The sequence below is a fragment of the Pinus tabuliformis genome, chromosome 9 (genome assembly GCF_031772625.1).
Source record: "Pinus tabuliformis cultivar Carrire ecotype Pingquan chromosome 9, CPIR1, whole genome shotgun sequence".
NCBI classification, from domain to species: Eukaryota; Viridiplantae; Streptophyta; class Pinopsida; order Pinales; family Pinaceae; genus Pinus; species Pinus tabuliformis.
In genome coordinates, this window is record NC_142307.1 from 1,923,704,749 (window position 1) to 1,923,776,837 (window position 72,089).

A 72,089-nucleotide genomic window follows, 5' to 3' on the forward strand; every position below is an offset into this window, starting at 1 on the left:
CAGAAAGTTCCGTTGAACTGATCCTAGTTTGACTCCTAGATCTACTGAACTGACTCCTAAATCCTCTACCCACTTCTAATTCAATTAATTCCTAAAATCTCTCTCTCGTCCCTCGAATCATGAAATTGTTTTAAGAGTCTTGATTGACTTCTAACTCTTGTCATTTATTCACCGCTCATGTTCTCATTTATTTGAGAGCATTTACAACTTCCTCTCATGATCTAATTAAATCACTTAAAGCCTAAATATTACATTAACTTGAGACTTAGGAAACTACTTCTCTAAAGATACATGACCCCCTATGTCTACTTATTTACAATGATTTTCTCTTGGGTTGAATGCTCCTACATCAGACTCCCAAAGTAGAAAATATTCATGATCTCCTGATCATGTGTCTTCTGGTCTTTGTCTTCTTGGATCCCATACTTTGTTTTGTAATTGCTCAAATGATTTGCTCCTTTGTTGCTGCTGCATGTATGTTGTCTTCTGTTTCATCTTCCTTTCTTTGTCAATCAAGTTCAAGTTCTGATTGATCATCCTTCCCGATGCTATCATTTTCCTCCATATGGACTGCTTCATCATTAACTGCCATAACTCTTCAATCTCCATCTCTAGTATATCTTTGGACTAGTCCATACTTAGCCACTTACTTCTGCCTCTTTCTCTTTGTCTTAGGTTGTTGTTACTGTCCACTAACTCTTCAAACTGCTGTTTATTTTCTTCTACCTTTTCTCTTGCTATCATTGTAGACATTGCCTCCACCCAAACTTCCTGAATATCCTTAAGGATATCTCCCTCTGCAACATCTAATTTCTGCATTGAATTTTGTCCTTCCAGCATTCTCTCCAGCAATTGAGTATCTCTGTTCCATGGATTAATTTCTTCCACAGAATCCTCTTCTTTCATATTTATTTGGCTGCTCATCTGTGCCAAATTTCCTCTAGCATCTGCAACAAAACCTGCACTCACAAAAAACTTGTTAAAATAAAAAACATAAGGCTTCGACGCCTTATTTTCCTTTGGCAACAATTCAATTTGTTGCTCTCTTTCTTTCTCCTCTGTCAGCACATCAGTATGTTGTTTTGAATTCTTAGAAGAATTCATGAGACTGTCAATTAGCCTCTCCTCCACAACATTTGTTTCAATGATATCTCTTTGCTTTTGTTCACAGTAGTGAACTTCTTCTTCCTTAGCCTGCTTCTGGTTGACTCTTCTTTGAGATTGTTTGATTCTTACTACCTCCCTTTCATCCTTACCCTCTTGTTCTTTAAGAACCTCCATATCATCTTCAAACAACCTCTATCCTTCCCCAATGACATTCATTGGATCATTTCTTTGGGACAACATTTCTTCAGTCTTCATTGGAATAAGACTGCCATCTTCCTCCTCTATGATAGCTCTAACATTCTGCTGCCTACTCCTAGGTGACTCTTCTGTCTCCTTCTGGTTCTGAGATCTTGCCATCTCAATCTTGATCTGAACAGATTTTAGATTCTGCTCCTTCTCTCTGACAAACTCTAAAGTTTGTTCATCCTCTTGTGATGTACCTGCAATCATCCACAAATTATTAATTTTAAAACCATAAGACCTGGCAGTCTTACTTGACTCTTCAGTCATCACATTTCCTTGCTGCTCTGAATCTTCTACATGATTCAGCTCCTCAGACTCAACTTCATCTCTTTCCTTCACAAGGAATGGTTCTTGTCTTGTAAGAGCTCCAATTATTAATTTTTCAATGAGTTCTTTCTGCTGTAACAACTCAATACTTTCCTCATTTGAGAGATCTTCTTCATCATACTCTACTGCTCTAGAGTACCTTTTATCCCCTAAAACACATTGCTCCTCATACTTCAGTTCAAGAGCTCTATTCAGCTTCACTTCAGAGTATTTATCTTCTGTAAGATACTCCTCCATGCTTTCGACAGCTTCACAAGACTGTCTATCCTCTCCTATGCATCCTGCAAGCACACCAAAACTATTAGGTTCAAAAACACAAGGCTTGATCAACTCTTCATCTTCAGTCAGCATCTCCTCATGCTGTTTTGAACTATCCCAATAGTCCATGAGATCTTCACTTGATCTCCATTCTTTAGCTTCAGTGTAGTCTTCACTTTCTCCTAGAATTTCTCCCTGTTCTGGTTCACAAATGTACTCTTCCATTTCCAACTCAACTTCCTTGAGTTTTTCCCTCAACCACTTTACTTGCTTTTGTTGTAGCCTTCTCTGCATCTCATGCCACTCCACTGGCTTCTTCCTTAATACCCAACCTTGTCTCTGGTTTTCTTCTAGCTGCATTGTTAACACATCAAGTTCTTTTCTCATCTCAGCCAACTCCTTGTCAATCTCCTCTTGACTCAGTCTCTTGCCATCTACTTTGGAATTTTTCTTCTCATATCCTCTACTGTGGCTTCTCTCTAAACCTCTGCTATGACTATCAGTAGTCATCTTCTTCTCCTCTTTCTTCATGATCTCCTCACTCATCTGCAATAAGCCTCTGCAACGGCCAGTCCTCCTTGCTACAATCTTACCTCACTAAGCTCTCCTCACTCCGTCTTTTGGTAGGCACAGTCCTCTGTCTGGAACCTCCTCTTAAGCAACACCTTTTCTCCTTCTAGGCTTCTACAATCTCTCACTCTCTCTTGAGAACAATTCAGTTGTCCTCTCTCTCCAATCTCTTGTCAGATTCTTCAGGTTCACTGCCACTTTTCCTCGGAGTGTTTTCCTTACTCTGTCTTCAAGAACACATCTAGTTCTCCTCTCACAGCTTCTCTTGTTGTCCCTTGCTAAGATGCTTCATATGCAACCACAATCTTCAATTTCAATTTGAAACAAAACACACTATCTTACCTCCAAGATCTATGTATGATCTTGTTCTCCCATTCTTCTGCACTTTGAATGGATTGTCCTCTGTTTGGTCTTCAAGTCCTCTTTCCTTCAGAACTTGTACTAAGCAAACTTTCTCTCACTTTTCTTCAAGGAATCCTATGTTCCTATCTACTCCAAACCTCTGCTGGAGCTGCTACAATCTCCCAAGAACTCCAAAAGTTCCCCTACAATCTTTTGTTGTAGTCTCTATCATTCATCAATTAACTTATGCACATTACCTTCTTCTGTGTGCACACTCCTTTTCATAGGAATTCTTTCCCCACTCTGATCTGGTCTGATACCACTAATGATGCAAGGTTACCCCCGCACATACCACAGTATGCATAAACATTGAATAATGTCCCAGATATTTGACTCTCAAAGGAGTCAAATATTCATCCATAAATGATTAAGGCCCCTTTATCATTGGTTCCTTTGTATCAGAACTCAATCACCCGACTAAAACCTCTTATCGAAACTTTTAAACCACTCTCAAGCCTTTGTTTATGACTCTATTGAAGTCATTCATTAAATCCTTCCTATTGGAACTGTAAGCCTCCTATCGAGACTCATTCATTCCCATAGACCTTACTTTAAGCTTTTAGGCCGCATATATATAACCTTTTCCTTTTAATACATTGGTTACATATGTTTTAACGTATAAAACACTCTTTTCCTTTATAAACCTCTTACAAAGGAAACCCTCGCAAAACATACCTTTTGCCATCTTTCGGTACGGCCTCTGCACAGATCTCGAGGTTACCTTTATCGCAATTAGGTATCGGCCTTCCATGGGTCTTTAACACATACACCTTCCAATTTTCGATATGCGATTTTCCTTTAAAGTCGGGGCTGCATCACTTTAATGAAAATACACAGGAACAACGAGAAAAAAAGCTCTGAACATATAAACTGAAACTCAAATCTTATATACCCGCATTCATATATCTCCATCGGGTCTGCACCTTTAGACTTCACCACAACACTACGCCGATCATTCCAACCTCCGATACCTCCGATCTCCGATCTTCGCTTATCAGCTATCAGAGTATCGCTATATCACTCATCGGTCTATCCATCACCCGCCAAACCTTAACTCCTCCGATTACCGATTTGTGATTAGATTGCAACCGTTGATCGGTTCTCGATGCAACAGTCGATATCATTTCCCAATATAAACTTTCCGACAATTCTCCGTCGTTGATCTACACTTAGTAGATCCAACGGTCGACGATGATTTTGGAAAGACAATAAATACAGGGTTTAACCACCCGATAAAGTGGTTTCCCTTCTTACCTCCGTTGCTACGTGGCGTGTGATGAGTGGAGTTGGCACCCGCCCTTCAATACCTCTTACGGTTTTGAGGCCGCCTGAAATCCACTTTCACTGTTACAAAACCACCTTCCTTCATTAAAGGTTTCTGATGTGATATTCCTCTGTCTCCTCAGCGGCATCATCTGGACTGTTGATCTTCAAGATCCAACGATTGCTGTTCCTCCTTCCTTCACTTCACTGTTCTTCCTTTCTCTTGCTTTTTTACGCTATTTCTCCAATTATTTTGTGGTTTTGGTTTTCTTCAAAGTTTTCCCGTCCTTTGTTATTTTTCCGCGCACTCTTCCTCCTGGATTAACTTCACATGCTCTTTTGATCACTGTCCTCTTGGATCCTTCGAATGGATTCAATAATACATTACGATTCTCTCTATCATTTTCTCCCTCTGTGTGTTCTGTAAAACTCTGCCTGCAACCCCCATTACAGAACCTACGAATTCACATACAGTTCAACACTTGAAACACACATTCCAACTCGTAATTGAGTCAATTCTATTAGTAAATATCGACAAGGATTACAGAATGAGACCTTTGTCTCTCACAAGCCTAATCTTTAATATCTATGGCCTCTTCTCAGCTCTGCCCATAGGCTTACATTTATGCCAGAAAGTTTTGTTGAACTGATCCTGGTTTGACTCCTAGATCTACTGAACTGACTCCTAAATCCTCTGCCCACTTCTACTTCAATTAAATACTAAAAGCTATCTCTCGTCCCTCGAATCATTAAACTGTTTTAAGAGTCCTGATTGACTTCTAACTCTTGTCATTTACTCACCACTCACGTTCTCATTTATTTGAGAGCATTTACAACTTCCTCTCATGATCTAATTAAATCACTTAAAGCCTAAATATTACATTAACTTGAGACTTAAGAAACTACTTCTCTAAAGATAGATGACCCCTTATGTCTACTTATTTACAATGATTTTCTCTTGGGTTGAATGCTCTTGCATCAGAATGGATCGCAAAGAATGTTCTAGGTCATATTTTTAGGTTTTATTTTATGAAAAAGGTTTTTTGTGTTTATATTTAGTTACAAAGAAGAGGTGGACTTGCTTTTCAAATAGAGTCCCTAATTCATGGCCTCTAGGGGAATGCTTATTTACCAATTAAACTTTAATTTTGATCTAGGTATGGAAATATCAATTTCTCATGTATGGATAAGATTGTTGCATCTCCTCATTATTTTCAAGGATGAGAACTATTGTATAATTATTGGAAACCAATTGGCTCGTAATACCCAAGGTTTTCTTCCCAATTTAACAATGGATATTTGTACATGATGAAGGAACTAAAAGCCTAGCTATGTAATTGGTTTGAATATTTGTAATAAAATCATCGCCAACTACAAATTGGATAAGAACAAAAGTATAGGTGGCTATGATTCCACGAGAGGGTGCTAATTAGAGGGGCTAGACCTTTGGTTTATATTTTTATCACACTCATTTTGGGGAAAACAAAAAATATGGTTATGTGAGCCTCTTGGGTGAGATTATGTGGAATTTTGAGAGCATGCATATTTAACCATGCCATTTTGGTTATTTGGGGTCTTCTTCATTCTTCACTTTCATTGTGAGGTTGTTGCTTCGTAGAGAGAAGGGGGTTTTTATGGAAATGAACCATTGTTATGGTTGTAGGTTAATCTTTGTTAGGTTCTAGCTGAGAAATGCTTGAGCACATGAATGCATTGATATTGTTGGTGAACATTTCCATAGGCTATGAGCCTCTAGAAATTTTGGCATTGAGATTCCATTGTAGAGAAAGAGAAAATTGGCATTTCATATGCTAAGGTTAATGATCTAATCTAATAAGCTACATGAAAAGAAGGGATCCAATTTTCTTCTAGCAACATTGATTTTTGGGCTAACCAAACACCTAGAAAGTTATAAAGGGGAAAGGGGATTGCTTTCCATTACTTTAGTTCCTTATTACACCACAACTTCCTTAAGAATTGATCCATGAATTTTCCTCCCCAACCTTCCTTCGTTCCTACAAATTGTTCAAGTTACAACCATTATTGCTTGACATGAAAATAATTTATTAGTAAATAATTAATAGATTCACCATATTATCTACACAAAATATAAATCTAGGTTCTTACATATAACATTTTTTCATATTTTACCATGTTGAGACCTTGAATATTATAGCTAGCCAAATAAAAAAAAAAGTTTACTTTAGATATTTGACCTTCAACAATTATGTCACCACCAGGATTTGTTGTATGTCTACATTGAGAAATAGACCTCACATCCCAACCTAGTCAAATAGTGTGATATTTTTTCTTTGAAAATATTATTGACTATTCCTCCTTAGTAATTCTCACATGGCTTCGTTGTAGTTCCTTGATATAGGCATTCCACACGACATCTTTGTCTCATATTAATCCTATATTTTCTACTTTTCCCACATCTATTTCCATCTACTAGTGATCTCATAGTCTACTACTTGATTAAGAGTTAAAATTCCTTTATACTAAATCATTTCTATAAACATTTCATGTAACATAATTTTTTTATGCATACGACCCATGGGTGCACTCCAACCATCACGTGCTCCTCAAATTCTACCTTCCACACTAGCCATCTACCTAATGTTGAAAATGATTAAACCAACACCTTCTAGTGAGTGGAAACATAGCTAATGGATTTCGTTAATCTTGTAATCAATCCACTAATAACCCCCATCTTATACACTTCTAAACTATTAGATCTTCCCATAAGATTTCTTAAGTAATGATTCTACATATGCTTTTTTCTACCAAAGATTTCCTAAGGTAATGGATATTCTTTAGAATTTATCATCCTTCCTCTTTAGACTTATCAATTTCTTACCAATTTCTTTAGACCAAAGGAGATTGATACATTTTTCGAAGGAGCCATAAAGTAATTTGTCCAAAAAACATGAATGCTTACATATGAGAGAGTTACATTCCCCACCCGGGATGGAGTCATTTTATAAACATACATCGATATGATAAGCTTTTGAACTTTTCTTAAGGAATGAAAAAATTTAGTAAGGGAAATTTTCTACAAAGAATACCTCCCTCGCTAAGAGGGAGTGTTGATTTTTGTGTAGCGTCGAGAGGGATTCCCACATGCCAAAAGGCCCCCCCAAGTTGGCCAAAGAAAATTATGGAAATGAAAAATTAAAATTATTATTTTGGGTTACATATAGGCCCAAACGATCAAGTCGACCAAAAAAAATTATGGAAATGAAAAATTAAAATTATCATTTTTGGGCTTATGTAGGCCCCAAGTGTCAAGTTGACCCCACAAATGAATTGGTGTGACCCTTGGTCAAAGTTTACCCCGTTTGACTAATCTAAATACTCATGAGACTCCTCCCATTTGACCAATTCATACATCATCATTCTCTCTTCTATTATGATCCACACATGGAAGAAAAAGAGAAGGGAATTTGAAGTTTGACTGAGATAAAGAAGTTGCTATTTAACTAAGATTGGCCTACTCATTTTGATCAAACAATCTATTATGCTTGACCGAATTTTTGACTGATTTGACTGCAGAGAAAGAGACAAGCTTGATTGCAGAAGAGGGAGGCTTTGACCATTAACCTAGGTTGCAGTCAACAAAAGTTGATCGCATGATTGAGCTGACCTCAGGTTGAAATTTCAAGTTGTTGGCTAATATTGACTGACAATAATTTCTCTGATTTTGGAAGTTTTACCAACATTGCCTACTTGTAACTTAACCATGTTTGATTGGCATCTTGGACTTGGATTTGTGGCTCATATTTCTAGAATTCTCTTTAAATTGTAAATATTGTTGAAGAACAATTTCTCCTTAGAAAAAAGGTTGCTTGGTTTTTTTCGAGATAAAGTTTTCACCTATAAAATTTGAATAATTATTTTTTTTCATTTAAATTTATTCATGTTAAGTATAATATTTAAACAATTAAATCAAAAACTAAAAAATACAACTACAATTAAGAAATATAGCTACATCTCTATAAATAAATAATTGAATTACTAAAATTTTAGTGTTTAGATATTTGAAAATACTTTATATATTTAAAATGTATTTAAATGTATAAAAATACATTTTGAATAATAAAAAATCAGAATAAAATAAAAATAAATAAATAAAAACTATATACTCTGTAACTTCAAATTTAAATATAATATATAGATATAAAATGGGAAAATTAAAAAACTATATTTTAAATTTAAATAAAAATTTGAAATAAAAATTACAATGTAAATATTAACTTTAAAAAACCATATATATATAATTTTTTCTAATTTAAATTTTAAATTTTTAATTTTTTAATCATGTAGATATATATATGATTAAAAAGTTAAAAAATTTAAACCTAAAGTAGGAAAAATGATATTTTATATATATATATATATATATATATATATATATATTGGTTTGTTGACATTGTGTGATTGTTACATCCACATGAAAATCTAGGTAGATTAACTCATCGTTACATTCACATGAAAATCCAGGGAGATTACCTTGAAGGGATCTACCTGCCGACAAAACTAACAAGGCCTAACCTCAAAGGAATCAAGGAGATTTTTCCTCGTGACTTCCCAATTAACAAAATACATAGCAACAAAACTCAACCAATTGAGCTATCCCTTAAAGCTAAAAACAAAAATTATATATATATATATATATAATCATTTTTTCTATTTTAAATTTAAAGCTATTAATTATCCGACACGAATATATAGGTGGAGTAATTAGTGATAGATGTTTCCAAATCATTTCTAACCTATCATATATTTAATATTAAATATGAAATTTAAAAAATTACATAAAAAAATTTATAAAATACAACTACAATTAAGAAATAGCTACATTTTTATTAAAAAATATAGTTACATTTTAATAAATAAATAATTTAATTATAAATAATTTAACTATTATAACTTTATAAACCAATAATTTAATTATTACAAATTTTAGTGTTTATATATTTAAAAATATATTTTAAATAAATAATAAAAAATTTAATATATTAATAAAAATAATTTTAAAAATCTATATATTTTTGAATTTAGATATAAAATATATAAAATTGAAAATTGAAAATTAAAATAAATATATTTTAAATTTAAATACAAAACTTAAACGACTAAAACGGAAATAAAAAATTATATTGTAAATATTTACTGAGAAAAAAGAAAACCCGTACTTTATAAAATAATAAAGGAAAACATGAATGCATTTACAACATAATATACTCATATTTATAAGTGAAAAGTTCAATAAAGATAATTCAAATAAATATTTTTATGTTATTAATTAATATATTTTAATTTTATATATTGTTATGAAATATAATTTTTTTTGGCTAGTTCAAGTGGTGACAGTAATGTTAATAAAGTGTTATATACTACGAGATTTTAAGTTCAATTTTTTTGAGAAAAAATAATATAGTTCACCTAAATTATAAAAATAGTGATAAAAATTTATTTTATGATAGTGATCTAATAGTCATCACACAAATAACAACCATACCAAATTATATATAAATCCCTTGGGTTTATAATCATGGTTAACTATGGTTTAATGTTACATTGTGGCAAAGGTTATCTCGATATGGAAATCAACCATGGTCCAATGTTGCATTGTGCTAAAGATTGTCTCAATACAAAAATCAACCATGGTCAACTATGTTTATTTTAGGGTTTATAATATTTATCTTAGGGTTTATATACCTTGAGTTTATAATATTAATCCTTGGGTTTAATATTATACCCTTGGGTTTTTAATATTAACCCCTTGGGTTTATAATATCAATTCCTTGGGTTTATTAATCTAAGGCTTCATATTCCTAGGGTATAATATTATTCATATGGTTTGGTCTCAGTGGACGTTAACCATCATCATCAATATTAATCCCATGGGTTGATAATCATGGTTCAACATCACATTTTGACAAATATTTTTTCGATATGAAAATCAACCATGGTCCAATGTCGCGTTAAGAATATTGTCTCGATATGAAAATCAATTATGGTAAACCATGGCCTAACATCACCCTATGACAAAGATTGTCTCAATATGAAAATCAACCATGGTCAACCATGTTTATTTTAAGCTTTATATACCCTGGGTTTATAATATTAATCCATTGGATTTAATATTATTCTCTTGGGTTTATAATATGATGGTCTAATGTCACATTATGAAAAAAATTGTTTCATTATGAAAATCAACCATGGTCAACAATGGTCAACCATGATGCAACGTTGCATTGTGACAAATATTGTCCAAATATGAAAATCAACCGTGTTAAACCATGATCAACCATGTTTCTTTTAGGATTTATAATATTTATCTTAGGGTTTATATACCTTGAGTTTATAATATTCATCCCTTGGGTTTAATATTATTCACTTGGGTTTAATATTATTCACTTGGGTTTGTAACCCCTTGGGTTTTTAGTATTAATGCCTTTAGTTTATTGTTCGTTTGGGTTTATTAATCTAAAGGTTCATATTCCTTGGGTATAACATTATTCATAGGTTTTGTAATATTGATCCTTGGGTTTAATATTAGTCCCTTGTGTGTATAATCATGGTCAACCAATGTCCAACGTCACATTGTGACAAATATTTTCTCAATATGAAAATCAATCGTGGTCTAACATCTCATTGTGACAAAGATTGTCTCAAAATGAAAATCAATCATTCTCAACCATGGTCCAACATCACATTGTGACCAAGAATGTCTCAATATGAAAATCAAACATGATCAACCATGTTTTTTTAGGGATTATAATATTTATCCTAGGGTTTATATACCTTTGGTTTATAATATTGATTCCTTGGGTTTAATATTATTCCCTTAGGTCTATAATATCTTGGGGTTATAGAATTAATCCATTGGGTTTATTATTCCCTTGGGTTTATTAATCTAGGGGTTCATATTATTGGGATATAATATTATTCATAGGATTTATAATATTGATCCTAAGGCTTAATATAAATCCCTTGGGTTTATAATCATGGTCCACTATGGTCAACCATGGTCCAACATCACATTGTGACAAAGATTGTCTCAATATGAAAATCAACCATTGTCAACTATTGTCAACCATTGTCAAATATTGTCAACCATCGTCAACCATAGTCATTCATGGTCAACCATGGTCCAATGTCACATTGTGACAAATGTTGTCTCAACATAAAAATCAACCATGGTCAACCATGGTCCAATGCCGCATTATGACAAAAATTGTCTTAATATGAAAATCAACCATAGTCAACCATGGTCCCATGTCAGAATGTGACTAATATTGTCTTAATATGAAAATTTACCATGGTCAATCATGCTCAACTATGGTCCAATGCCACATTGTAAGAAAGATGACCTCGATATGAAAAAAATCATGGTCAACCATGGTCCAACATTGCATTGTGACAAAGATTGTCTCAACATGAAAATCAACTGTGGTCAACCATGTTTATTTTTGGGTTTATAATATTTATTTTAGGGTTTATTGGTTTTAATATTACTCCCTTGGGTTTATAATACCTTTGGGTTTTAATATTAATCTCTTAGGTTTATTATTCCCTTGGTTTTATAATATCAATCCCTTCAGTTTATAGTATCATTCCCTTGGGTTTATTAGTCTAAGGGTTCATATTCCTAGGTTATAATATTATTCATAGGGTTTATAATATTAATCCTATGATTTAATATAAATCACTTGGGTTTATAATCATAGTCAACCATGGTTAATCATGGTCAACCATTGCATGGTAACAAAGCTTGTCTCAATATGAAAATAAACCATGGTCAATTATGGCCCACTGTCACATTCTGACAAAGATTGTCTCAATATGAAAATCAACCATGGTCCCATGTCGCATTGTGACAAAGATTGTCTCAATATGAAAATAAATAATGGTAAACCATGGTCAACCATGTTTATTTGAGGGTTTATAAATATTATTTTAGGGTTTATATACCTTTGGTTTATAATATCAATCCCTTGGGTTTGATATTATTCCCTTGGTTTAATACTATTCCCTTGGTTTATAATATTAATTCTTTGGTTTAATATAAATACATTGGATCATGGTCAACCATGGTCCAACGTCACATTGTGACAAAGAATGTCTTAATATGAAAGTCAACCATGGTCAACGATATTTATTTTAGGGTTTATAATATTTATCTTAGGGTTTAGATACCTTAGGTTTATAATATTAATCCCTTGGGTTTCTAATACCTTGGGGTTTTAAAATTAACCCCTTAGGTTTATAATATCAATCCCTTGGGTTTATTGATCTAAGGGTTCATATTCTTAGGGTATAATATTATTAATAGAGTTTATAATATTAATCATAGGGTTTAATATAAATACCTTGGGTTTATAATCATGGTCAACCATGGTTCAATGTCACATTGTCACAAATTTTGTCTCAATATGGAAATCAACCATGGTCAACCATGGTCCAAAGTCGCATTATGACAAAGATTGTCTTAATATGAAAGTCAACCATGGTCAACCATGTTTATTTTAGTGTTTATAATATTTATCGTAGGGATTATATACCTTGGGTTTATAATATTAATCCCTTGGATTTAATATTACTCCATTGGGTTTATAATATTTTTGGGTTTAAGTATTGATCCCTTAGGTTTATAATATCAATCCCTTAGATTTATTAATCTAAGGGTTCATATCCCTAGGGTATTATAGTATTCATAGAATTTATGAAATTAATCCTTGGGTTTAATATAAATCCATTAGGTTTATAATCATGGTCAATCATGGTCCAACGTCGCGTTGCGACAAATAGTTTCTCAATATGAAAATAAACCATGATCTAATGTCGCATTGTGATAAAGATTATCTCGATATGAAAATCAATCATATTCAACCATGGTCCAACGTCACATTGTGACAAAGATTGTCTCAATATGACAATCAACCACGGTCAACCATATTTATTTTAGGGTTTATATAACTTGGGCTTATAATATTAATTCCTTGGGTTTAATATTATTCTCTTGGTTTTACAATACCTTGGGGTTTTAGAATTAATCCTTTGGGTTCATAATATTAATCCCTTGTATTTATTAATCTAAGAGTTTATATTCGTAGGGTATAATATTATTCACAGGGTTTATAATACTAATCATAGGTTTTAATGTAAATCCTTTGGGTCTATAATCATGGTCAACCATGGTCCAACATTACATTGTGACAAAGATTTTCTCAATGTGAAAATCAACCATGGTCCAATGTCACATTGTGAAAAAAATTGCCTTAATATAAAAATCAACCATGGTAAACCATGTTTATTTTAGGGTTTATATACCTTGAGTTTATAATATTAACCCCTTGGGTTCACAATACCTTAGGGTTTTAGAATTAATCCCTTGGGTTTATAATATCAATCCCTTAGTTTTATTAATCTAAGGGTTCATATTCCAATGGTATAATATTCTTCATAGGGTTTATAATACTAATCCTAGGGTTTAATATAAGTCCCTTGGGTTTATAGTCATGGTTAACCATGGTCCAATTCACATTGTGACAAAGATTGTCTCAATAAGAAAATCAACCATGGTCAACCATATTTATTTTAGGGTTGATAATATTTATCTTAGGGTTTATATACCTTGGATTTATAAAATTGAATTTATTAATTAATTTATTATTAATTAATTATTTTAATATTTTTAATTAAATATTACTATTTATTAATTATTATAAATATTTATTAATTAATAATGATATTAAATTTAATTAGAAATAATAATAATAATAATAATAATAATAATTATTATTATTATTATTATTATTTTCATAATATTGTTATTATTTTTATTATTATATATTTATCAATATGAATATTGATGTAATGAATAATATTAGATCTATTCTATTAACACTTATCATCGTTTTTCGACCACATTTACTAATGTGGTCAACCACATTTATTGATGTGGTTGTGCCAGTTCTTTAAAATATTCGCAGAATAATTATGAATGAAATTATGTGCCCTTAGACTCAATATCGTTTCTACTGGAATGGAGGAACCAACTCTTAGGGTAAGATCATTGCTTTGTGGGGTATTTTTCAGTATGTAGTATGGCTCACAATTGATTTGATCAGGATAGTTGGGGACTCCAAGATAGTGATTGAATGGGTATAAGGAAAGAACTCCTTCGAGGTCCCTTTTCCTCATCATTGGATGGAAAAAAAATTGGCTATGCTTCCTTAATTTTTTGACGTCTCCTTTATTCATGTGTATTGAGAGAAAAACCTAGTGGCGGATGCCTTGTCCAAGCTTGGGATCCCTATCCGCCCTAGACTAATGCATTTTGAGTTTTTGCATAAGGGTTTTGTGTGTGAATCAAGATCCTTCAAATTCTAAGGTGATAGGTGTAACATCTTCCAATCAACAGTCAAAACTATTTCTACTTTGTTGGTAAATGGGACTTTGGAAGCCCAATGACATTCTGAATGAATAATTTAAGTAGTAATAATATTGTTTCTTTTTATTTATCATATTATGAAATTTCCGGAATTCAAGAAGGGAGACAGGAAACGAGAGACTCGGGTTGGAACAGGAGAAAATTTTGAAAAGTCTCTCGGATAGATAGAATATGAGGGATCCAAATCCTAGTGCAGACAACAGACATAGAGAGGAGACAAGGCAATAGCATAGAGGTCCTCCGGAAGGAGGGGAAACTTGAATGAATAATAACGAACCAGAATCTAGAAATACTTATGGGGGTAGAGGGTCTAAAAAGCCAGGAATCGAGTTACAAGGAGAGTTTAAGAAAATAAAACCTCCATTATTTGACGACGAAGCAAAAGAGGCGGCCAAAGCTTGGTTAATTAATATGAACCAGTATTTTCAGATATATGAATACGATGATTATTTGAGGGCCCAACTATCTATCTATCAATTGCAAAGTAAAGCCACCCTGTGGTGGGAAGAGATAAAAATGGTTCGAAACGTAGATGAGCATGGGGTAACTTGGGATACTTTTCAGAGATATTTCAAGGATAAATACTTGACTGAAAGGTTCTATGATGAGAAAGTGAAAGAATTCCATGACTTGTGGTTGGGACAACAGTCTATGGATGAGTTTATAGTGAAGTTTACATCCTTGCTTTGCTATGTTCCATATATACGAGAAGAGAAGGTGAAAGTACATTGTTTCCTAAGTAGTTTACCTGCTCATATGAAAGAACGAATAGAGTTTGATAATCCCAAAACAATGGATGAAAATATTCGTAAGGCTCGTATATGCTATCAGTAAATGCAGCAGAAAGGTGAAGGGAGTAAAAACTTAATGGATTGCAGATTTCTGTGGTTCGCTTTTTTAGAATCTGAACTCGGATAATCCACAGTTTTCATTTCTTTGTCGACGTTTCGATTCTAGACCAAGACTCATCATCAAGACTTGATTTACAAAGGAGAGAGAGAAATGTGTTGATAAATAGGGTTGAGGTTGAACTGTCAAGAATGTGAGCCGACCAGTTTCATGCTTGAATAAACTGGATTATTTTTAATCTTTCTAATATATATTCTATTAAGGTTCTTTTAATTTTATTTATTATTTATTATTTATGGATAATTATTATAGTTATATATTAATTTTCTTTTAAGTGAATTGTTTTTGTAATAAGTTTTTTTATTAATAAATGATGATTTTGTTTTAATTATTTGTAACTTTATGGTAATTATGATTAGATTTTTAATTTGTTACAAGGTTTCTAAGGAGAATGTATTAAACGATTAGGAAAAGAGAGCAGAAAGTGTTCTCTATAAATTTTAGGAATAATAAAACAGGAGGAATGAAGCCTGTACTTGGGAAAACCGAGGTTGGAACCTTTGGAAAGTTTTAGCAGCGGAGCCAAAACGTGGATGAATCCAAAACAATAGAAACTCATAGTAGGCTGAAGTCAGACAACCACTCAAGCCAACCCTGCAATGTTGGGGGTGTGGCGAACCCCACTACTGCAAGAACTCCCTGAGTGCACCAAAAATGGAATTAAAACAAGTGTGCAGGAGGCTTCCATGGTTGGATACATGGCCATAGACATACCCAAGATCAATTTTTCGTTACAGGATCATCAGGCAGAGTAACTATCCGCTATGGTAGAATTCGAAGGTAAGATAGCTAACCAGAATATGTTTATTTTGATTGACCCTAGAGTGAGTCTTAGTTATGTTAGTCCAAGAATTGTCGAAAAATGTCAATTACCAAGTATGAAAATTAAAACCTCATGGCTGGTGCAAGTAGCCACAGGGGAAAAACGTAGACTAATAGCCAAGGTAGAGAACTACCCCATAGAAATTGCAGAATAATCCACTAGAGTAAATTTAAATATATTACCCTTGAGTTCTTATGATGTACTAATTTGAATGGATTGGTTGGAAAAACATTGGTCCTTAGTGAATTGTAAAGATAAAACCATCAACTTCCTCACAGAGGAAGGAAACATACAGGAAATACAAGGAATCAAAAGAGATATTAAGTTGCAGTCCATCACCGCTAACCAGTTGAAGAAATGTGTCTGGAAGGGTTGTCAAATATACCCAGTAAAGGTTGGATATACCAACTCAAAGGATAAATTGGCAGCTTTAGAAGATATACCGATTGTCTAAGAGTTTATTGATTTATTTCCAGAAGATATACCTGGATTACCTCCAAAGAGAAGTATTGAATTCACCATAGAACTTATTACTGGAGCTGCCTTGGTGTCCAAGGCACCCTACTGTATGAGTATGCCTGAGTTAAATAAAGTCAAAATGCCGTTACAAGAATTACTTGATAAAGGGTACATCTGACCAAGCGTATTGCCTTGGGGAGCGCCTGTATTGTTTGTCAAGAAAAAAGATGAAACACTGAGAATTTTTATTGACTATAGATAGTTAAACAAGTAAACCATTAAAAACAAATATCCATTACCTCGAATAGATGACTTGTTTGACCAAGTCAAAGGTGCCACTGTATTCTCTAAAATTGATTTGTGATTGAGTTATCATCAAATCCACATTAAAGATGAGGACATATGCAAAACAACGTTTAGAACACGTTATGGTCACTATGAGTTTATTATATTACCGTTTGGGTTGACTAACACTTCGGAAACCTTTATGAGTTTGATGAATGGAATTTTCCATCCCTACTTGGATAATTTTGTCCTAATTTTTATTGATGATATTCTAATTTATTCCAAGAATGAAGCGGAACATAAGGAGAATTTGAGGATAGTTCTACAAACTACAAGAGAGAATCAACTCTACACCAAATTTAGCAAATGTGATTTTTTCAAGGAACAGATACAATATTTGGGGCTTGTGATATCCTCTGAAGGTATTGCTATGGACCCTAAGAAGATCAAAACTATTTTAAATTGTCTTGTTCCTAAAAACATAGAAGACATTTGGTCCTTTATGGGTTTGGCAAGCTACTACCGCCGGATTATTGAAGGGTTCTCCAGGATTGTGTATCCCATGACATATCTACAGAAAAAGGGGAAAGCCTTTAAGTGGACAGCAAAATGTCAACTCAATTTTGAGAAATTAAAAAAATTGTTAACATCTGCCCCAATTCTTAAAGTAGTTGATCCAGAGAAGGACTTCATCATTTGCATGGATGCTTCCCTGTAAGGAGTTGGAGGAATCCTGATGGAAAAATGGTGGCTTATGAGTCAAGGAAGCTCAACGAGCATGAACAATGATATTCAACCTACGACCTAGAGCTTACTGCAATAATACACGCCTTGAAGGTATGGTGGCACTACTTATTAGGGAAGAAATTTGTGCTTATGAAAAACCATAGTAGTTTAACTAGTCTATTTCAGAAGCCCAATTTAAATGCGCGCCAAGCTTGATGGACAACATTTATGAGCGAGTTTGACTTCGATATAAAGCATCTTAAAGGCAAGGAAAACTGAGTAGAAGATGCTTTAAGGAGAAAAGTTCATTATGTATATGAAATTCGATATCATCATGTGGAGTTTGATTTAACGGAGCAACTCAAGGAGTCCACTCTTAAGGATCTTGAATATAAATTTTATGGCAACAAACTATGTAGATGCAGAATTCAAGAAAAACAACTGAGTATAACATTGATGATCAGGAACTACTGAACTTAAAAGGAAGAGTGTATGTCCCTAATCAGTTAAGTTTCAAGCAAATGTTGTTGGATTAAGTTCACCACAGTCCTTATGTTGCACATCCAGGTTATCAGAAGTTACTTTCTGCAATAAAAAAGGGTATTTTTAGCCTGGAATGAGGAAGGATATCATGTTATATTTGGCTAAGTTTTTGGAATTCCAACAAGTTAAAGTTGAGCATCAACACCCTACTGGACTACTCCAACCACTCCCTATACTTGAGTGGAAGTGGTAAATGATTACATTGGACTTCATAACTGGACATTCGAGAACTGGGAAGCAACATGACTCCATCATGGTAGTGGTGGACAAGTTGAGAAAATTTGCTCACTTTATCCCTGTAAAGTCTACTTACAAAGCCGTGGAAATAACATACATCTTTATGAGGGAAATATTTCAGTTGCATGATATGCCAAAAGTAGTAATATCGGAAAGAGATGTGAAATTTACATCTGCATTCTGGAAGGCTCTTTTTACATGGTTGGGTACTCAAATCCAATTTAGCACTGCCTACCATCCTCATACTGATGGACAAACAGAGCAGGTCAATCAAGTGCTAGAGGACATGCTGCGAATGTATGTTATGCAGTAGCCAACCAAATGGGAGGATTACCTCCATTTGGTTGAGTTTTCTTATAACAATAGCTACCACAAAGCATTGAAGATGAGCCCTTATGAAGTATTATACGGAAGAAGGTGTAGGAATCCCGCGGGATGGCATAACCAAGAGGATAAAATGATTCTAGGACTCGAAATGTTAGCTGAAATGGATCAAGAAGTGAAGAAAGTTCGACAAAACTTGAAAGCAACTCAAGACAAACAAAGAATATATGCAGATAAAAAGCAGAGTTTCAAAGAATACCTTGTCGGGGATCATGTTTATGTCTGGATAAAACCCACGAAGAGCACTTTGCAGTGGGGTACTTGTGCTAAATTGACACCCTGCTACTATGGCCCTTTTAAAATTTTGGGAAGGGTAGGACTAGTAGCTTATCAACTTGCTCTTCCCCATCACATACATGTACATAATGTGTTTCACGTATCACTCTTAAAGAAATGTGTGTATGATGCCAAACATATTATTAATTGGAAATAAGTTCAAGTAAGTATGTGTGAATTTGAAGTTATACTATAGCTTGTAAAAAAAAAAAAACTAATGGTGATAATGGTGTTTTGGAGAGGTCGAACTAGACGAGGAGTTTTTGGTAAAACCCCTGCATATTCTCGATTGGAGAGTAACAATGTTGCGGAAGCAAGTTATCACCCAAGCTAAAGTGCAATGGAAGCACTTTAGCCTGGAGGAAGCTACTTGGGAAGATGAAAGTCTACTAAGACAAGATTATCCTTTTTTGTTTTAAGGGCTATAGTAAAACACCGAGGATAGTATTCTACTTGGGGGGGAAGATGTAACATCTTCCAATTAGCAGTCAAAATTATTTTTACTTTGTTGGTAAATGGGACTTTGGAAGCCCAATGACATTCTAAATGAATAATTTAAGTAGTAATAATATTGTTTCTTTTTATTTATCATATTATGAAATTTTTGGAATTCAAGAAGGGAGAGTGGAAATGGATTCCAACCTCCAGGCAGTTAGGGATAGTTAAAACAATTATACCTTTCTTCCAGGAAATAAAAAGAGATCTCAGTGGAAGAAAGGGGGTTCAATTTGGAAAAAAAGAAAAGGTAACGGAAGGAATGTCCAGAGTTGGTCTCGAACAAGTGGATCACCTTGTTACGGAAAGAAATCAGAGGTTGGAAGACTGGACTGTAATCCTGATGTCTGTATCCTGATTTCAGAATTAATAAGAAATGTTGCCCGCTATGCTGGAGTGGAAGCTCGAGGGTAGAAGAGGATGTTATTTCCCTTCTTACGGTTGGGAGGAGAAGGTCTCTCCCTGTTGAATTCAAGGAAATTTCAGAGAACAGATAAGTATTTGTGATTGGTCTTTAACCTGTACTTTTGCATGGATGAGTACTCACTAAGGTTAAGGTGAAAATTGTATCAATAAATTCTAGAATTCATTTTTTCTAATGTTTATATGTTGAAAGTGGTTGGAAAATACTTAAGGTTTCTGTTTATATTATGCTGTTGCAGATTGGTGGGGAATGGGTAATATTTTAGTGTTAGCATAAACACTATATTAGAAAGTAAAGAGAATAAATAGAGAAATGGGAAAACTAATAAACCCCGTAGCCAACTAGAGTAACGAATGGGAAATACTGTTAGAACTTGGAATTTAGGAACAATAAACCCAGAAAACAACTGCATGCAATATGAATCTGAGAAGTAACCGAATAATAGGAGTGCAGTAACGTTTTGTGTGATAAAATTGGGTTTTAAGTAAGACAAGGTGAAACTCTAAAGCAATGCATAGGACCATGGACAGGGTTTAGGACTGAGTTGTCGCCTGGGCAGCGACTCAGTCCAATCCCCTACATGGTTGTGCGTAGCTGGATAATTCGGATTCCCTTGATCTTATCAGTTGACTGAAGTATCAGTTGTAGAAAATAAGAACGATTAGCATAATAAAACTCGAATTGTAGCATAATAAAACTCGAACTGTGCTTAAATGAGAGCCTATCATATGTAGAAGACTTTTAATTACTGCTTATCGAATTATATAAACTTTTAAGGATTGCATACCAAATTAAAATATTGTGCAAATGTAACTGTAACAATCATGAACAGAGCGAAACTCCAACAACCATAATACCACGAATAGAACAAGATTCAATATTACCATAACAAGTTTATAACAACCATGTCGCTAGGACTATATACAAAAAGAAAATTCATCGTAGCAGCTTTAAACTTACTAATGAGCCAAACCGGAAATTTATACAGAGATGGTTCAACAAAAATATCATTCAAGGCCTCTTATGCCTTACGCAGTAACTACTTAAAGAACCGTTCCCGCAGAGAACTTAGATTTAGACCAAAAGGCAAAGGGACTTTAAAAAAAAAAAACCATTGCTTCATTTAAGATAGTTCCATAGCGGAAAAGAAGTCCTAAAAACACTAATTCAAAAACTCTATACGCCAACAGGCCGCAAGCAACAATTAGGCACCTGGGGTTTAGGATATCGGAGTCGGGAAGCTGCCATCAGAAACCCCTGTGAAGGTGTGCTTGCAAGTGGCAACCCCAGCAGAGGGTAGAAATTCTTAGCGATTATATTTATACCAGTATTGTTAACGTAATTGCAAACCAAAGAAGAATAGGTGGCGAAATACCTGTGTAAGGAGGTTTTGGGGTTCTGAAACCCTGAGACTTCGTCCTCAAGATTTGAGTCCAAAGACACTATTTTCCTAGAACAGAGAAGTTTTTCGGTGGAAGGATACTAGCATTAAATACAACTATGAAACGAAGAGGGGAAAAAACATGGATTTCTAGTAATGGCAGTAAACAAAAACAAACGATTTTTTGTAAGCAATTTACCTGTACAGGTGAGAATTCTAAACTCTGCGGAGATATGAAGAGACCACAAGGTCAAAACCCCTTGCAGATCCCCACGGCGGAAGTAAGAACTGTGGAAGCAAGGAACAATACCATGAACACTGCATCTCTGGTGGAGAAATCACCCAGATTTCAGTGGTTTGACCCTCACCAGAGGTAGCAATGGTTTGGGTTGCAAAGCATGGTTTGGAAGGAGAGCAGAAGACAAATGACAATCTGAAACCATGGGTACCCACAAGAAGAACCCTAACCAATTGTTAATTTTTCCTTGTCGTTGGATCAAACCTTGTGAAATCAACAACCGCTAGACGCCCAGTTGTCTGCGGTGGTGAGACCCAACTGTAAAACACATACCCTTCTCGATACTTTGGATATTAAATCTAAGGTTCGGGTTAAGGCATTTAATTAACAAATGATGCCACATTAAATTCACCTTCAAATTATGCCTTGAATAACTATATGTAAATACCATACACCAGATCATTATAATGCGATTAGACAAGTGTGATGATCGTATGATAGGGATCTGTGCACTCTATGTACAAAGGTAATAATTTTATTTTATTTTATGTAGTTTTGTGAGTTATAACTTGCTTACATGTTACAACAGGGTTTTTTATTGGGTTAAACATTGACTGGTGTTTGGTCGGCGTTCTTGGCTACTTCAAAATTGGCCCTTGATTGAGCATTACAATGGTTTGTTTCTTTGATGCATTGCAGAGGTCTTATCTAGTGTTTTTCTTTTTCTTGGTTTCATTGCAATTCGTTAACTCTCTTATGTCTTTTATTAGAGATATGTAAGTGATGGATTAGGAAAGTACAAAGACGTTTGACAAGAATTCCTTGTGGGTTTCTTTGATGGAGCATGCAATAGGAGAGAGTGTGGATGCAGAGCAGTCATAGTCATTGAGCCAAGTAAATTTTTCCATTTCTAGTGGGAAGGCGGACATGCTACAAACAACAAAGCAAAGATCATAGCTTTATGGAGAGTTCTTATAGCAGCAAAATGGCTTAGTATTGAGAGTATATAGGTATATGGAGACGCCGAAGGCATCATATAATGGGTGAAGGGCTACACTCGTTTCAACCCACCCATTCTACTGAAATGGATATTCTACTGAAATGGATGAAATGCATTCGAAATCTAGTAAGCACCTTCCAACATATTTAGTTTAACCATATATACAAGGTCCATTTGAAATCTAGTAAGCACCTTCCAACATATTTAGTTTGACCATATATACAGGGATAAAAATAGGATTGCAAATCTACTACCCAAGAGAGATGTAGATCTGCTATGGTTAATGCTAGTAGCATAAACTACTCACAGGTGACTATGTTTTAAGTTTTTGATACAATCTACACTATCTTTGTTGTAATTTTTGAGGCATATGTAAGGCTAAAATTGAATAGGTGACAGAAAGTGTGAAACGTGTGTATGTAAGATCATTTCACTTATAATAGAAATAGAAGATATGTAGGCAAACAATTTCTTGGACTAGATTTATGTGTAAGAACATTTCAATTACAATAGAAATAAAAGAAATGTAAAAGAAAAAGCTATTAAAAGCACATATATTATAGAAATAGAAATAGAATAAATGTAAAGGAAGAAGCTATTAAAAACATTGTAGTCTAACGATTATGCTTTTTTGCCCTGAAAGTTATGGAAATTCCAATCATATTTTGAAAAAATTCAGGAGGAATTTTTTTAAATCAAATTAAAATCTGTCAAACTTCATAATTTTAAGTGCCTTAGAAGCTTTTGATGGTGCTGGATCCATTTCCACAGTTAAAAACATGATTCAAACACTGCCTCTACAAGATTTTTTGAAATTTTTTTGCCCAAATTCCAGTCACTTTTGGCCATCCTGACAATTTAACTCCATTAAAAATACATATAGCATAGAAATAGAAGTAGAAAAAATGTAAAGAAAGTAGCTATTAAAAACACATATACTATAGAAATAGAAGCATAGGAAGTAATGTAAAGAAGCTGTTAAAAACACACCTACTATATGAAGAAACGTTTTTTTCCTAGATTGGACAGCTCCCTGATTATGACAATTCCTCTTTAACGGGTAAATTTTTATTTTAAAGATAATTATATTTAGTTTTCGACCACAATTTTGATATGTATTCTCACAGTTTGAATCACATTGTGTTCGCATGTCATCGCTTGCGATTCTAACGGCTCGTCTCCTCTTATATTTTTCATTTCTCCCTTGTGTTTATAACATTACCCACGGATAACTTATTATTTATATCCCACCTCTACAGAATTTATTCGGGAGCTCTCAGAAGCTGCTGGGGTGGATTATAGGCTGCACGCGCCAACAATATCTTGAACACCTCGGACGATCAAAGACAGAAAATAAACTAATGAAAGGCACTGTTGGGTATTTGCATTCAATACTTTTTGAATTCAATTGAATACCATGGCCAATGCATCAGGAGCCAAGCGCAGGGATACAGATCTCATGGCTCTGTAAGTTTCAGTGTCAATTTCTTTTGTATTCTTCATGTACTGGGTATCTGTTATGCTTTGGGGTTACTGTCATATCATGGTTTCCCAACTCCTTCTTGATAACATAATGCAAGCGTTATCAATTATTGGGACTTCATAACAATTTTTAGATGATATCATATGAAGTTTGCGCTGGCTAAATTGAAAGTGTCTGTCAATGGGCAGTATGATGAAAGACTTTAAAGTGAAGACTGTAAATGATTCAAACAGTAAGTTCTATGTGGAGTTCAAGGGACCTCCAGACAGTAAGTTAGACTTCCAGTGTTTTTCTTTCTTTCTTTTGGGTCCAAGGGACTCTGTTAGTTACAATTATTCAAAAAATAATTTGCTGAAGTTTCCTAAAAATAAATTACTCAGTTTTCAAAATGAGAAGATGACCAAACTTATGGACTCCTCTATACAGATCTCAATTTTTTTTTATTTAGATGGTTTAATCCTTCTGGATTCTATTTCTTATCAACAGAACAATTAGAGTTGGCACAGCTCATTTTGTGTATAGGTTATTTACTCAGGCTTTTGTCTCACTTTTCTGGGTTTATCTATGAATGTTGATATTGTTAAATCCTTCGAATCCTGAAATCTCTAACTGAAGTTTTCACTTTCTAAGGTTTAGCTTGGTTATTTCCCTGTATTTAGCTTGGTTATTTCCCTGTGATTGTTGGATGCTAAACAGAATTCACTATTTGTCATGATCTTAGGTCTTTACCAAGGTGGAGAGTGGACGGTTTATGTGGAATTACCAGCTGATTATCCATACCAACCACCCGCTATATATTTTATGAATCTGATCTACCATCCCAACATTGGCGGTAACATGTAAGTACCCTTTCCAAACTAACAAAATACTTTACTATTTTATCACTTCATATATCTGATTCTTTGTTTCGGTTTAAAGTTTTGTTCTTCCTAATTTTCTGGTCAAATATTGAAGAAGAGGTTATTGTAGGTGTAAAGGACCTTCTGAGAATTTTTCTGAGATTGTAGATGGTAGAGGTTTCTGTTGGAGTTAGGATTGCTGTTATATCAAAATCTGCAGGTATTAGTAAATAGACACATCGTTAAATTTAAGCACATGCCACCAAACACAAAATAGCGTTGAATCAACACTACCATTAACAAGAGCACAACAGTTTCCACCAATATAACTTCTTGTTTCTCTTCCCCTGTTTTATCATGAGAAGAACTTTAAGAGATGGTCATTCAACATCAAATGTCACAACGGGCATTCCCAACCAATAGCCAAATGCAGAGGATATTCCCAGACCATTTCTCTGTACTGGGTATGCAGGGCATGCATATTTATGTAATGAGAGAGGTCAAATAGTTCTGGATATTCTTCAAATCTGTAATAGACATGAGTTCAGCACTCGACTAATTATCCCTTCAAACATAAGAAACTGAACCTTTTTGGGAGAATCAAAACACGGGTAGTGCTGTGTCACCCTAATTCTTCTATTTCATCATTTTAAACGTTATAATTGTTGATATTAATGTAGAAATGTCTTAACGGAGTAATAGTTTAAATTTCAAACCTAATTTTAGATTAGAACATAGTGTGTTTTCTATGTCTTAATGGAGTAATAGTTTAAATTTCAAACCTAATTTTAGATTAGAACATAGCGTATTTTCTAAGGTGTTCTTTCAACTTTCCTAAATGTGTGTTTCATGTATAAATTTGTCATGTAATGAAACATAACGTGTTCTGCAGAGGCAGTCTTACTGTGAGCTGCTCACAGTTGTTTAATAAATTTGATTCAGGTATTTCTTACAATAATTTGCTATTCTAACTCCCTTTCATTTTCTTGGCACTTCAGACTGGGAAAAATTTGTGTTAACATTCTTGACCAGGACAAATGGTCTCCAGGGACCGGTAAGGAAGAAATAATCAGATTAACCGGACAACTTTTCTTCATTATTTCTTCAAACCGAGTTTGTTTTTGTGATTGATGAGCCTCTGGTTTTTCATCTATGCTTACAGCGATTATTATGCTCAATCTTTTTGTCAATCTATTGATTACTTCTTGTATTGCATTTGCAGATCTGGTGAATATATTTGAAATGTATCTTCCTCAGCTTCTATTAGAACCTAATGCAAATGATCCTCTAAATCGTGAAGCTGGGGCCTTAATGATCCGTGACAAGACGGCCTATGAGGAGAAGGTGAAAGGTAAATTCATCGATACTTGTCTCACTTTGCATTACAAATATATTCTAAAATGTTTTCTGATACTTTTTATCTGAATTAAAAATGTATGCTATTTAGGTTTCATCATTCATTTCTTTATGGCTATGCGCCTATCTTTATCATTCTCCCCTCTTTGGCTGCGTGTTTTAGACTACTGTCGTCGATACGCGCAGCCAGGAAGTTTTGAGAGGAACTGTATTCGATACAGGAGGCCAATAAGTTTTTCTTCGGAAGAGGACGAGGAAGACAGCGAAGACACTAGTGACACTGCATCTGCCTCTGGTGACGAGGGAATGGCTGGCCCTGCAGACCCATGATATTCTATCTGATCCAGCAGTCATGTAATTTTGGACAACGAAAGATTTTTTTTGGCTTGATATTTCGGGAATTTCGTTCATAGTCATTAAACTGCTACGAATTTCGGACTTCTTTAAATGTTATAAATTTATATTTTCATGTTCTAAGTATTTTTACAAATTTTAATGTATTTTTATTTTTTATTTTCATGCAATTTCTTTGAAATAAAATTTTTGGTTTCATGAGATATCGTTGAATATGCAGATATAAATTCATTTCCAGTTTAGTATATCGTTTAATATTATTTGAAATTGAAAATTTTCAACAAAAGTGATTTAAATTGGATTTTAACATGTTAATTGGAGTAATAGAGTGTTTGTAAATGTAATTTGATTGGTTATTAATGAAAGTTAAATAAATGGTAAAGAACAACACAAATGTTATAAAAATGAAACAGAAAGGTTTTTCCAATGTAAAATAATTTTTTTTTAAAGCAATTTCTATAATTAATTAATATATATATATATATATATATATATATATATATATAAAATAAGAAAAAATTAAATTAAAAATGATTTTAAAAAAATATATATATTTAATATTTTTTTATAAGTTAATGTTGAAGGCAAAAATTGTAGTAATCAATTTTTTGTTATAAGTTGTAGATGTTAGAAGATGTCAATTCATGAGCATGCTTCAAAACACCCCCAAAAAATATACTTATTTACCAACTGTCTATCTGTTGGGGGAGTTGGGATTCTCGTTGAATCCTCATGAGTCTGATGAGTAGTGACAGTTTGATCTTTTTCCTCTTAAATCATATCATCATCAACACTTCCTCTTGGTCAAAAATAGAAGAAGTCTCACCCTCCATAAGGAGTCACAAGATTTCCAACTTTTAGATTTAGAAGTCACAAGATTTCCAACTTTTAGATTTAGAAGTTATATTGTGACATTTCTTGTTGGAATTTGATAGAGGACAGGAATTCTGTAAATGGTTGGTTTGAAGACAAGCTTGGCAATGAAATGCAATATTCTTGTAATCCAGAGATTGGGTCCAACTAGAAAACGTCCCAAGGGGTTTTCTATGCCTTGAAAAATTGAAAAGTGCCATAGGTGGGCAGGTATATTAGGTAGCTAGACCCAGATTGGATGCTTGGTGATGACTGTTGTAGAGGGGTCAAAAATACAGGAACTAGGGGCTTATGAACAAATTGACTTTAGCTTAGAACCAAGGCCCACTAGTTAGGGCCTTCTACTAATCTTCCAATTCAATGGAAAGCATTATAAAAAAAAACATTTTCCATAGGATGACCTTGCACCTCTTGGTCTAGGTCAAACGAATCCACTTATAAAGATCTATTGATCATGGTCATAAACCATTGAAGTAACAGATGAGGTCTAACTCAACATAGAGCTGAAGGATGTCCTCCAAATCTGGGTAAGGAATTTCAACAGAGGGTACATCTCAAATTTTGAACCTGAAACAACCTAGGAGTTGCGTGAGATTAAACGGCATTTTATTGGGTTTGGTTACAAACAACTTCTTTGTAAGAGAAATCTTGAGAAGAAGAAGGCTTTCCCACTGCTCCTCCACACAAGTGAAGGTCCATGACTACAATAACATCTTTCTAGGTATTGTAAACTAAAAGAGGGGAAGAGTCATCCAGTTGCTTGCCTTTAAAAAGAAAGTGCTACATTCCAAAGGGAACCCTCGATTTGAGCTCCAAAGAAAGCTTGAGATCTTTCACTAAATTTGGAGATTTGACCCACAAAAGCAAGGAGTGTTTGAATAACAACTTTATTGAGATTTGGAAAGAGGTATGGCGAGTTTGGGGCTGAAAGCACATCCCTTTGAGAGAGAAATGTGAAGGAATGCATGGCCCATCTTCATTGTAAAAAACCCCACCTCTAGAAACAAAATGGTTCATATCCTTAGAAGTGAGGTCTGCTAGGATCCTAAATGAGGTTGAGATCTATAGGAAGTTTTGTACCTCCATATAAAAGGATTCTAAGGGTAAAATGCAAGCCCTTCTGTTGGAAGCACAATCTGGCTTCAATATTCTATTCAATGAAGCATTCGTGCTCAGAAAAAGACTTAAAAGAGCGTTAAACTGTAAATATTGGCTAGCATCAAAGGGTAAGGCAGCCAAGTGAAAACCCACTGTGTTCCTTAGGGTTTTCTCTATAGTGTGTTCCAATCTCCCAATTTTTACTATAACTACATATTCTTTTATGTTTGTAAGCCAATACAAAATATTTCTATTAATAAAGATAAGTTTTACATTAATAACATATGTCCTCCAAAAAAGGTTGACCTAGGAGTATATATCTCTAACCAAGTAAGACAAAGTAAGCATGAAGACTAAATAAAAAAAGACCTAGAATTTACATCCATTGACATCAATTGGCCAACAATAAAACTAACACCTCCAACTTATACTAAGGAAATTGAAGCACTATAAAAGCAAAGTCACATAGTAAAAAAAACCTCCATCAGAACAATAATGGAGAAATTAACCCACGGCCTCCATCCTTTTACTTTAAGAGCCGTAGAATAAAATGAAAACCTTCAATAAAATGAACACCTTCAATAAAACAAGAATTGGGTTAGTTGTAGGCATTGGTAATGACCAAATCCCATCCCTAAACCAACAGACTATAGCATAGAATTGGATTAAGAACAATATAGATCCATCTTCCATGAATTCCTCTGTATTTATTCCCAAATGACGAGTATTATCTTCCATGTATTACTATGTATTTATTCTTATTATAATTTATGTGGCAACAATTTCTTAATGAATAAACCTTATGTTTATTCTTGGTCCTTCTTAAATGAATTTTCTCAAATCAACTTAAGGTGCACATAAATATGAGAAAAACATCACAATAATTAAGAATTTCATTAAAATAACATTGTCCATACAATGAGAAACTACATAATGCAACCAAATCCTATATTCATTACATGATCCTTGAATTTAAACGGTGGCATGCCCTTAGTCAAAGGATCAACGATCATCAACTTAGTGCTGACGTGCTCAATGACCACTTTCTTTTCTTTAACACGTTCCCTTATAGCTAAATACTTAATGTCAATGTGTTTATTTCGACTCCCACTTTTGTTGTTTTTAGCCATAAAAACAACAGCTGAATTGTCGCAATATATTCTCAATGGCTTAGAGATAGAATCCATAATTCTAAGCCCAGAAATGAAACTCTTAAGCCATACACCATGTAAAGTAGCCTCAAAACAGGAGACGAACTCGGCTTCCATAGTGGAAGTGGCAATCAAGGTTTGCTTGGCACTCCTCCATGATACAACTCCACCGACCATCATAAAAATGTAACCTGATTTTGATTTGCGTGAATCAACACATCCAACAAAGTCAGAATCTAAGTAGTCAATTACTTCCAAGTTGTTTGTCCATCTATACATAAGCATGTAGTCTTTGGTTCCTTGAAGGTACCTCATTACTTTCTTTGCAGCTCTCCAGTGGTCTAAACCTGGATCACTCTGATATCGTCCCAACATTCCCACAACAAATGCAATGTCAGGTCTTGTGTAGACTTGAGCATACATTAGGCTTCCAACAGCAGAAGCATATGGAATGTTCTTCATTTGTTCCCTTTCAAAGTCGTTCTTCAGGCATTGGTTCAAATTGAACCTATCACCCTTCACAATGGGAGCTACACTTGGCGAACAATCCTTCATCCGAATCTCTAAAATTTTATCAATATAGGTTTCTTGTGACAGACCCAAGATGCCTCGAAATCTGTCTCTATGGATCTTAATGCCAATGACATAAGATGCCTCACCCATGTCCTTCATATCAAAAATTTTAGAGAGGAATTGTTTCACCTCATGTAGCAAACCCTTATCATTGGTTGCTCGCAAAATGTCATCCACATATAAAACAAGAAAACAAATTTTACTCCCACTAACTTTCAGGTATATACATTGATCCATAATGTTTTCTACAAAACCGAAAGAAGAAATTACATTATGGAATTTCAAATACCATTGGCAGGATGCTTGTTTTAAACCATATAATGACTTCTTGAGCTTGCAAACCAATTGCTCACCATCACTAGAGGGGAATCCTTTAGGTTGTTTCATGTAAACCTCCTCCTCTAGATCTCCATTAAGAAAAATCGTTTTCACATCCATTTGTTGCAACTCCAAGTCAAAATGGGCTACTAATGCCATAATAACACGCAAGGAATCTTTCTTAGATACAAGAAAAAAAGTCTCCGTGTAGTCGATTCCTTCTTTCTGATTGAATCCCTTAGCAACAAGTCTTGCCTTGTATCTCTCAATGTTGCCCAATGAGTCTTTCTTTGTCTTAAAGACCCATTTACATCCATTGGCTTTTGCACCATTAGGCAACTCAACAAGATCCTAGACTTCGTTACTCTTTATGGAATTCATCTCTTCCTTCATGGCATTGTACCATAGTTCTGATTCTTTGCAACTCATGGCTTGTGAAAATGACTCGGGATCATTTTTGGCTCCAATGTTGTAGTCAGATTCTTGCAGATACACAACATAATCATCAGGAATTGCTGATCTCTTTGGTCTAGTAGATCTTCTTAATGTTGTACCATCATCTTCCTGAGAAGTATGTGGTTCAACTTGTTGTTCAAAATTTCTTGGCAATTCTTGAACTCCTTGATCTACTAGAATATTGTCAGCAACTTGTGGAACTTCAACAATTGGTTGTTCAACACCAGTTTGTACTTGAGGGGTGCTATGAACAATAACCAATCTATCACTTGAAGTGGAAGGTTGAGATTTTGAATGATCCTTCTCAGAAACTATGTTTCTGGTTTGATTGCTCTTACTGATCAAGTCATTTTCAAGAAACTTTGCATTTCTTGATTTCACAATCCTAGTGCTGTGAGATGGACAATAAAATCTGTAACCTTTAGACCTTTCAGCATATCCAATTAAATACCCAGTAATGGTCCTTGGGTCCAGATTCTTCTCTTGTGGATTATAAATTCTCACTTCAGATGGGCATCCCCAAACGCGCATATGTCGCAAACTCGGTTTTCAACCTTTCCATAATTCAAATGGCATTTTAGGAACAGCCTTGGTTGGAACTCGGTTTAATATATACACTGTCGTCTTAAGTGCTTAAGTCCACAAGGATTTGGGAAGATTGGAGCTGCTAAGCATACTCCGCACCATGTCCAATAATGTTCGGTTTCTTCTTTCTGCTACACCATTCTGGTCAGGTGAACCAAGCATGGTGTATTGCGCAACAATCCCATGCTCTTGAAGAAATTTAGCGAATGGTCCAGGTGCTTGTCCATCTTCTATGTATCTACCATAATATTCTCCATCTCTATCTGATCTCACGATCTTAATTTGTTTGCCGCATTGTTTCTCTACTTCAGCCTTAAAGATCTTAAAGGCATCTAATGCTTCGCTCTTTTTATGAAGCATGTAGAGATACATATATCGTGAGTAATCATCTATAAAGGAGATGAAGTATTTCTGACCATGTGAGTCCATGTCTGGACTACATATATCAGTATGTATGATCTCTAATATGTTTGAACTTCTATTTGCACCTTTCTTTGACTTGTTGGTCTACTTTCCCTTTATGCAGTCCACACACTTAGTCTCAAAATCAGTAAAATCTAGAGTCACTACAACAAAACCAACGATTTGCGCCAGATTTAGCGCCAGATTTTAGTGCAATTTTTTTGTAATTGTGATGAGCAACCTGGCGCTAAATCTGGCTCTATTGTACAATTTTTAAAGCGTCCTTTTTTGCACCTGATTTTGCATCCTTTTTCACGCTAGATTTTGCATCATTTTTTACACCAAACTATGCATCATTTTTTGCGTCAAATTTTGAACCAATATTTGCATCTTATTTTATGACAGGTTTTGCTTCTAGTTTTGTGTCATTTTTTGCATCTATTTTTCATTCTCTTTTGCTTCCTATTTTGTGTCATTCTTTGCTTCCATTTTTGCGCCATCATTTGCATCAAGTTTACACTGTATTTTGAATCCAATTTAACGTCTTTTTATGCATCCATTTTGTGTCAGTTTTTGCATCTAGTCTTACGCCAGATTTTGTATCTAGGCTTACACTAGTTTTTGCTTCTATTTTTGCACCAGCTTTGGTGCCTATCTTTGCACCATCTGTTGAATTTGATTTAGCACCAAATTTTGCATCCATTTTTGTGCCCATTTTTGCATCTTTTTTTGGACCATTTTTTACATCCACATTTACGTTTGATTTGTCTCCATTTTTCCCATCTCATTTTGCACCATATTTTGCGTCATTTGTTTCATCCAATTTTGCATCATTTTTAACACCATCTCTTGCATCTAATGTTACATCATTTTGAGCATCCAAATTTGCATTTATATTTGCATCTTATGTTGAGTCATGTGTTGTGTCCACCTTTGCATCTTATTTTGTGTCTAATGGCACATTCAATTTAGAGCCATTTTTTACGTCTACTTTTGTATTTGTTTTTGCACCAAGTTTTGCATCCAATTTTAAGTTATTTTATGCCCCTTTTTGCACCATTTTTTGTGTCTACTTGTGTCCAATGTTGCACCATTATTTACACCCACTTTTTCATCCAATTTTGCATTTTTTTGGTGTCTAGTTTTACATCATTTTCACCATCCAAATTTGCATCTTTTTTTGCCTCATTTTGTGTCCACATTTGCATATAATTTTGTGTCTAAGTTTGAGCCTAAATTTGCATTTGATTAGGAATCATTTTTTACATCCAATATGGCATCCTTGGTTTCACCTTTTTTCAACCCCATTTTGCATCTTGTTTTATGTCTTTTCTTACATCTTTTTTTTTTCCCTTTTTGCACCCAAGTTTGCATCCCAAATTTACACCATTATTTGCATCATCATTTGGCATATTAATTTGTAACGTTTTTTGCTTCTTTTTAACGCTCAACTTTGCATCTTATTTTACATCTAGTTGTTGTCTTTTTTTGCATCTAATTTGGTGCCTATTTATGTGTCCTTGTTTTTGCCCAATTTGATATCCTTTTGTATGCCATGTTTTGTTCCCTTCTTTGTGTCAACTATTGCACAATTTTTCACTTCTAATTTAAAACACTTTGTATGTCAATTGTTTGCATTTTGTATTAATTCCTAGTTTAACATCCAATTTTACTTTCAATTTTGCATCCATGGTTACATCCACATTTGACTTCTTATATAGAGTATATTTTTCTTTACATATATGACCCCCTTTATAGATTCATAGTGAAATATATGATAGTTTCTAAATATCATTAAAGCAGATATCACAATTCAAAATCATTTGTAAAGAAATTTAAGAGAAATTGACAACATCCATCCAAAAAAATAACAATGTGTCATTAACAATTTTCAAAACATGTATAAAATAGCAACATAATACTAATAAAATCAGTATTATTTTTAATCAAAACAACTAAAATTCAAATATGATTAACAAATCAGAATATTTCATGAATATCATTATTCTACGATAAATTAACAACATACATAAATCAAACTCGTCGTAAGATTACAAAATCAAAATGTCTCATTGATATAGGGTAAATTCACAACACCCATCTAAACATAACAATGTCATTCTACACAATAATTTCTTCATAAAAAACAATGCATGTGCATCCCTAACTACCACCACCAAGATCATCCTCATGATCATCTTGACCATCCTCATTACTCTGATCCACATCATCACCAACACCGCAACTATCATCATCTCCTCCTTCACCACCATCATCCTCATCCTCATCCTCATCATCTTGTGATATATGTTGAACATAATTTGGATCATCGTCTTGGCAATCATTACCTATAGCATTCTGACAAAAAAAATCAATATTACATGTTAGTATTAATTACATAACACAACGCATGTTTTTGTTATACAATGTTAACCATAAAATGAGGTAAGATATACTAGCAATTGTCCCAAAAGGTACAAAGAGAGGCCGATAAAATTATTAAATGAGGCACAATGGCCCATATGTAGCCTATAAACCCTCGAAACGGGTATCCAGCTCCAAAAATGGCCCGAATAACATGATCAGATAAGCCGTGGAATTGCAACATCAATACCGTAACACATCTATATTTAAAGACCTTTAATATCGTTTGTTCTTCAATGTGATTTCTCAGACTAAGCAAATGATCATTTGAAGGATTCCCACGGATCTTATTATGATATAAACTCCTTGAATAAGAGGCCAACAAATCATAGGATCAAAAAACAAATGCATGAAAACGACCAAATTAAAATTTAACAGCTTAGCATTCTTAATTCCTACACAAAACATAACAGAAAATATTGTTTCGCTCATTTTACCCTAATTGCTCCGCATTCTTCACAGACGAGGAAACAAATTCCAGAAACGCGAGGGGGCGGTGTCAAGAGACACCATAAAAGAAAGAAGGAAAGAAATCAACAGACTTAGTTGATGAATCCATTTGAAGAATTGATTCAATCAACCGCCGAAGCCGTAGAGGGTCCTGCCCTGCCTCTTCAAGGAGTAAACGACATCCATGGCGGTCACTGTCTTCCTCCGGGCGTGTTCAGTGTAGGTGACGGCATCCCTGATAACATTCTCGAGAAAGATCTTGAGAACTCCCCTCGTCTCTTCATAGATGAGACCGCTTATGCGCTTGACTCCGCCTCTCCTAGCCAGCCGTCTGATGGAAAGTTTTGTGATACCCTGAATGTTATCCCTCAACACCTTACGGTGCCTCTTTGCTCCTCCATTTCCCAAACCCTTCCCTCCTTTTCCGCGACCAGACATCTTTCCTGCTTTTCTTCTTTACCTCTTCTTCAACAACAGATTCAATTCAATGTAATGCTTTGAAATCTTCCGGCTCACCTCACGCATCCACCTGAAAATTCAAATTCCTATGACTTTGGCGCCAAATGAATCTCAGCCGTCAGATTCGCAAGAGCCCATCGACGTCACAAACACACCCACACGCGGATCAACCCAACTAGGGCAAGGATCAATGAAAATACACCATTGCTCGACGAACTTTCTTTATTATGAAGAAAGGTAAAATCTAACTCAACGACCGATTGCTGGGCAAAGTTTCTTTCTTATACTTATTACTAATTAATATTGGTTACTAATTAATAGTAGTGAAAAAATCATATAACCTTAAATATATTATTATTATTATTATCTAATTTTAACATCATAGTTAAAAATTTATAAAGATATACATATTCTATTTTTTTCTGGTTTTGAGCTTATGACTTTTTAGGAGGAAATACATGCTCTTAACTATTAGGCCCACTCAAAGTGTATAAATGTTATATATATGTATGTGCTTTAGGATTATGCAATCCTAACGTTGAATATGAATGATTGAGCAAAAGAAGTGTGATGTTTAAATTTTAATTATTTTAATTTTGGAATTTATTTGCACTTTCACTGTTAAGGTTTGTTGCTTTGTTAAATATTTGTTGCAAATATGACTTTTTTTTGGCTTCAAGCTTGGTAGGGCATCTTGACATTGCAACTTTCAATGTGTTAGTTTTGGGCAATTCACAAGATTATTGGGCTAAGCTCAATCAATTTGTCAAAAAGCTTGAAGAAATTCCCAAGATATTAGTGCACATTGCTCAATCGCATTTGGTGAATCTCAAACTGGCAAATAGGGGCTGGTTGGCTAGTTTAAGGGCATTGGGCCCTCCCCCAAATCACTAAATTCATGGATCGACAAAAATTGGAAGCCTCTCATTAAAGGTCAACTCTCTGTCTCATTTTGTGGCTATGGATTTTTCATCTTCCTCTTTGAAAATAAGGTAGATCTAATAGTCTACAATTGTCCATACTTCTTGGGCACTCGAGGTTTATACTTGGATCGTTAGATTCCAAACTTTAATTCATAGAATGGCGTTCCCTCAATTGTTTCAGATTGGGTTAAGTTTCTTTATCTCCCTCATCATTGTTGGAACAATGGAACCTTCAAATCTATTGGGAATGTGTTGGGAAACTATATGTATCAAGTTAAACAATGTAAAGGAATTCTTGCCTATGCTCAATTTGCGTTGAAGTGGCTCTCAATAAAGGTTTTCCTTCAATTGTTCTTTTATCCTTATATAATTATCCCTTCATCCAAGAGATGGATTATGACCTATTGCCTTGTGAAAACAAACTCTACCATGAATATGGGCATTTTTTGAGGAAGTGTAAACAATTTGAGGAGCAACAGAACTAGGAAAAAGAGGGAGATCAATGGCAAAAACCAGAGAAGAAGAGAAAGTGATCAAAATGTAGCAGCTAGAGGCCAAGAGAAAAATAGTGGGGGAATAAAATTCTGCCACCCACACCCCCCCCCCAATCCCCCAAAAAGACCATTTCCCCTAAAGGATCTCAATCTTCTTCCTCAAGTAAAAGTAAGAATCCATCCCAACTTGGTAACCGATATGAGACTCTAGAGCATGTTAAAGAAGGATAAATTCAAGATGTCATCATCCAAGATAACTTATATGAATTCATTAAAAAAAAACATGGAAAAGAAAATGAGGAGATGCCACTATTAGACAATATTCCATCCTAGGAATGAAATGAGGAAGAACTTGAATCAGAAGAGGAAGAAGTATTTATCTCTCCCAAAACTCAACAAACAAACCAGGGACCCTTTCTAGCAAGTTTTATGGATGAAAGATATGAAGAGGAATGTGAACAAGAGAAAGGAAAAAGTTGTGTTTCTAAGAAAGTTGGAAGGGAATCAAACAAATATTTGATGAAGGATTGAGTAGACAAGGACATATAATTAGGGATTCAACAAAGAATGGATGTTTCCTTCTCCAAAGGGACAAAAACAACTTGAAAATGAAGCAGCCCTCCCCTTGTTCATGGGGGGTCAAATCTCATAGTAAATAATGAAGATAATCGCCTAGAACTATAAGGAATTAGACTAAAAAAGGATTGTAGAAGTGAAAAGTCTTATCAAACAAGAAAACCCATTAATCCTCTTGCTCTAAGAGACAAAAATGGGGGGTCAAGAGATTCTCCAAAAATGCAGATGCCTTTGGCGAGGAAGTAGTGCTCAGTTTGTGGGTTCACACAGTGCTTATGGGGTCCTCTATACTCTTAGGACGGATTCAATTTTCCAGCTTCTTTCGATGGATCATTCTCCTCATTGATTAATGGCATGCCTTCTTCACATTCCTAGTCAGCATGCGTGTGTGCGTGTATATATATCCTTCACTATGGCAAAATAACTCATTGATTTCTTTATGGATTTGTATGAAAGCCATCAGATTTGGGCATACAACACGAGGTAGCAAGGAGTTTTTCTTCACTACATGGCTAGGAACCTCTCACAAATGCGTCGTTGGTGTCAGACTCGATCTTACCACTGATCTCTATGTCACTTAAAAAGAAACTCAACAGTGCCTTGTGGATCTTAAATTCAACGAGTTTATTTATGCTGGTCTCTATAAGATTACAGTCTTCATTAGGAGTTCTTTCCATGGTCATATAATATGATGCCATTTGATGCTATTGGTTATATTACATATAAACATCAAATTCTCAACAATGGTGTCTTGTCACTTAAAAAATACTGAACAGTGCCTTATGGATCTTAAATTCAACATGTTTATTTATGCTGGTCTCTGTAAGATTACAGTCTTCATTAGGAGTTATTTCCATGGTCATATAAGATGATACCATTTGATGCTATTGGTTAGATTACATATATATGGAGTATCGATTCCATATTAACTATGCATCAGTGCCAACATATGTCGCAGAGAAGCAATGTATATTCATTCAAACTGACTTTGTTATAGAGGAACGTGTTAGTTAACCTGTGTTAATTTTATACATAATGCAGAGGAACAAAGTCTTATACATCGTGAGCCATATGAACTGTGTAGAGCCAAAGACACATCTATATATATACAGAGGATAGTGAGACACATATGTGCAGTGAAGCCTACTATGTCGCAGAGGAACAGTGTCTCTATGTCAATGTGATCATTGATGAATGGATGAACAATGTACAATGTAGTATACAAGAGATGGGAGACTGTAACTGAGAGCAATAACAAGGTCCCTTAAGAACAATAAAGATTTAGAGCGAGAGACTTCCTGTGGCGAGAGTCATGTAAAAAAACCTACAAAATTTGTAACCAGTCATTACATCAGAGGGAACAACACATCAGTACTATCATTACTGAGACAATCCATCTTTTATCTGGAACAAAATCATACATATCTTGATGAGAGAACACATTCTTGCAGTCTACAAAATCGATTGAAATGTTTTCTTCTGTTTCAAGAATAGAATTAGTTATACCTGAACAAGGGAACATATCATTATTATCTGGAAGCTTCGCTCATTTAATTTGTTCTAGAATTATTGCAGCAAATCATTAGTAGCTGGGTTGTGTCTCTTCAGCTCCGTTCTGTATAGATTATTCTTCCTCGTCATCCTCTTTTCCCTCAATTTTGTCAGGGGCAATGAATCCCTCATGTTTTCCATGGTTGTCCATATCAAACCATTTTTTTTAATTGGACTTGCATCAGTTATGCCATCAACAATACTAATGCTTTCTTGATATGCTTCATCTTCAACTGCATTCTTTTCCAGAGCTACATTGTAAGATCCATGTTCTACTTGATCACCATCTGTTAAGGGAATTTGAACATTCTTGGTGATCTGCTCAATTATATCTTCCTCCTTTTGAGGAGTTGAACCATACAACTCATTGAGGTTATAAAACTCATTTCCATTGTCTGAAAAGTTGTCTTGATGCACTTCATCCTCTGAAGCTTGAATGTTCTCATATGTTCCTTGAAGTTCGTTGGACATATCTACCTATTCAGTATTTCTCACTTTCATGCAAACTGCATCAGGAGAGCCATCATTTTGCTTTTGAAATATAGTTTCTTTAACATCCTGAGTTTCAGCCATTGAAGCAAGTTCATAATGATCCTTTCTTTGATATACAGATTCATGAAATCATTTGCTAGTTTTGGGATCACTCAATTCATCTTCTTGAGCTTCACCATTAACTAGTGAGATGTGACTTTGCTAAACATCATTTAGAACTAAGCTTCTCCTCACTGCATTCCCCAGGTGCTTGACCTTCACTATATGATGCCAGCTGTGACAGATTTTCTAGAGACAAAGCCTAAAGAACCAACTAGTAACTATGTCTAATGGGAGGCAAAAGGTTCCAAGGTATTTTCCAATGTTAAAGGATACAATAACTGTCTCGGATAATCACAAATTTCTTCTGTTAGAAGTGGCTAGCTAACAGAATGTCTACAATTCCTCTGCCCTAGGATAAAATAATTCTAATCTAGCAATAGAGAGTTAGGGCTTATAATAATCCATTCATTAACAATACTGAAAAATAACTCTAAGCACAGAAAGTTTAGGGGATTCCATCAGTTGTTCACATAATGTGTATAAACAGCGCAGACAATGTCAAAGTTGGTGAGGGTAAGTTCAAATGGATCAACTAACCTCTGTGCTATGTCTTTATAAGCCACACAGATTTGTCCCACTGCCTCCCTGACCCGTGCACTTTCCTTCTCTCCTGCCACCAATAGCTTCAATAGCTTCAATCTAACGATGATCTGGTATTGCTGGCCCTTTTTCGTTCCCATCGCATCCTTTTCTGTTTTTGGTAATCCTCCCAAGTCCCCTCCTTCCACCTTTTTTCCTATTCCAAATCAGGGTTTTCCCAGAGCGAATGTTCTATGGTCAGCATATATAAGATGGAGTAGATCCATAGGTTCCAGCGCTAGCCCTTTTTCATTCCCACCGCGTTTTTTCTGGTTATCCTCCCAATTCCCCTCCTTCCGCCTTTTTTCCTATTCGAAATCGAGGTTTTCTGGAGCGAATCGAGGTTTCCTGGCACGAATGATCTACGAGGTTTTCTGGAGCGAATCGGGGTTTTCTTGTGCGAATGATCTATGATCAGCACATCAAACATGGGAGTGAGATCCATAGGTTCCAGCACTGGCCTTTTTTTCATTCCCACCGCCTCTTTTTCGGGTTATCCTCCCAATTCCCCTCCTTCCGCCTTCTTTCCTATTCGAAATCGGGGTTTTCTGGAGCGGATCGGGGTTTTCTGGAGTGAACGGTCTATGGTCAGCCCATTGAACATGGAAATGAGGGCCATAGGTTCAGGTTCCAGTGTAGTTAGGGCAAGCCAAAAAACAATAATCTATTTATTGGCCATCTATATTTATTTCTTGAAATTACAATAATATGTCATAAATACATAAATAAATATATATACATATTCATTATCTCCAATTAACAATTACACATGAAATAAATAAATCAAATAATTAAATATATATATATATATATATATATGTATATTCATCATCTCTAATTTTTTTTTAAAGAACTATTAACCTAACAACCAATTTTAAAATTCTTTTATATTTATTTTTTAAAGAACTATTAACTTAACAACTAATTATATATATATATATATATATATATATATATATATATAAATTTATAATTAGTTAGTTATACTTCTATAACTAGTTAATTATACGTTTTTTCTAATATTTATATTTTCTATGTATTTATTAAATAGTTAATACTTTTAGCTATCTATTAACTCAACAACCAATTAAAGATTTAACATATTATTCATCAACTTTGGATTTGGCGAGGATGAATTCTAGTATATTACCAAGTGTGTTTTTTTTCAATTGTAGTTCTTACTTTCATGATTAATTTGGTTGTAATTTTTACTTCCACGATTAATTTAGTCTAAGTTCTCTAGGTAGTCATTAATGATCTATTCAGTGCTATGTGGGGGTTTTACATTTCAACAAATATGAAGTATCTATGTTACATTGGGATCTAGTGACCTTGTTGAAAAACCCTAGCAAACATCTTTGAAACCATTTACTAGCACTAGTTGAACTTGAGATTTCTCAAAAACTAAAAGGAACAAATAAGGGTTGCTTTGCCAATCCACTCATAACCTAATCCACTTTGGTGATGAAGGGAAACCAACTATAAGATATCAAACAACTTCCCTCATGCACAATGCATAAAGGCTCTACCCCTGTAAAGGTTTGAACATGTGTTGTTTACATTGTAGTGCCCATAGTTGTACCATTTATACTTTACTCCTGTCTCTTTGGGAGGAATAGATCACTTAGGCATCATTTTAGGATTTATTTATTTATGCAATAATTCTTTTAGTCATTATTGACTTAGGTTGGAAATGCCATAGTGTTTTTTTTTCCAATAAGAAAAAAAAAATATTTGTGTTTTAATATTAATGCAAAGGTATAATTTAGATCATCTAACATATATTAAATATGCTTCACATGTATGACATGGTAGTATAATATGTTCAACATCTAATGTTCGCTAAATATTGAAATCTCCATAGGATTCAAACAACGCTATGTTCCTAATGTACATTCAAACTAGATAAGCAACTTGATATCCATGTTAAAAACTAGTATCCAAAATTCAATAGATATGACCCTAATAATCAGAAGTGTAGATCTGCATGAAAAGTTAAGACTTCAACTCGGGTTCAATCATTATCATAAGAGTGTCACAACAATGGTGGAGAATTTCATAATTGAAAATGCAAATACCTAACATGAAAAATAGAATGGTTGAAACAATGGAATAAGAAATAAGACTATAACAATTCCATAGATGACTTTAATAAAAATTGTTATCATTGTTGTGTATTGCAGGTGCTAGGAGAGGCCATGGAAACGAATGAATTTATTTCCAATGAAGACACACAACATGATTTAGGGCATCAGGTACTTGAATATTACATTAATTTATGAAATATAATAAAATGAAATTTAATTCTTGATCCTTGTTTTCCTAAACCTAGTAATTTATATAGTTTATTATTCAAACTTGAAAAAAAATGATGCATGTCGTTGATTCTTTTAGGTGGAAAATGTGTTTTCAACAAATACAAAGTTGAACCCTTTTACTGTAAAACAACCAAAATATTCACACAAGGGTGGACACCATACTGTTAAAGCACATCATATGAGAAAGTGGGTGGAAGAAGATATGACAATTGAGTCTACAAATACAATAGAAATTGGTGGCAATGAACAAGAGGTTAGTCATGATGATAATACATGGAATGAATACTTTGATACAATTGTTATACTTTGTGGGTGTTATAAATAAGTTCAGTTATAAATTAATGGACGATATGAGTACATCATATAGTCTAATCTCTAACCTTGGAAAAAATAATGCATGTATTAATTATTTTAGGTTGGCAACAGAATCAGAACAAATGAGGAGTTTAATCACTTTGATAGACCAATACAAATACCTGCATATGGACGTGGCCTACGCCGTACAATTAAATCACGCAAAAATAAATGGGTGGAAGAGGATATGACAATGGAGTTTGTAAATGAAATAGAAAATCAACATAATGAACAAGAGGTTGGTCATGATGATACTACATGCATAGATGAATAATTTGAGACAATTGTTGTTTTTGGATGTTCCTTAGGTAGAAAATCTAAGAATATGAAATTAATGTGGCTTGTTTTTAAAATAATGTGTTCAAAATTAATATTTTTAATTTATTGTATATATGTATAATGTTGTTTTGTTGAGTAATTTATTGCATATATCTTTGAAATGGATCCATGTTCTATACAGTAATTGCTATCTAACATTAAATAATGGTTGCATTTAATTATAGGTAAACGATGTTGATGATACACCTATTAATGATCAAGATCCAACTAGACCATTAAGAATTCAACGAGATGATCCAATTCATCCTTTAAACCATACTAGGAGAAGAAGAGAAGCATTGAAGAGAGAACGACCACGTGAAAAATTTGAGGAATTGATGAAATTAGCATACATTGATGACATGCCATCCACTACTCAGAATAGAGATGTCGATGAAAATGTAATGCATGAAGAAGGATTGAACGAAATGCTCACAAGTTTCTTTGGGTATGGAAACAATGATGAGGGTGATGATCCTATGCATAATAATGATGATGCTGATATAGAGGGAAACTACCGCCAACATAATTATGATGATATCAACATTAATGCATCAATTAAGCAAGCAGCAAAGACAGTGGTGTTCAAATCGGGTGCAAGTAGAACATCCAAGCTTTCATGCACATTAATATTATTGGAAATCAAGTCATTATTTGGTTGGTCATACAAGAGCTTCACTACCTTACTAAAGTAATTATTTGAATTATTTTTCTAGTTTTTCACTGTCAATTTGTGTCCTCAATTAGAATATAAGTACTAACTTCATTTAATTTAATTTGAGGTGGATTTTACATTATGGTATATAAACAACGTTATAAATGACATTTCTAACGTGTAGGTTTGAAAAAAAAACTTGCAGGGCTCTAAAGGATAAAATATTCCCTGAAGATAATGTGTTGCCATCAACTTGTAGAGAAGCGCGTCAATTGTTAGTCAAGTTGGGGATTGAAATATATAAGAAAATTCATGCATGTAAAAATGATTGCATCTTATATAGAGATGAATATAAAGACAATGAAGAATGCCCTGTTTGCAAAGAGAAAAGATATCATACGGATGTACAAGGTTCTACAGTTCCAAATAAGGTTTTACGACACATGCCAATTATTCCTAGACTACAACGGATGTTTCGTTGTAAATCTCTTGCACAATTGATGGATTGGCATGCAAAGAATAGGAGTAAAGATGGATTCATGCGAATTCCTATGGACTCTAAAGCAATGAAACATATAGAGGAAAAATGGCCAAGAAAATTCAAGGATGAACCTCGCAGTATTAGGTTAGGACTTGCAATGGATGGAGTGTGCCATTTATATGCTTTTTGCAACTTATTTGAAAGAGCAATTTTGTCCCAATAATTAGACTTGTAGCATAAAGAACATGGTTAATACATATGATTAGACCAAAAACTAGTTACTACCAAAATTCAACCAAAAAAATATTACTGCATAAAAATAGAATTAAAAACAAAAAATATAAAAACAAAAATTTCCCAAATTAAAAATAAATAAATGATAATTTTTTTTTTACCAAAATTTAGTGATTTTTTTGGTGCTAATACTAACATCACCATTACAACAAGATATTTTCTAGTGCTAATACTGCCATTACAACAAGATATAAGAGGGATATAATGCAAAAAGTTTAATAATAATATGTATGTAGAAGATGGTCTTCAGACTGGTGAATTCATGATAATCAACGGGACTACAGTCAAAATAATTGGATGTTATTTACTTTTTTACATAGATTGTCAAAATAATTGCATAAATTGGTTTTTTTAACCAAAATTTAACAAAAACTTTGCTAGTGCTAACATTAGAACCACCATTACAACAAGATATCTTTCTAGTGTTGACAACACCATTATAGTAAGATACCTCAAGAGAGACAGAAAATCTAAAAAGTATGATAGTAATACGTATCCAGAAGATGGTATTGAAACTAGTAATTGTTCACGAATCCATAAGATTGTAAGGTCATTCTCATTATCATAATCATTGTCATTATCATCACCATCATCCTTGTCATTGTTATTGCCATCATTACATTATCATCATAATCACCATTCATGCCATCATCATCATCATTATGGACATTGTTTGCAATTGTTCATAATTGTAGATGTTGTAAGAAATATCATCAACCCAAAAAATGTGATCAGTGCTAGAAAAGGGTTGTTTAGGACACATTGATATACGTAAGAGAAATAACAACTCTATTTTTGAGAGATGATCGATGATGATCATCATCACCACCATTATCATCGTCATTGTCATTTTTATCATCCCCATCATCATCATTAATGTAATTTCTATCGACATTGTTGTAATCATCATCATCATTCATGCCATTATTGTTTTTGATGATGACCTAGATGAAAATGATGATGATGACACCAAAGATAATGCTTATGATTATGACAATGACAACATCTAAAATTGGAAAGATTCGCCAACGTCATTAGCATCGTGATCATCATAATCATTGCCATCATCATCATTGTCATTGTAACCACTATCGTCTTTATCATCATAATCGCAATTCATGTCATCGTCATCATCTTCATTTTCATCATTGTCAATATTATTGACATTGTCATCAATTGTTCATAATTGTCAATGCCATAAGGAATATCATCAATGCAGAAAATATGATGAGTGTTGGAAAAGGGATGCAAAAGCGAACATAGAAATGGGGGCAACGATAGAAGTAAAATTGGATGAAAAGTGGATACAACATAAGTAGATGCACAACAACATGAAAAACCTGACACAAAAGTGGATGCAAAAGTAGATGCAGTTGTCAATGCAAACTTGGATGCAAACATGAAGGCAAAAGTGGAAGCAAACATGGGTCCAATGGTAGGTGTAAAAATTGGCACAAATTGTGGTGAAACAAATGTGGATGCAACGACGGACACAAAAGCAGATGCAAAAATGGATGAAACAAAAGTGGATGCAAACGTGGAAGCAAATGTGGTTGCAATGGTATGCGCAAGATATGGTGCAACAAAAGTGGATGTAACAATAGACAAAAAATATGCAAAATAAGATGCAAAAATGGATGTAAAAGTGGAAGCAAACATTGATGCAACAGACAAAACAAAATTGGATGCAAAAAATGGATACAATGTAAGTAGATGCAAAAGTAGATACAAAACGAAATGCAAAACCCAATGCATAAACCTGACACAAAAGTGGATGCAAAAATAGATGCAATATTTGATGCAAAATAGGATGTGAACATGGATGCAAAATTGGAAGAAAACGTGGATACAACAGTGAGTGCAAAACATGGTGCAAATTGTGGCATAAAAAAAGTGGATGTAATGATAGATGCAAAAAAAGAATCAAAGTATGATGCAAATGAAGATGTAAAAAGGGATGCAAAAAGTGAAATTTAAAATGGGTGCAACAGTGGATGCAAAATTGTGTGCAAAAGTGGATGCAATAGAAGTCGATGCAAAATGAGACACAAAACCCGATGCAAATCCTGGTCCAAAATTGGATACAAAAAGGGATGCAAAAATAGATGTAGTAGTTGATGAAAACCTAGACGCAAATGAGGATGCAAACATGGATGCAAAATTATAATCAAAAGTGGGTGCAAAAGGAGGTGCCAAACTAGGCGCTAATTGTGGCACAAAAATATTAGATGCAATAGTGGGTACAATAATAGATGCAAAAGAGGATGTAAATATGGATGCCAAACAAGATGGAAAAGTGGATGCAACAAAAGTAGATGAAAAATTATATGCAAAACTAGACACAAAACTCAATGTAAAACTTGGCGCAAAAGGGATGCACAAATGGATGAAAAAATGGATGCAAAAAATGATTTAAAAAAGGATGCAAAAAAGGATGCAAAAGTCGATGCAAAAGTTGATGCAAGTGTAGGTGCAAAAAGTGGATGCAAATGAGGATGCAAAAGTATGTCAAACAAAATTAGGTGCCAAACTTGATGCAAAACCTGGAACAAAACCTGGTGTAAAGGATGACACAAAACTTGGCATAAAATTTGGTGCAAAATGTGGTGCAAAACCTATTGCAATACCTGGTGCTAAACTTGGTGTAAGATTTGGTGCAAAACTTGATGCAAATTTTGTGTCAAGTTTTGCACCATATTTGATAAATGGATGCAAATAGCACCAAAAATAGACTCTAGATGCAAAAAAAGAAGTAAAAAGGGACGCTAATCGCTGGTTTTGTTGTAGTGAGTATTAAGTATTCCTTCATTTACCAATCTTTTAATTCTTTCTATGGAGATATGACCTAGTCTCCGGTGCCATAATTTAGAGGAATCTTCATTAATAACACATCTTTTAGTGCCAGTGTGAACATGCATTGAATCATAAGTGACATTGTTTTGTAAATTAATGCAGTAAAGACCATTAGACAAAATACCATTCCCAACATAATCAGATTTATAAAATAGACTCAAATATTTTTCTGAAAAGTTTAAGGAATATCCAAAAGGTATAAGCCTTGAAACTGAAATCAAGTTTCTAGAAAAACTTGGAACATAAAAGGTATTTTCTAATTCTAAAACAAAGCCACTACTTAAAGTTAAATAACATGTTCCTATAGCTTCCACATGCGAGCCCATCTTGTTCCCTAATAAGATGCTTTGCTCACTTCCCACTAGCTTCCTTAGGTTTTGCAAACCCTGCAAGGAATTCGAAATGTGAATTGTTGATCCAGAATCAATCCACCATGTGTTAATATTGACATTAACCATATTAGATTCATAACAAACAAACAAGATTAAATTACTTTTTTCCGCAAGCCATTTCTGAAATTTAGCGCATTCCTTCTCCATGTGTCCCTTCTTTTTACAGAAGAAACACTTGGAGTCCTTTTTGATATCGGCTTGGGGAGGTACTTTACCTTTCCCTTTTCGATTGGCTTGAGATTTTCCCTTTCCACGTGTTACCAGCATTGCACTCTCTCCCAGTTCCATCACTAGTCTCTCTTCCTCTTGAACACACATGGTCATGAGTTCATTAATTGACCATTTATCCTTATGTGTGTTATATGAGATTTTGAAAGGTCCATATTGGTGCAGAAGGGTGTTCATGATGTAGTGCACTAGGAAGGACTCTGATATATCAACCTCGAGTTTCTTCAATTGAGCCACAGTGTCCCTCATCTACATGATGTGCTCGCACACACCTTTCACACTGGTGAGCCTTAGGGATGAGAACTTCATGATTAGGGTGCTTGCTAGTGCCTTGTCTGAAGTGACGAATTGATCATCAATGGCCTTCAACAAGTCTCGGACCCTTTCATGCTGATCAACGGAACCATGAATACCAGCTGAAATTTTAGTCTTAATGAACATCATGCTTAGACGATTGGATCGCTCCCATCGTTCATAAAACGTGATGTCTGTTGTAGTGTTGATATTAGTGAGTGCCGGTGGTTCATCTTTCCTAATAGTATAGTCTATGTCCATCCACCCCAAATGAAGGAGAATCCTCTCCTTCCAAACATTATAGTTATCTCCCTTAAGTTTGGGAATGTCACAACGAATTTCAGAGAAATTTGTAGGTTGTACAACTGCATTAAAGATTACATGCTTATGTTAAAATTGAGGCCTAAATAAAATTTCATGTTTTACCAATGCAAATCATACTCAAAATTGAATCTAATGACATAAAAATTGCCTGTGGGCTAAATTTTCAATTCAAGCAGATTCAATTATTCAAAGTTTTGAACTTTATGATAAAACTATTAATTCATAACTCCTGTGGGTAGGTTATGAAATTTTATCCTAATTAATTACATAAATATAATAAAAATTCCTGTGGGATAAAATTTATTATATTTAGTCTAATTAATTACAATTTAATGTCTAAATAGTCTTTATGTGAGCTAACCAATCATAATGTATAATTTTATTTAATTAAAGATGGCGTGGCTATTTTTTAATTAATCAAAATTATATGGATCACTAGACATCATTTCTTACATAAATTGCATAAACAAAACTTAACTAGAGTAAAAGTAATGTTTCCTGAAAGGAGTAAGTCAAAATGACATTTTAAATAAACTCCATATAACTGTTTCTTGTAAAAACAGTCATAAATGTCAGCATTACGATAAATGATGGTAATAATTCTTCACAAAATAAAATTAAAATTAAATTAAAGCACTGCTTTACACAAATTAAATATGAGCACAGTTATAAAATTATACACATCAAGGCAGAGATAAAATTAATGCTCTGATACCAAATGTTAGATATGAACAACAATTCTTTAATGCTAAATCTGAACTTAATGCGGAATTAACATAGAATGAAAAACTGAATGCCCAAATGAAAATACGTTAACAATTCATACTGGAAATTACTATGTTATTTTCTGTATTAATTGACTCAGTCGCTCCCGATGATGATGTTGTGGGCATATTTCTTAATTTTAATTCAAACAGCCTGTTCATGTCAGGAATTGATGAAACCTGATATCCCATACTACATAATGAATAATTGATTGCATTATTATGATGCAGCTCTAGAGCAACAGGCTTAGAAACTCCTTTCTTTGTGCCTGGGAACTCTGTTTCAGCATTGTCATTGAATATAATGTGCTTCTTTGAGGAATCTCTATTGACACAATCATGATTAGGAGAGTTAATATTCTCAGCTTATTGTCTCTTTTGAGAGAATATTTCTTCCTTACAAGAATTGTCACTGCCTTTCTCCGAAGTCAACATCCGTGCTGAATCTGCTTCTTATCTTGTGTAGCTTAATGATTCCTTTTCTTACCTGATATTGAATAATCACTGCAGTGTAGCTACATATTGCCTTCATTGCTCACAAGTCGGTGTCCTTCACCATTGGGCATAAATGGAGTTTGAAGAAGAGGTATGCAATTAAGGCTCTCCTTTGATGTCTTAAAAGTTGTAGGTCGTTGGCTCTCCTTTGCTGTGTTAAAGTTTGTAAGTTGTTGGCTTGTTCTGCCAGCAGCAGTTGACGTTCCTAATTCAGGAACATTAGGAACATTATTCTGTAATGTAAACTTATTTTCCTGCCATGTACTTCCATAAAGAAAAGCACTGAATGTAGATCGTTGTTCATCATTACTTGTTGGTTCTTTTGGAACTGAAGGAACGCACAAATTTTCCAAGGTTCTAAGGAGCTTTTCCGTGCAATTCTTCAGCGTATTTTGGCATGCCATGATTCCATTCATCAGAATGACTCTCTACCAAAAATGCTTGCTATATGATGTTGGAGGTCTTTGCTCCTGCATGATGGTATCTCCTTACAGGTTTTCAGTATCAGTTTTTTGGTATCTCTTTTCCAAGGCTGGGCCGACGGCTCCTATTTCCTTATGTGTTATTGCATGCAATCTTTTGATGGGGTTGTTTCTTCAAGTGATTGTATGATCTGTAACAATTTTGGTCAAGCAGGTTTTGTATATGTGATGTATATGTTTTTCTATTTTGGATTTGGATGATTTGGACTATCTGTATCTATTGTTAGCATAAGTTTCTGGGCATTTTATTTGCCCTCAAACCAAATCATGATATGTATTGAAGATCTTTATATTTTCTTAATATAAATCTAGGATGGTTTTTTTCTCTGAAAAAAAGTGTCTTGGGACACATGCACTGGGTATGTTTCGAGATGAGTGTAGATCATCTGCCATATTTGTTGAGGCTTTGAGCTACAATCTACAGATTTTATGAGCTGAGAAGACACATGTTCATGAAAATTTGATACCGCATATCAATCCCTTCAGAAATTGAGGTCTTAGTCCTAGCTATTGTGACAAACGTCTTATGATAATCAAATTCTGAGAGCTTATGTGCCAATGGCTTCATGCTCTCAGGCTTGGCCAGAGAGCGTGAAAGCAAGTTTTCTTTATTAGGTTCCACACCTTCCTTCCTCAGTTCGGGCACAATTCTTCTCTGGGAATTCTTTGAGGATGATAGTGCTAACTGATTTGGTTTCATTGGATGATGTGGATAATATTTCAAACCCTTTGGAACACCCACTCTTTTATGGCTCTATGAAGTAATAATTGGTTCCGATATTGTAGCTGAAACCTGTTCGATTCTTGCGATGGTGTTGGTCTTGGTGAAAGCACAAACCTCTGGTCATAACCGTTAGATCACCATCCCATCCTCAATATCTAACACGTTTGAAAAGGCTATATGATAAGTCACATTGGAAAGCACCGTAGAAAAAGGTTGACTAAAACGTCAATAAGCACTGTCGAGATGGTATATTCTTGTTAACTCCAAAGTCAATAAGCACGAAATACTCTGGTTAGGTCAACGAATCTGTTACAGTGTGGTGAAAAAGAATTTCACTATAAAAAGCTTATCAACTCAAAAATAATAAAAATACACCAATTCTTTAGCGAAATCTTCTTTTGTAATATTAATTAAAAGTTCAATGAAAATGGAAATATTACACTTGATTTTTGCAAGTCTATATGGTCGTAAAGGGTTCTAATTGGTTTTTTTACCATTTCAGAACAAAACGTATTTCCATCTAAATAATATATAAATTTCAAGTTAGAATATATATGAAAATTTTCTATGAAGATTTCTTAAAAATGAAATAGAAAATATAGTTTGTAGAAATGGTTGGTTCTTAAAAAAACATGAAAGAACGTATTAGATTAGGAAAAAAAAAAAAAAAAACAAACCAACCAAAAAAATATTAAAATTATTATTTAACACATCATTAAATATTGAACTTTATATGTTATTATATTGAACTTTATATATAATTACAGTTATTTTTAAATTTTCCACATCATGAAATTTAAAAGCATGCAAAAGTATAAAAAAATGTATTCCAGCTAAATGCATTTACAAATATCCTCTCTCAAATGAAAGTACATCTCAATTAATGGAAAAATGAGTTTAAATTTAACTTAATTACATAATATAATCTCTCATTTTACTTTGATTTATTCTAATTTTATTGTTTGTTTTTTAAAGGTTTGGTTTTCTATTAACTGAATAAGGCATTACAGCTATAATTTTTATTTATGTTTTTTAAGTTTTGTTTTTCTTCTGGGATAGAAACCTAGACCTAGGAAACCGAAGCCTTACTATTTGTTTAGCAACCCATTCTGATGCAAGTGCTCATACTATGTCAAATGCAAAACAATGCGAGTGGTCTGCAAGTAATATTCTAAAATCCCAACTCGGGCCGAAATCGCCATTTTGTAGCATTGTTCCTCGTCAGCAGCGTGGGGTCATTTTTGAACTCACCATTGCAGCATGGCCCAATACAAAATAAAATATAATGTAATATCATTTTTCACTTTTTAAATCTATCATCACAAACATTGGTGGGTAGGTTGGTTTTATGTTAATCTACACTCCTCGTGTTTCGTGGTATGTGTCTAGATTTAGCGATGTGTCTATTTACTAATATCTGTGGGTTTTGGTGTAACGGTAATCGTGACTCCAATAAGTGGTATCAGAGCTAGAGGTATCGAGTATGAAACACACTGGGCTCGCGTTGGGGGGAAATTGTTGGCTCCCCATTAATGGCGGTGTAGAAGGTCAACGTTCCCAAGTGTTTTGTGGCATGTGTTTAAATCTAGCGATGTGTTTTGTGGCATGTGCTTAAATCTAGCGATGTGTTTGTTTACTAACACCTAGGGATTGTAACGGTAATTGTAACTCTAACATGATCTTTTTCATATTTTTTTTAATTTCGAAACAAATACTTGGTTCCATATTTATTGAAGTTAAAATGAATTTATAGTTATTCTTTAAATTTAATAAAAGAAATCATTATAATTTTGTTTGTGTAAATATAGTGTAATCTACTCTTTTAAATACTTTAATATATTTATGAAATTGATACTTAAATATACTCACTTAAATTTACATAAACTTAATTTAAATTTATGCAAACATATTATTTGCGTTTTCAAAACCATTTTTCTTTGCGTTTTCAAAACCATTTTTCTTGGTATTTCAATCCTTCTTCTTAACAGTGCAATATGAAAAGTCGTTCCTGGAATAGAAACTAATAGGTTCTCCTTTAAAAGTATCATCTTACATGAACTCGCATAAAATTAGCACTAATTTAAAATACTAAATAAAAATTTTAAATTAAATAATTATTCATGTATTAGCAGTGTCTTTAGTGTTTGTTGAAAACAATTTTTCCCTTTATAAAAATATTCTTTATTTACTATTAAAACAATTTTAATTTTATCATTTAGTTTTTAGTTTTACACTTGGTTCCATTAATATATGTAATTTATAAAAAACTATGTTTAGTTTCTTTTTATTTGTTTTGATAATGATAAAAGAAGATTAAAAAAGTTATAAATAATGTTGCTTATGTTATTTTTTTCTTATATAGGTTGTATGCTAATTTTTATATAAAATAAATTATTATTAAATAAATGCAAAAAAATATGAAATTTTTTTATTTAGTATGAGTTTTAAATATAAATATGCTAATTTTTATATAAAATGAATTATTATTAAATAAATGCAAAAAAATATGAAAAATATTTATTTAGTATGAGTTTTAAAAATATAAATATAAATGCATTATGAAAATATGATTAAAAAAAAGTCCATGGGGCTTTTGATTGACGATGAATGGGTGTAATGTTAAGACACTCTTTGCGATAGGTCACTTGTTCAAATCCCCCGTGGGTGCTTACCTACCCAAAGAAATATCATTAAAAATTAATTAGTTTTTAATAATCTGACTTGTTTATTTTTATGTTATGTTTTACTATTTAAAAATTAATAAAAAGTTATTTCATATATTTTTTAATGATCTTTTAAATTACAATATTATTTATTGATTATAATTACACAAAGTGCAATATATCTTATTTTAATAAGGAAAATAAGACTTTTATGTCTCTTGCTATACAAAATCCATGTAGTGGCAATGTCATTTCTTTCATATTTTTTGCATGTAGTTTACATGAAAATACATCTATACAAAAGAGCAAAAGGAATGATATTGCCACTACATGGTTCTTGTTTAAACTTATGTTTATGTTTTAAAATAGTAGTGATGTTGAAAAAGTAATAGAAAGAAAAAATATACTAAATGAAAAATAAAAAGTAATTTAAAGATTTAATAACATATACGACCAATAGTATATATTATCTTATAATAAATCTAATAAATATGATAAGGTATATTATATAAAAATAATTATGATATATCTCTTTTACAGGGGATAACACATATATTATAGTCTCTATAACCATCTATATATCTTAAGCAAGTTATTGAATTAGTAAAGTAGACCAAATGGTATGTGCTCCAATTAATATATCCTCTTGTGTGGAATGCTCCACTTTCTTTCTTGCATGCCTCATCTTCTACCTTGCATATTATTCCTATGAAACCCCTATTGACACTTATGTGATTATGACAACTACCTCAACCACCATAACCTTTGTTACCTATTTAGAATATACAATCTTGGAAAATTATGACCTGGATTATCCACAGTACTTTGTTCACTAGATCGACATTTCGAACCCCAAAAGGAATCCATCATCAGGATAGAAAATGAGTAATAGATTGAAATGTAATATACAATCTTCTTCAAAAATTATTGATGCTACCTAAGGATTGTCTCCATTAATGATTCAACCATACATATATCTTTCAATTCTGAAAACTTAGCATCACTATATAACAAAGAGAATATTTCTTAGACAAAACCTTCTTGGAAAATATTTTTCACACCATAGAATCTATTTGAATCTGTAACTCATCACCAAAATAACTCATCTTATCCTTTTTTACTTTCCTTCGTAGTTCATATGGCACTATTTCTTTAGGATGTTCATTAACTTTGTTGCAAATTTCTATTCTCATTAATTTTTTATTAAATTCATGAGGTCATCCTATGATATATATATATATATATATATATATATATATATATATATATATATATATATATATATATATATATATATATATATATATATATATATATATATATATATATATATATATATATATATAGCATTGGCCAATGCCTGGATTAGAGAAATTTTGAAGTCTAAAATGGACCTCCTAAGGAATATTATAAAATAACAGCGGAAATAATAAAATAATATTAGATTGCATCATCAAATTTTAGAGGTAAAAAGAAAAAAACTACTTTTTCAACTCGTATTTTCAACTTATATCTCTACGATTTTACTCAAATTTCAAGTGGGGGACACCTCGTTGGATGCAAAATTTAATTCCCCGTGCAAGGAGTACCCATGTTTCATAATTTCGATGGACATTGTTACACGAAAAATGAGTAATACATGAAAAAATGCGATTGTAATTATGTTTTTCTTGTCTTTCTTATTTTTCATGTATCAGGGTCTATCGAAAGTGTGCAACATGGGTACTCCTTGGATGAGGAACTAAATTTTGTTGTGAAAATACTAAGAGTGGGGTGAATCAATATTTTAAACTTCAAACCTTCAAATTTTATATTCTGAAATATGTATGCTATTTTTATTGAAACAAATTTCGTATGTATGCTATTTTACAGAAAGAAACCCGCATGTATCCAGTTTACTAATTTTTCATGTATTCTATCGGATGATTATATTTAATCATTGTATCAATAAATTAATTACTTTTCAGTATGCAGTAAAGAACATAAAGAAATCACAACAACACGCATAGAACACGAGGATGTTTAGGTGGAAATCCAATGTGGGAGAAAGCCATCGTCTTTGTTGTGTTTGTTTTCTTTCCTATGATATAAAGAAAAACTTCATTACATTTGTACAAATGCAGACTCTTATCAGTATGCATGAATCCACCTGCAGGAAGCTACAGCCTCCACTCGTTCTCCAGCTCCTACTGGAAGGGAGCACTTACCCCTTGCACAAATTTACCATCTACCACATGAAGGAAGCTATAACTACTTCACTGAAGGCGTCAACCCTCAACACCTTTTGTGGACCGCAATTCACAATATTTCATATTGGTTCCACTTGACTCGAAACATCAAACTTGTAGGCCACTTTTCATCATATTTTCATACTAGACCCACACCTATCATTAAGCTCAATACCAAACTGAATACTAATTATGAAAGACAATCATTAAACCAACTGAATCATTGTACCATCAACAAACCCATCATTGAATCTCAATCAACCAAAACTAATCCATAACATATATAAGATATTAGATCATACCAATGCATAGCTATTCATCAATATACTAAACCATACATTTTTCATCATCACAGAAACATGGTGTTGTTCCCACAAACTCGATCATACATATATTAGAATGTGTATGCCGCTGCTATGAAGCATTTCAACGTATGTACGTGATTCCTCTGTACCAAACCTGCGTATAGATCTCAAATCATTGACTATTGAATCATGAATCATTGTAACATACCAACAATTGAGTCAAGTACTAAACTATTCACATATCATTGAACCAATCACAGATTACCAAAATATAACATAATTACTAACCAATATTCCAATAATGAATAACCAACCCAATCAACATTGTTAAACAGAGATAAGCTTGATCAAGACTTCATCGACAAACAACAACAAATAGAATAAAACTCGTCAAATGTCATCATCAAGTCATACTGGAAAACCGTAGAATATATATGCGACATCCATGAAACATATCAACATATGTACATGACTACCATCCTTAAAACCTGCATACATATCTCAACATATAAAATAAATTCGTAGAATTTATACGCGACTATATGGAACCAAAATCGCATATGTACATGAATATACTGCAGAAAACTTGTGTATAGATCTGAAATTATTGAAACATACTTTTGCTACAACCACAACACATACTGTGCAAACTTCATTGTCACACATTCATATCAGAGTTTCATTATCACCATAAATCTATCTTTTTTAGCCACAATCATAAACATATCAAGCAATTTTATTCATTAGTCTTCACTATATTTTCAGATCTATCATATTTGAGCCATCTCCTTGCTTCCTAGTGCATTCCTATTTCAAATCATATTACACATGAATAACCCATAACTTTCACACCTAACACCTTGATCTCCATCTCCTTATATAGTTTTAGCCTTAGCCAATACCTTAGGTAAATCCCTTGGTAATGTCATTAATATTCTTTGATAGATCAAAGAATTGTTGTCACTCCTATTACTATGGGTCAATATCGTGGTGAAGACCCCTAGTATTCAAATTACCATGGGTCAGATTCTACAAATGACTTTCCCTTATAGTACATGCGTATGTACGTGACCTTGCTTCACAGGACTCATGTATACTTTCTCAAACATCATCTTTACTATCCATCTGTCTCTGAACTACCATTTCTTTGTCGATACAATTTCTAGCATCTACATAACCATCATGTTGTCACAATGTTGACATATTTATCAATTAGGTTGCCATCAAGGATAACACATTAGCCATAATTCCAACAAATTTTACACCCAATGAGTGCTCTTGCTCGAAATTTGAGTAAAATTCTAGGAAGATAAGTTGAAAATACGAGTTGACAAAATAATTTTTTATTTTTTTATCTTTTTACTTTTTTACTCCAAAAATGGTGAATCATCCCCCATAGTTGACATCATCATCTTGGATCCTATTGGTTCTTATAAAGTTGATTTTGGTTGTACATTTTTTTATTTTGAGGCCTATTTTAGACCTCAAAATTTCTCTAATATTATTTTCATAATAGAGATAATTCTAGATATATATCTTCTTACTCATGTGTCATAACTTTTGATTTTCCATCCAATATTCTCCTGATAGCTTGCAAGAGACTCACCTTACGTGTCATTATCCCCTATTCATATTATGGTACCAAAATACCAATTAAATATGTTGATTCCAATCTTGGGAGAGGTGTATATATGTCAAATTTGCAAAATCCCTACTTAGGCATTTGCATTATTGGTCAAAATTCATGTACAATGCCAACATTCTCAAATAAAATTTAATTCATTTTTCATATGATTGTGGATCATTTCACTATTTTTATTTACTTTTACATGAAATATCTTAGTTGGTAATGGTTTAAGTGAAATGTTTCCTTTTATTTAAAATTTATTTTCTTCCTTCATGATCATAATTTGGGTATTTCAAGTTTTTGATATGCCTACCTTGGTCCCATATGTCCTTCACACCCTACACTAAAATGACCACAATCTATGAAACTTAGAGCCACTCCTCTCTCTCCTCTATGTCAAAATAAACTCAATATTATATGGAAAAAGTCATGGGCGTAAGTCGCCTATGTTTTGGCAACTTTACTTAAAGAGGACCAAAAGGTAATGTTGATTTTATAACCACCCATAACCATAGGGATGTAGGATTTTTTGTAAGAGCTCTAGTTGTGGATATTTCTACGCCTTTATATTCTCACATATGTGATTTAGGGAACAATTAATTCCATGAACTATTAATGAACCTTTCAACACTTGAATTCTACTCATCCCAAGGAAGAACCTATAATTATTTTCAAAGTACTAGTATTTTATACAAGAAATATTCATTCAACTTAGATTGAAAGTAGATACTAAACAAGGTTATTGATATGGTTGATCGTAGAGGTAGCGGAATTGCAACATACTTCAAAGATATCTTAAATGCATTGAATTTCAAGCCTTCATGGATGATGTATGAACACAAAATGCTTTAGGTCACCTACAAGTGTTCGCAATATTCCTTCAAGTACTAGATAACTACACAATTGACACAACCCTGTGAAATGTTATATTATAGTTTCATACACATAATATCAATAGAGTTTGTAGGGGCTATGATTTTCCATGAAAAAAACTAAATACAATATTTATCCACTACAAGTACTAGTTACACATGTTTTTGGGAAAGATTATAGAGAATAGTTTATCAATGGCATTAAGTGTCAAGTTTTTTAGGGCTTAATGTATGCAAAAACTCATGATCATAAACTAATAATGTTTATTTTATAGTATATACTCAATATTTTCCTTTTAATTGGGTAGGTTTTTGATTGGATGGAATTTGGTAAAGGCGTAATGGGAGACAATATAAAAGAAAGAAGAACATCCCTATAGGAAAGGAAAACATTGGTATGGCCATAGATAAGGAAGAAATTATAGGAGTTGGGATAGTGTTAGCAAAGTCTTTAAGGAGAAATTTGGCCCTGGATGGAATCCATAGAGCCTACATATCCACTAGATATAAACTCATACATAAAAAGGTTGATAGGGGGAATAAAGATAATAGTATAAAAGGAAAGCTAGGCTTGATCATGTCAAGGAATCCCACAAAAATAACTTAGAGAGAGAGTCATATGTTCATCATGCACAAGAAAAAATACTTTAGGATATAACAAGGGAAGAAAAATTCCTTGAAATATATTTTAAAATTAGGACATAAACCCTGAAATATTACCTCATGATAATTTTGTTATTAAATGGAAGGGGGTCGTGAAGCACATGAAAATTATTACCTATTGATAGATTGGTGGAATTCAACAATCATGAAGTCATTTTGCTATAGGAAATTCTTTAGGAAGGGAAGAATGTAGTCAAGTACTTGAGTATATTTTATTGAAGGGTGGGATTTTATTTCTTAATATGAAATTGGGTGTTCAAGGGGTTTAACTTATAGCTAAAAATGTAATATTCACTTATTGAATAACTATTTTCTTGCAGTACAATTTTTTGGAGCATTTTAGATTTAAGAGATAGGTCATAGAATGATTATTGCTAATTGTTATAGACCATATCATAATAATAAGAATTTGTGATATTACTTCTTTGTGCACAAGTTCATAAACCAAAATAAAGTAGTTATAAGGGAATATTTGAATTTCACTTTAAGGAGAACAAAATTATAGGGAAGATATGAAATACAAGACAAACTTGCAAATTACATAAGGATAAATATGGAGGAGGTGGGCTTAGTAAACATGAACTTATCAAGAATATGACAACCTAGAGGAAATATAAGTTCTGGGAAGATAACATATCCAAGATGTTAATAGATTCCTAGTCTCTGAGAATGTTTTAATGGAACCTAAGAAAATGAAACCTTGGGTGGAAGTATCTGAAGCTTTAGACCACTTACTTGTCCTCTTTTAGATGGATAAAATATGTTTGGGAAAACGTGGTATCCCATACAAGATAAACATCCTCATTACCTACTTGTACAACCAAATAAATGATCATAATACTAGTATTTTTACATTCTTTAAATCCTCTAAGAGGGAAAATAATCCACAACCCCAACTAATTGTTGGCGGGAAAAGTTCCCTAAGGTAAGGGTTGACAACCTCAACAGATCTGAACAAAATAATCAACAAGAAGCAATCAAGCAATCATGTCAAACATGTGAATTACTAAAGGTGGAATTGGAATCTTACCTAGAGGTCCTACGTTCAATGATGTTCACGTAGGGTCCAATCCCTCTGCTTTCTCTGGAATCAAGCAAGCCTACAATTCAATTCAGAGAAGCATATACATGATATATAATTCAATGTGCATACATAAAAGATATGTTAGATCATCATATATAAACATATAAATTGAAATTCATTAGATAATAACATATCAGGAACAAGACACGAGCTTCTTTATTGATAATCAGCAATAGTTACAAGAAAGGTACAACCTGATCCAAGCCAAAGAATTGATGAAGTCTTCCTCTAGATCCATCCAGTCTGAGCCACGAAGGCAAACTATCTAAAAAATGCAAGGAGATGCTGTAAAGATGATGAACATGTCTACAAAGGAAATAAGGGTTTCCATAGAGACTGGGATTTCAGGAGGCACAGGAAAATCAAACTTGATCTGGGAGAAAAATGAGTATAATGTCGATAACCCTTCTCTTATGTGTTTTAGGCCTACCCAAGGTGTGTATATATACCACCTGAAATTAGTTAATTCAATGTTGCTATGGGATCTTGTAGGTGGGAACTCAATAAAACCCATGAACCCCGCCCAAATAATAGAATATTATTTTATTTTTTCATATTTTAAATGTAGGTTTTAACCCCATATAGAAATTACCTGCATACAAATTCTAAAAACATAAAATAAACAATAGCGAGAGCATAACACATAAAACAAATATACATAGAGATTTTCCCCTGGATCCCAAAACTAGGACTACCAGATTGATTTTTCATTATGTTCCTTTCAATGTTACAATACATATATATACATGTTGAAGCATACATAAACCCCAATCCATTAACCCTAGATTAGAACATAAACATAGTTTCCTTAACCGGATCTACAAAAAACATGGACTGAAAACCATCGCACCCAAAACCATGTGCGAAATCCATGCACAAAACCATAGGTAGGTTTTCCCACCTAATATAGGGTCCAAAAAAAAAAATTTCCTTGGGGTGATGCCCTGGACCCTGTAGAAGGCGGCTACCGCCCCCCTCAAACTCCTTAACGGGGGGCTGTCGCCCCTCTTTTGACCCCCCCTGTTACTATCCTGCATATTAAACCTCTGCAGTATCATCTTGAAATACTTCCTCTGGTTTAACTAGAGCTTCCTCTTTGCCTAATCTTATTTAATTTCCATGCCCAAAATATAGTTTGTAGCACCAAGATATTTCATGTCAAATTTGGAGGAAAATTGGGTCTTCAAATCCTAGATAATTTCTTTGTCATTTCCGACCAACAACATATCATCCACATATAAGACCAGATAAATAACATGGTCACCAATTAATTTAAAATACACACAGTGCTCTGTTTTGCTTCTAGTAAAGCCAAGTCCCCGTATAAATGTATCAAATTTCTGATACCACATCCTTGGTGACTGTTTTAACCCATACATAGACTTTTTTTAACTTACATACCAGTTATTTCTTATCCTTCAACGCAAAGCCTTCAAGTTGCTTCATGTAGATCTCTTCTTACCGATCCCTGTGAAGAAATTCTATCTTCACATCCATCTGTTCTACCTTAAAATCAAAAGCAGCAACAACAAATAAAAGTAATCTAATAGATGCTTCCTTGGCAACAGGGGAAAAAATATCACCAAAATCAATTCCCGACACCTGGGAATAACCTTTTTATACCAATCGAGCTTTATATTTCTCCACCTTTCCTTCTGCATTCATCTTCTTCTTGAACACCCGTTTGCTGCCAATGGGTTTCCTTCTAGCTGACAACTTCACCAGATCCCAAGCCTCATTTTTGTGCAAAGTTTCCATTTCATCAACCATGGCCTCTTTCCAAAGTTTGTCATCCTCTGAATCTACTGCTTCCTTCACAGTTCTGGGATCATCATCAGTAATAGATAAAGAAAAAATTGAAAAGAAAGCAGATGGACTATACCTTTCTAGCTGCCTTCTTTCTCAAACTAACCTTCTCACAACTGGAGTTTGTGGCTCTTCATCTTATGATTCCTCTTTCGCTGTAGAGTCTGATTCTTCCTCCTTTAGCTCAAACTCTATCTTATCAGGTTCCTTTGGTAGGAATTTATGTTTAATAACATATTTCACCTTTCTAAACACCACATCTCGGATGTACACAACCTTCCTTGTTACTAGGTTCCAAAGCTTATAACCTTTTAAACCATCCTTATACCCAATAAAGATGCACTTTTCATATTTAATATCCAGCTTTGTTCTTTTCTCCTTTGGAACATGTACATATGCATCACATCCAAATAACCTCAGATGTGAAAGAGAGGGTTTCATACCAGTCCATACCTCTTGTGGAGTCTTATCCTCCAACACTGATCAAGGTGATCTGTTAACCAGGTAACATGCAGTCTCCACCACCTCTACCCAGAATTCATGTCCTAACCCAGCACCACTAAGCATGCTTCTTTCCCTTTCCATCAACGTCTTGTTCATTCTTTCTTCAACTCCATTTTGCTCAAGTGTGTATGGAGTAGTCTTATGCCATGCTATACCACACTTCTTACAGAACTCTTCAAATTCCTTCTTGCAAAACTCTCCACCGTTATTTGTCCGCGACGCCTTTATCTTCTTCTCTGTCTGGTTTTCCACCAGAGCCTTAAATTCTTTAAACCTTTCAAAGACTTTAGATATCTACTTGAGGAAATATATCCATGTATTCCTTGAGAAGTCATTTATAACCCCTAAATCGTGAAGCTAGGGCCTTAATGATCCGTGACAAGAAGGCCTATGAGGAGAAGGTGAAAGGTAAATTCATCGATACTTGTCTCACTTTGCATTACAAATATATTCTAAAATGTTTTCTGATACTTTTTATCTGAATTAAAAATGTATGCTATTTAGGTTTCATCATTCATTTCTTTATGGCTATGCGCCTATCTTTATCATTCTCCCCTCTTTGGCTGCGTGTTTTAGGCTACTGTCGTCGATACGCGCAGCCAGGAAGTTTTGAGAATAACTGTATTCGATACACGAGGCTAATAAGTTTTTCTTCAGAAGAGGATGAGGAAGACAGCGAAGACACTAGTAATACTGCAACTGCCTCTGGTGACGAGGGAATGGCTGGCCCTGCAGACCCATGATATTCGAGCTGATCCAGCAATCATGTAATTTTGGACAATGAGAGAATTTTTTTGGCTTTGATATTTCGGGAATTTCGTTCATAGTCATTAAACTGCTACGAAATTCAGACTTCTTTAAATGTTATAAATTTATATTTTCATGTTCTAAGTATTTTTATATTTTCATGTTCTAAGTATTTTTAGAAATTTTTAAATTTTAATGTAGTTTTTTTTTTTTTTTTTGGTTTTCATGCAATTTCTTTGAAACAAAATTTGTGGTTTCATGAGATATCGTTGAATATGCAGAAATAAATTCATTTCTAGTTTAGTATATCGTTTAATATTATTTGAAATTGAAAATTTTCAACAAAAGTGATTTAAAATGGATTTTAACATGTTAATTGGAGCAATAGAGTGTTTGTAAATGTACTTTGATTGGGTTATTAATGAAAGTTAAATAAATGGTAAAGAACAACACAAATATTATAAAAATGACACAGAAAGGTTTTTCCAATGTAAAATAATTAATTTTTTAAAGCAATTTCTATATATATATATATATATATATATATATATATATATAATAAGAAAAAATTAAATTAAAAATGATTTAAAAAAAAGAAGAAGAGATATCTAATATTTTTTTATTAGTTAATGTTGAAGGCCAAAATTGTAGTAATCAATTTTGTGTTATAAGTTGTAGATGTTAGAAGATGTCAATTCATGAGCATGCTTCAAAACACCCCAAAAAAATATACTTATTTACCAACTGTCTATTTGTTGGAGGAGTTGGGATCCTCGTTGAATCCTCATGAGTCTGATGAGTAGTGACAGTTTGATCTTGTTCTTCTTAAATCATATCATCATCAACACCATCTTCCTCTTGGTAAAAAATAGAAGAAGTCTCACCCTCCATAAGGAGTCACAAGATTTCCAACTTTTAGATTTAGAAGTCACAAGATTTCCAACTTTTAGATTTAGAAGTCACAAGATTTCCATCTTTTAGATTTAGAAGTTATATTGTGACATTTCTTGTTGGAATTTGATAGAGGATAGGAATTATGTAAATGGTTGGTTTGAAGACAAGCTTGGCAACGAAATGCAATATTCTTGTAATCCAGAGATTGGGTCCAACTAGAAAACGTCCCAAGGGGTTTCTAAAAACTGAAAAGTGTCATATGTGGGTAGGTAATATAGGTAGCCAGACCTAGATTGGATGCTTGGTGATGACTGATGTAGAGGGGTCAAAAATACAGGAACTAGGGGCTTATGAACAAATTGACTTTAGCTTAGAACCAAGGCCCACTAGTTAGGGTCTTCTACTAATCTTCCAATTCAATGGAAAGCATTATAAAAAAAACATTTTGCATAGGATGAATTTGCACCTCTTGGTCTAGGTCGAACGAATCCACTTATAAAGATCTATTGATCATGGTCATAAGCCATTGAAGTAACAGATGAGACCTAACTCAACATAGAGCTGAAGGATGCCCTCCAAATCTGGGTACAGAACTTCAACAGAGGGTACATCTCAAATTTTGAACCTGAAACGACCTAGGAGTTGCGTGAGATTAACCAACGTTTTATTGGTTTTGGTTACAAACAACTTCTTTGTAAGAGAAATCTTGAGAAGAAGAAGGCTTTCCCACTACTCCTCCACACAAGTGAAGGTCCATGACTATAGTAACATCTTTCTAGATATTGTAAACTAAAAGAGGGGAAGAGTCATCCAGTTGCTTGCCTTTAAAAAGAAAGTGCTACATTCCAAAGGGAACCCCCAATTTGAGCTCCAAAGAAAGCTTGAGATCTTTCACTAAATCCGTAGATCTAACCCACAAAAGCAAGGAGTGTTTGAATAACAACTTGATTGAGATTTGAAAAGAGCTATGGTGAGTTTGGGGCTGAAAGCACATCCCTTTGAGAGAGAAATGTGAAGGAATACCTCGCCCATCTTCGTTGTCAAAAACCCCACCTCTAGAAACAAAATGGTTCATATCCTTAGAAGTGAGGTCTGCTAGGATCCTAAATAAGGTTGAGATCTGTAGGAAGTTTTGTACCTCCATATAAAAGGATTCTAAGGGTAAAATGCAAGCCCTTCTGTTGGAAGCACAATCTGGCTTCAATATTCTATTCAATGAAGCATTCGTGCTCAGAGAAAGACTTAAAGGAGTGTTAACCTGTAAATATTGGCTAGCATCAAAGGGTAAGGTGGTCAAGTGAAAACCCACTGTTTTCCTTAGGGTTTTCTTTATAATGTGTTCCAATCTCCCAATTTTACTATAACTACATATTCTTTTATGTTTGTAAGCCAATACAAAATATTTATATTAGTAAAGATAAGTTTTACATTAATAACATATGTCCTCCAGAAAGGTTGACCTAGGAGTATATATCTCTAACCAAGTAAGACAAAGTAAGCATGAAGACTAAATAAAAGAATACCTAGAATTTACATCCATTGACATCAATTGGCCAGCAATACAACTAACACCTCCAACTTATACTGAGGAAATTGAAGCACTATAAAAGCAAAGTCACATAGTAAAAAAAACCTCCATCAGAACAATAGTGGAGAAATTACCCACGGCCGCCATCCTTTTATTTTAAGAGCCGTAGAATAAAATGAACACCTTCAATAGAACTGTGTAAGAAAATTAAACATGAATTCTACCTTCTTGTAAGAAGAACATAAATTAGACCCATAGTGTGTAGAATATATGGTGATGGGGTCTATTGTTAAGTCACTCTTTGATGTGAAGGTCATCAATTTGAAACTATGTGGGCAAAAATATAACCATGTTAAGAGCTAGTGTGGCGCAAGCCGAGTGCGATACCTGGGTGATTTTGACAAACTTGATGCCCCTAGGTTGCGGTTTCTCAAGCCATAGGTCAATCTTGATGTAATCTCAAATGAACTAAGACCACTTGACAAACAAACAAAAAAATAACACAGACTAAGTGTCACTCAGATATGAGAATTGGCGAAAGTGGAGATGTGTGAGACGGTGGAGAAGCAGTAGTTAGTTGATGGAGCATTATTAATAGTAGGAGGCTCTGTGAGCTCCTTGGAGTTAGAATCATTAACTATATACTTCTCAACCCTTCACAAACATATTACTATATCATCCAGTCAGGAATGAACATTCGAGAGAAGTCACTGTCCCACAAATATTTTATAATTTTCCACCTACTTACCTTTGAGAACCAAACGAAAGAGGGTAGTCTCCTCTTTCTGAAATTCCTAGCGTCGGGAATCCATTTGAGGTCTTCTACACCCACCTCTGAATCAGAGAAGTAGCACCTATCATCAAACTCCCTAGATTCAAAGTGAATGAATTCCTTTCAAACCTCCATAGAGACCAAATCAAAATAGGTTGCAATCGAATTCCAACCAAACAAATGTCTACGTTAAGAAGTAGAGCTACTAGCACCTCCTCTATGAATTTCCATTCTCTATCAAGGAGGCATAGTTATGGAGAGAAGTGGATGAAACACATAGACATGGCCAATGCAAAGATGAAGTGTACAATACCCAAAGTTTTGGACCCTTGAACAAAGAAGAAGCACGTCGTCCCCAATTTACCATGATTGAAATATGTAAACAAGAAATCCCACAGTATAAAAGTGACAGACTATTGACAGAGTAGTAACGTGAGTTTTGGACCCTCAATCGATGCAATAGTAATACCTATATTTTTGGACCCTCGTCCAAAGAAGAAGCAGGTCATCCCCAATACGCCTCAAATGGAACCCCTAGACAAGAAATGGTAAGTTATAAAAACCACAGAGTGCCGACTGACACCTTTGCAAACCCACCAGGAATACATGACATAGATATAAGGCAACTGCACAAGGCCAAAAATTAGAGACTAGGGTCAGCCACGAAACACACATTTAAGACGACAGAGACAAAGGCCAAAAGCATGAAATAACACAACCCTAAGTCGCCCTACTAAAGAATGAGAGAAATCAATAACATTAAAACCATATGGAAAAACTCCTAGGATACCATACACCACAAAGCAAGGAAAGACAATTTAATGAGATACCTGTAGAATCAGTTCCTTGGAGTGTCAAGGTGGGAAGAACTAAGACCAATTTGAAGATTGACATCGTTGCAGTATTGTGAAAGAATAGAATAAATAACATTGACCCACTTCTATATTGCAAAAGGCTATGAAACGGTTGTGAACAAAATCCAACTTTCCCTTATAATAGTGACGAGTCCTCAATTTTCAAAGAATGGATGCACGTGACCCCAACATGCAAGGTAGACCATGATAAAGAAACATAAGTAGCAAGGTGAGGAGTTCTTCTCCCCACCACCCAAATCATGTCATACCTTCACCACCCTGTATTTAATCCTAAACATTTATGAGGAGAATACATAAGAGAATGACACAAAGTGGTAAAACAATTTTCATGCCTCAGTAGGACCAGGAAAGGACAAGTATTGATCATGGCACATATCTTGAGAAAAACAATTATTGCCTCGTGTATACATCCATTAAGCTTTATCCCCGGTGAACAGATCCTCGTTTCGTACCGAGATCCTAATGATATCATTGACAGGAACAAAATGAATGATATTGTTCTTAATCCAATTCTATGCTATAGTCTGTTGGTTTAGGGATGGGATTTGGTCGTTACCAATGCCTACAACTAACCCAATTCTTGTGTTAGCAAAAGCTTGAAGAATTGCAGGATCTTCTCTACATAGTTTCACATTTGGGAATTCACATTTCACAAATTAAAATCATTAAATAAAGACCTTAGAACATTTTTTTAATTATCTTCACACCCATTTATGCAAGAGCTAAGATACCATGTGGGAAGAAATGGGCTATACACACTTCTACGGGTGCTAAGATAGCATGTGGAACGGAATGAGCTATGTAATAATGATGACATTGTACACAGAAATCATTATAATTATGAGTCACCTTTATCATGAAGTATAATGATGGAGGCACCTTTACCACACTTTGGACAATTAACCTCCAAGCATGAAGTATTGAACTTGAAAGTTCTACGTACAAGAATTAAAACCAATAAAATGCAATACCAATCCTATATCTACTTAGTGAGTTGATACACATTGACATTTCTCCTTTTAACACAGAATGTGATGGTTTCATTTTCAAACATTTTTCAATGATTAAGGACTTTAATATGAGCTTACAAGAAAAGAAACATCACACCTTACAACAAGATGACAAAAAAAAATGTGAATTTAAACAAGATGGCACACATTTGTTGATTTTCATTATTCAATTAATGTAATGAGGATCCAAACTTCAACAAGTATCTACCAATATGCAAAATCAGCATTCTGTGACCCTAATTCAAGTGCAATTGCAATTAAGAAATATATCTTCTTAGAGAATATTTGATCTTGAATCATCGTCCAAAATAACACTTACATCTTGGACCTGGTCCCTAACCAACTGTAGAATATGCAGTCTCCATGCTGCAGAATTTTTTGTGTTACATAAAACCTCAGAAGCACTTAGTGGAATGCAAGCACTTTCTAAAGTGTTACTATCTGAAGAAGCCACTGCATTAAATATCAGTTTAAAATCAACATCCAGAACCCAGCTACACCACTTGTGAAGTGTTGGGAACCTTCTTGCAAATTTCATCCTAGGCACTCTTAGGATCCAGTCACCAGTTTCAGAGTTTTTGCAGCACCTGGTGCAGGTAAACGAGGACCTTGTGGAGTAGCACCTGCATCATTTGAACCTTTTGGAATACCCTTTCCAAAGACATTGAGCATCTTCATCCGACGCAACTCTTTAACTGCATCATTAATTAAAGTAAAAAATTTCATGAGAACATATATATTCTATATCAACAACAGAAATAAAAAATCTATCACAAAAATTTCTGAGCACATGAATGAAGCCTGACATGAATAGACCCATAATATTGGTTACAAAAAACTCATATTCGGCTTCACTGCTGAAATAGAAGCATCTTTGAACAAAACACTACGCATCACAATTGCACAATTTGTGAAGTATGATTTCAACCAACTGAAATTGACCCTTTGCAATTTTCTTATTAGGTCACAGGTATGGAGTTTAACTTCCTCGAAGAGTTATAAACTTATGTTCCTGAATCATGATTCTCGATTCAACTGTTAGTAGCTTAAAAAAAAAATTATATAAGGCACCATGTGAAACATTACCTTCTTCCAAAGAAAGCATAATAGCCCTAGTTTCAAGATTAACAGCATGCCCACTTCGACCAGAGGCAGATAAGGATCGAATAGTTGTATCCATATGTAATACATAAGTCACAGTCCAAACATGACAAAATTTTTAATGCTCCACCACAAACTTTGGCAGAAAACCAAATATTAGCAATATAAAATAAGTAAATAGTCGCCCCAGGCTTACCTCGGAGATGATCATCATTTGGCTCATCACATTGCTTTAGGAAGGCTTGCAGGTTTATAAAACGTTGTTGATAAGGCACAAGTGCCTCTTTCTTTGACTGAGCAAGAAATTTTCCCCAATTAGAATCCATGGGTGGCATTTGTTGAGTAGCTTTACTGTCACCTCCGTGGGAATTTCCTCTCTTGCTTGTATCCACCAAAGATTGGGGAAGGGATGGATCGACAGATGAAAATGTCGATAAAGCGGTTTGCATGGGGGAATATGCAGGAAATGTAAGGAGTCCTGACCCCAAGGAACGACATTGATGACCATTCATACTGGAAATTACTATGTTATTTTCTGTATTAATTGACTCAGTTGCTCCCGATGATGATGTTGTGGGCATATTTCCTAATTTTAATTCAAACAGCCTGTTCATGTCAGGAATTGATGAAACCTGATATCCCATGCTACCTAATGAATAATTGATTGCATTATTATGATGCAGCTCTAGAGCAACAGGCCTAGAAACTCCTTTCTTTGTGCCTGGGAACTCTGTTTCAGCATTGTCATTGAATATAATGTGTTTCTTTGAGGAATCTCTATTGACACAATCATGATTAGGAGAGTTAATATTCTCAGCTTATTGTCTCTTTTGAGAGAATATTTCTTCTTTACAAAAATTGTCACTGCCGTTCTCCGAAGTCAACATCCATACTGAATCTGCTTCTTATCTTGTGTAGCTTAATGATTCCTTTTCTTACCTGATATTGAATAATCATTGCAGTGTAGCTACATATTGTGTTAGGGTCCCACCCTAACCCCCTTATTTATGTCTTGGGATCACGTCATAGTCAAGAGTCAATAAAGCCCATATTAATATTTGTAAGTGGTTAACCCGCAATTAATGACGGGACCACAATTAGTTGCAAATGGGCGGAAGTATTAGATAGATGGTAAATGGGCGGTAGTATTAGATAGATGGTATTAATAAAACTCACGATATTGGCCCGTGGTATTGCATGTATGAGTCATATATAAAGGATAGAGACTCCCTGCAAGGAGCATCGTGTCTTGTTTTGTAATCGAGCTTTGCTCTATTGGAGGTTGCCCCCTCGAAGAGGCCTGTAAACATTTCTCTCTGAATAATAAAATCATTGCTATTCTGTGCTCTGGGTATATTTTCTTCGCATATTTTGTGTTCTCGGTATCTTTTCTTCACAAATTCTATGTTTGGGTATTACTTTGCAGGTTAAGAGCATAACAAGTGGTATCAGAGCACTTTCCAGGGCTCAGTGAGATCTCCAAATTTTAGCAAATTTTTTTTGGCTAGAGACGTGTTCCGGCGTCTTTAAACCACGGGATCTGTCATTAAGCGCATAAACCTGCGGATTTGGGGTGGCATGCATGCAGGAAATACAAGAGGTGGTCACGTCTGTTGGACTCCCTTGTAACCCCTGTGGGTACCCCTTCGAGTAGTAGCGCATTAGACAGAACCGCGCACAGACTGTCTTCCACATACCCTCTGGGTATATAGGAAGCCCCCTATCTCCCTTGAAACCTCGCCATAGCTAAACCTTCGGCCGTCTTGTGGCTACAGTACACTGAGAACAGCACTCGGAGAGATTACTCGCCCGTACGATAGGGTAGTCGGGTTGTACGGCTAAGGGTACGGTCGATCCTCCTTAGTTAGAGCCCTGAAACATTGGGCCGAGTACTACTGTCAGACCCTTATGTATATTGCGATCTGTAGCACCTGACACTCCTCAAGACCATAGTTCCCTTTCTATCGGGGGATCACACATCACCTATTCCAGATCAGCAAGGGCAACAGCAGCAGACATCAGTCCCGCAGCTCCATCAGATCAGCAGCAGCAGTTGTTCCACCATTCAGATCTCTCAGATC

At 34.1% G+C, this 72,089-nt stretch overlaps 3 protein-coding genes and 1 long non-coding RNA gene across 4 annotated transcripts; 2 read left to right on the plus strand and 2 right to left on the minus strand.

The window, feature by feature from the left end:
- The first annotated feature begins 14,896 nt into the window (after positions 1–14,896).
- On the plus strand, positions 14,897–15,469 carry LOC149156639 (uncharacterized). Its single transcript, XM_089444817.1, has one exon. The coding sequence runs from the start codon at positions 14,897–14,899 to the stop codon at positions 15,467–15,469; it is 573 nt and encodes a 190-aa protein (XP_089300943.1).
- Positions 15,470–24,114: 8,645 nt separating this feature from the next.
- On the plus strand, positions 24,115–26,895 carry LOC149156640 (ubiquitin-conjugating enzyme E2 4-like). Its single transcript, XM_089445103.1, has 7 exons — positions 24,115–24,282; positions 24,487–24,566; positions 25,020–25,130; positions 25,818–25,821; positions 26,136–26,191; positions 26,360–26,488; positions 26,657–26,895. The coding sequence occupies exons 1-7, from the start codon at positions 24,233–24,235 to the stop codon at positions 26,821–26,823; spliced, it is 597 nt and encodes a 198-aa protein (XP_089301229.1). The 5' UTR covers positions 24,115–24,232; the 3' UTR covers positions 26,824–26,895.
- Positions 26,896–35,303: 8,408 nt separating this feature from the next.
- Positions 35,304–35,615, minus strand: LOC149156641 (histone H4-like). Its single transcript, XM_089444818.1, has one exon. It carries the CDS (start codon positions 35,613–35,615, stop codon positions 35,304–35,306), a length of 312 nt encoding a protein of 103 aa, XP_089300944.1.
- Positions 35,616–69,323: 33,708 nt separating this feature from the next.
- On the minus strand, positions 69,324–70,087 carry LOC149156642 (uncharacterized). Its single transcript, XR_016263386.1, has 2 exons — positions 69,994–70,087; positions 69,324–69,602 (listed from the first exon to the last, which is right to left on the minus strand). It is a non-coding gene; the product is annotated as an uncharacterized LOC149156642 (long non-coding RNA).
- Positions 70,088–72,089: the final 2,002 nt, after the last annotated feature.

What these genes read in the sequence shown, in the direction of transcription:
- LOC149156639 (XM_089444817.1), top strand. Translation starts at nt 14,897, where the DNA reads ATGAATAATAACGAACCAGAATCTAGAAATACTTATGGGGGTAGAGGG.
- LOC149156640 (XM_089445103.1), top strand. Translation starts at nt 24,233, where the DNA reads ATGGCCAATGCATCAGGAGCCAAGCGCAGGGATACAGATCTCATGGCT. An exon ending in GATACAGATCTCATGGCTCT is followed by an intron (nt 24,283 to 24,486) that starts GTAAGTTTCAGT and finishes GTCAATGGGCAG; the next exon opens with TATGATGAAAGACTTTAAAG. An exon ending in GTTCAAGGGACCTCCAGACA is followed by an intron (nt 24,567 to 25,019) that starts GTAAGTTAGACT and finishes TCATGATCTTAG; the next exon opens with GTCTTTACCAAGGTGGAGAG.
- LOC149156641 (XM_089444818.1), bottom strand. Translation starts at nt 35,615, where the DNA reads ATGTCTGGTCGCGGAAAAGGAGGGAAGGGTTTGGGAAATGGAGGAGCA.